We start from the raw sequence: 65,094 nt of genomic DNA on the forward strand, positions 1-65,094 counted from the left end.
TTCAAGAACGAAGTCCAAGGCCTCTAGTTTCGTTTGTTGGGCCACGAAGACGCAAGAGTACAAATGTAGTGATCTATTTCATAAAATAAGTATATATCTATATGCTGTACTGTGTGCTATTTATACAAAAGAAAAGTGCTATTTATACAAAAGAAGAATATTTTATACAAGAAGCATTGTACTAAATTGCCCCTAAACAACCATACACATCACAGACAAACTGTTATTGGAAAGTTTGTTGAGAATTATGGTGCATGTTTTTTTCTTGATTCTTTCCTTGTGCATGAGACGTATCAATTTGTAATATTCCCCGCAAGATGGAGAATAGATATTTTCTACTCTCATCTTGGATAGAAGAAATAAAAACTGGGAAGAAGGTAGGGCTTTTGTGAAAACATCGTCTCAAATGCATAGATTGTCAGGACTGATGCAGGGGACTGTGGTTATTTGAATTAAATCTATGACATTATTTATATTTTGGTGTTGTAAATTTAAATTTATTGTGAATTTGTAGTCTTAAATTTAAATTTATCGTTTGCACACATTAAATCACCTATTTTTGTATTATACATGATTTAGTCATGATATTTAAATTTTAGCTTTTTAACTTATTTTTTACAGTATTTTAGATTTTTTAATTATTTTTTACATTATTTTGTCTTTTTTAAATATTTTTAAATAGAGATGGGCCAATCTAAATTTCAAGTTGGGCCTTGGATATTAGGTTATAGGCCCAGGCCCAATCTGAGTAGGGCAAGCCCACATGCACTCTATAGTAGTCGAACTCAGATCGGAGGAGTCAGAGATGATTTTTACCTCCGACCTTAGTCAGAGTCGGAGCCCACCCCTAGTCAACTCCTTGATGGATTTTTAACAGAAAGGTAATCCAAGTTAGATGACATCCTAATATGGATGTTATGATGGGTCAATTCAGGAAAGTTGGTCATTTTCTATCAAAATAGCTATAAGTGGCCAAGGTTTATGTGTTTTAACATGACTACAACTACAAGTAGGGGTGGGCAGCGAGGGCCCGCCCCCCGCTACCCTGCACTTGTCCGCCCCACCACCTCATAGGCAGGCAGGCTACCTCGCATCATGTGGGTAGCACCTCTAACTACAAGTGTACAACTGTGTTGTGGCTGCTTCAGTTAAAACAGGGTTGTTCATATCTCTTGCAGCAATTCCTTTGGAGTATAACCTACTGTACATATTCGTACTTGTTTTTTAGAAGTACTATCCACGTTCATACTTTATCAGACTGAACCCAAAGAAGGGGAAAAACAAGCAAACAAAAAACCATTCTTAAAAAATGTGGAATGATTTAACACTGTTTGGCAGGAGAAGGGACAGGACAAGGGCATGGAAATATAGAGCAGATGGGAATGGGTGCTGTTATTCCTTTGACGTGTATGGAGGAAGGCAAGATATAAACAAAGAAAAGAAAGGATATGTATTTCACTTGTTTGGTTGAACATGGGGAAGAGATTAGAAAAGTTCTTTGATAAGTAAAAAAATAATGAGCCCCATGGAAAGATGTTTCCACCGTCTTAAGGAAACATCCTCTTCCATCCACTACTTTCCTTCCAATCTTTCACATCCCTTTCCTCTCAGCCAGCACTAGGTAGAGTTCCCACATATAAGAAACGCCACAAATGTTCTCAAAAGCCCAAAGATCAGTAGAAACCAACCACAGTTGAATTGATTTCTGAAGACTTAATTGTCATAATCAACAAAAGTAGTTTTCGGAAAACAAAAGATTTCCAGTGCCAAACCACTTTTTGCAAACCAAACAATATACAGTTAGCACATAAGTTCCTGCTGCTATATAAAAAGGCTATGATAGTATTAACCTGATTAGAAAACCATTGCTGATGAAGTCCATCATGCTCAACTATGGACCTGTAATTAGGACGTCTTATCCTCTCCTCATCAGCTCTCTGTGATACATAATCATACTCAGCAAATCTACAAGTAGAAAGACGTTCACTTCAGCATTCATTATTATGAAAACTGAAAACTGGTATATCTATCAAGACTGTAACTGTACTACAGAAGAATATCTTAAAACCATAATTAAGTCAAACAGGAGCTGTAACATCCCGTATTTTAGTGTATTTTTATTGAATGATTATTTTTATTTTATTCAAAATTATTCTCTTGTTTTAAACTTATTGGATTTTAATTGGATTATTTTTTAGAATTTTTAATTGGTAAAAATTAATTTTTATGTGCTTTCTTAATATTTATTTATTGTTGTGCATTTAAATTGTTTTTCATATTTAATTAATTACTGTGGGATTTAATTATTTCAATTTGACTTTACCATTACGTTTAAATTATTTTATTTAACTTGCTGTTTTAAAATCTTTTCCGTTGGATCATTTTTGTGACTCAAGATGTAAGGATTAGACCTCATTTCTTTCTCTGCATTTTCTCTTTACTCTTTTCTTTTTCTTCCTTTTTCTTTTTCTTCTTTCTTTTCTTTTTCTTTTCCTGGTTCTTCCCTTCCCGCGCGCATCCAGCTCCCTCTCTCTCTCTCTCCGTCTGTTCTTCTCCTCCCCAGCCCGCCGTCGTGCGCCAGCAGTGGTCGACACCGCCTGGCTCCCTAGCTTCCCCAGCCACCAACGACGCTACCCCTCCGTTTCCAGCTCCATTCACGCCGTCGTTAGCCACCACGAGCCTCTCCAAGCCGCAGCATTCTTTCCGCCGCTGCGCCGCCGTCGCACCACCATTGGCCACCATCTTCACACCATTTCATCCTCGACCTCTTGGCAACCCATTGGACCCAACCCCACCTTCGATCCGTCACCGGTGAAGCTCCACCATCTACATTTTCGATTTGGATATTTTGGTCTTCTACCTCCTAATGCGCCGCCACCCACGGCCAACCTTCACTACCACTAGCTTCACCGACCTCCTTAGGCCCTACTCTATCATTTTTAGGTCTTCGTTTGTCCCCGTTTGAAAGTGGGTATTTGTGACCTAAGGGCCACAGTGTATTTTGCATTGTTACGTTGCTCAGACGTCATTTCTTGCTGCTTCGTGATCCATCGAAAATTGCTATATAGCGCTGTAAGTATTTCTTCAAAGAATTCTTGTGAATTTAATGTATTTTTGCACTAACACATTTCATTGTATTTGAACTGTTGATTGGTTTTGCCGGACTGAGTCCGAAGCGTACGGGGGTCGGATGGATTGGTGATTGGAGTTGTTTGGTTGGATTTGATTAGATTGGATTGGTAATTGTTGGTTTGGATATTGTGTTGGTTCATGTACATTGCATTTGGCACGCATGATCATGTTTGTAAAGGAAAACTGGGTTTTCGTGTATTGCATTCATGTTCATGTGTTTATGAAAACTGGGTTTTCATTTGAGTATGGAATTTGGGTGCGTGTGTATCACGACCCCAAGCCGAGATAGGGCATTATCTCGGTGGAGCTCCTCTGGTTACTCGAGAGCAGAATATACTGAGTAACGTCCCCTGGATTATCGCCGGGCGACAATGGGATCGGACGAGAGATTCGTGCCGACTCCGTGGTCCTTCTGCTGGCGGGGACTAGAGGATGTCTGGCCACGTACGCGCTGGGCGTGGAATTGGGCATCGCTCGTTGCGTAGTATGGGTGCTTGGCCATGTATGCGCCAGGCGCGGAACTGAGCACCGCTACGAAGTCAGGACGTGCGGATGGTCCATAGGGGAGGCCATGGTGCATAGGGTAATAACGGATTAATTGGCTATTTTCTGGGAAAATAGTGTGCGTTGGATTTTGTGTAAATCATTTTCTGGGAAAATGTTTTACGGATTATTTTTGGGCCAAATGGGATTTTGGCATGTGTTGGAAAAATTATCATTTTCGGAGAAAATGATGTTTTGAGGAAAAATGCATATTTTATCATGTGCATGCATGTTGGTTGCATTAAATGCATTTTATTCTTGAGGATTATTTGGGTTATACTTACCTGCGATACCATTTTGTGGTAACGCAGATTTTGATGCAAATGAGGAGGAGGAGGGCGAGCCTGAGGAGTGATCTGGGATCACTCGTTTGTTTATTTGAAAACTATTGTATTATATTTTTATGGATGACTGTATAACTGCTATTTAAATTTTTACTGATGTTTGATTGTAAATAAATTCTGGTACTTAGTTGACTATCCGCTGCGTTATTTTATTTGTACACTGTTGCATGCATACACACTGGCACTTCGTTGGGATGTGTGACCGTGTTGTCACCATCCTGGCGTCTCGATCCCTGTGTATTTATATAAGGGAGATTGAGGGCGCCACAAGAACATATCAACATAATGACACATTGTCCAACGTTACATCGATGATAAAAAATCATGGCAGGACCACAATAAATAGGTAAAAAATGAACAGGTATATCAGATGGATAAACCTGGATACAATATATATCTGCTATCTCCATGTAATTAAAAACAGGACATTTGGAAGCCAATTTACACAACCAAAACAACGTAAATTATATAACCCGATCAATGCCATCCATCAAAGAGACTGTTAAATATTGGTTTGATCACATTTTAGGCACCTCTTAAAATATTGATCCAAGTTGATGCAAGAATGTAACATTTATTAGACAATCAAATTAATAAATAGAATACGGCCCAAATCATTCTCATATTCCAATCAATCTAAATACGGCTGTAAATGAACCAAGCTCTTCAGGAATAGCTTGAACTCGGCTTGAGCATGGTTCATGTGACAAATTAGTTGAACTTTAACAAGAAATTTGGCTCGAACATTAAATGAGTCAAACTTGCATAAGCTCGGTTCAACTCAATTAAACTCGTAAGCAAAACACAAATCTGCTTGACTCAACTTTTTTAAAGCTCGTAAGAGGATTCACAATGGTTTAGCCATTTTGGATATAAATGCAAAATGGTTAACATGTCAAAATACACTCTCCAATGGGTTATGTAAATTTAATGCAAGCCATATGAGCTACAATACTTCTCTACATTTGGGTTGCAATATTCATAAATCTAAAAAAATTATTGTTTCTTTCTTTTTCCCTCTCTTTTTTTATATTTCTCACATTTACACTTCCATTTATAAAACATAATAAAAGCTATAATATTATGAGAATATTGTGTGTTAATAAAGAAAAGATTGCTCTCGACAAAAACTTTATAAAAGATGAAAATGGTATAAGTTCACCACAAAAAAACAAAATATTGGGAAAAAAATTAGAACGAGATTAATGTGTTTTGACCATGAAAAAATGGATTTAGTTTTGTCACCTATGTCCTCAACATTTTGGTGAGAAATGGTCTGTTGAACTCCAAAATTATGAGTCTTCAAGCAGGTAATTGATTCAAGGATCGAAGTAGGTCCGCTGGTTTTTGTTTATGACAATCGATCTATGTTTTCTTTTATGGTTGTTCATGTTGACTGCAATTTCTGAGTAATGCTAGATATGAGCTTTTTTTTTCTTCTTTGTGTTTGTAAACTAAATCTCACTTGAGCTAGAGTTTGAACTTGTATAAATAAAACTACTTGAACTAAGCTTGAACAACCTTTTGGAGCTCAACACGCACTCGATCGCTGAGCTAAAGCCTAGATATATTTTTGTCAAGTTCAGCTCGAACAACCGATACTTGGCACAGCACAGCTCAATACAACCCTAAGCCTACACAATATTTTACCACCTAATACCAAAACATGACAATTCTACAAAAAAAGTAGGACTCAATGAAGCAGCAAGAAGGTAGTAAATACAAAAAAAATGATATAAAAATGTTGGTAAAATTGTTAAATGAACCACAATACTTCTGCTAATTTAATAATGCAAGCATCCTTTGTTGATGTATACTTTTTCAAAATGTATGTCCACCACCCTACCTTCTTGTAGGAAGCAATGACGAGGCAGAAGGCAATAAAGATATGTTAATGTCAAAATGTTGTAAAATTGTTAAATAGCCCTCAGTTTGGGGAATCGGCATGGAACCATATCCTACGTGGCAACATTTCAAAACGGCGTCGTTTGCATTGAAGAAATCAAGTCCCGAAACTCGTTTAGGGCATATTTCATTTTCATAGAAGGACTTCACTTTCTCCCGCTCGATTCAGACCCTTCTCCCAATTCCCATCATCTTCTCCTTCGTGGCTCTGGTTTAGCGTCGAAACTCGTTCAAGGCTTCTTGTTCTTCGCCACCAGAGCCACAAACCCACTTGGTCTTCTCCACCAGAGCCACAAAGCCGGTTCGTCTTCTCCACCAGACCCACAAACCCTGCTATCTCAGGCTCATCACCGAACCACAAACCCGATTTGAACCCACGAAACCTTGCCGTCTTCAAACACCATACTAAAATGTGAAGCCCAAAGAGCATCAAAACCCTAACCCTAACCCTAACTCGAAACCCTAAACCTAACCCTAACCCTAACCCTAACCCTAACCTCAAAAATTTTGGCATAATCATCAATCGGGCGGAGTTTCAAAATTAGGTTAGTTCTCTGATTGTTATATTTTCTTTTCTATTTTTGAGCTCCGATTAAGAACTTCACTTTGAATCCATGTGAAGAATCATAAGAAAAATAAGAACTAGTGGACTGAATTTCTATTTGATGAGCAATGGATTCTGAGGGATGTGTATTGGAATTGTAGAGTTCACCGATAAAAGAAAAATCAATTTCTTACAGCATGGATATTTTATTTAATTATCTAGAAAATTTTAACGGATAGAGATATTATTGTAAAGGATATGAATCGGTTTCATCACTTCCAGGATGTAATTTGCTCTTGTGGTGATTATGCTCTTGTTATTGTAGGTTAAATCGGATTTCTTTGACACCTTAAACTGTACAGAGAAGCAAGTTGACGATTACTAGTCCAGATCGAAGGCTTTGGAGGAGAATTTTAGCAAAGTTGGTGAGTTGAAGAAATCTTCCACTATATTTCTCAACATTTTTTACTTTGAAACCTGCATTTCCTAAAAAAAGTTGACTGTAAGGCCCTGCCTCTTCATCAAAGTGGCCCGGATCAGTGCGTGAAAATGGCCCAGCCATTTTCGTGTTTAGTGAGAATCCTGAACGACGTCGTTTTTGAGGTGAGTGTTTTCTCCTTCAACTTCCGTTTCTTTCTGCATTTCTCTGTTTCAGTTTCAGTTTCTCCCGCATCTCTCTCGCGCACGTCTCTCTTTTCTTTTCGGTTTCATCTTTATTTCCTGTTGTTGGCATTAGTTTGAGTTTCCGAATCCCATGCCCTAGACCTCCTCACGTGGATTTCTGTTGCTGCGTTGCTTCTGGTTTCCCGAGTGTTGCCGTCTGCTATACTCTGTTTTTCCTCCATTTTTGCATTTTGGTTTCCGTCTGCAACTCACGGGCATCAATTCGCATCCCCTCCATTTTCGATTGGTAAGGGTTTCTTTCTCATCCAAATATCGGTTTCTCCTTCTGTAACCGTGCGATTTCTGCTTCTTAGTTTTGGGTTTGGTTTATCTTCTTTTTGATGCAATATCTGTTTTGGCTGTGAGTTTGTGTAACGCCCCAATGGAAGGCCCAAACCACATGGCCTATACTCCAAAAGGACTAGTCAATGATACAATTGGAGTTCCACTAGAACCTTATAAAGAGCAAGAACTTCTCCTTCCCAAGCAATGTGGGATCCCATACACCACCTACCCTTATCCATATCATATGGAGTATCACAATCTACCCCCCTTAAATTCCCGACGTCCTCGTCGGGCCTGTCCATTGTAGGTGGCACGGCTCAAGTCCCACATTTCTGGTTGGGATAGTCTCTGATACCATTTGTAACGCCCCAATGGAAGGCCCAAACCACATGGCCTATACTCCAAAAGGACTAGTCAATGATACAATTGGAGTTCCACTAGAACCTTATAAAGAGCAAGAACTTCTCCTTCCCAAGCAATGTGAGATCCCATACACCACCTACCCTTATCCATATCATATGGGGTATCACAGTTTGAGTAGTTTTTGTGAGTTTTTCTGGTTGTTGCGTGGTGAGTATTTCGGGTTGGTGTTTTGTCCTAGGTTTGGATTATTTGAAGTTTCATTGTAGTGGAATTGTTGGACTGGTGGTGGAGAAAATATTTGGAAGTGTTAGTTTATACTTTATGTTATGGAGTTGGGAATGGAAAGAAAAGTGCTTTGTGTAGTGTAAACTGGTTTTGTTGGCAAAATCTGCGTACTTCGCTCGAGCAGACTGTCGAGCGCGATTCGAGCGAACAGCCAAATGAGCATTGGCTCGAGCGGAGTGTCGAGCGAGACTCGAGCGAACCTCTCTGACTTGCTTTCGCTCGAGCGGAGTGTCGAGCGAGACTCGAGCGAACCTCTCTGTCTTGCATTAGCTCGAGCGGAGTGTCGAGCGAGACTCGAGCGAACCTCTCTGACTTGCCTTCGCTCGAGCGGTCTGTCGAGCGAACTTGGCTCGAGCCAACTGTCGAGCCAACTTTCAGCAAACATTTTTTTTAGTTCCAAATCAGTCTCCACTTATAACCAACATACTGAGTTTAGTATAGAATATTTTGGGTCGAAGGGTGGGCTGTCCGGATTGTTATTTGGGTAGTTAAGTTTGATTAAACTCGTTGAATTATGGTCTAGAGTTTGAGTCTTGAGTTGTTTAAGACCAATTGTGTATTGTTGGATTTTAATATTTAGTTTATATTATCTTATGAATAGGTGGCGAGACGGATAGAGACCGTATCCAAGTCATAGATAATACACTGCAGGAGTCAGGTAAGTGGGGTTCCTATGCTAGGTTTTATACAAGTTAATAAGACTGAGGCTGATTTTATGAAAAAACTTGCATATTTTGTGTTATGTTGAGAACTTGTGAAAATAAAGATCAACCTCGGTCACTCATCTACATTATTCATGAAATCTGTGTGAAAAAGGAAAAAAATATGTTTTGGCATGCATTGTGTAGACATGAGCTAAATTCTGTCATGTGGTTTCTGAAATCTGGAAAAAGAGCGATATTGAGGATATGAAAAGTTGTGCATTTATTTAGAAAGATGTTCTGGCTTTTGTGTTCAGCGTGTGTAACTGTCTGATTCTGTTTTGGTACTCTGTATTATTTGGTTATAACATCTGAAAACCTTTGGCATGGTGTACTGGTTTTCGTATCTGACTCTGTCTCTGCTTTGCTCTGCTCTGCTCTGTTATGCTCTGCTCTGTTTGGGTTGGTACCAACTTCTCTGTCTCTGAGTGCACCCACTTTGGAAACAAAGTGGTTTTATTGTGGTCTTTCCTGTGTGCACACTCGGGGCTCCGAGAAGAATAAAGGAAAGATTTCACCTCTGTCTCTGCCTGGTTTGGCCACCGGGGTTAGCACAACCCTACCACGGGGGTGAAACATGGTCTCTGCTCTGTTTGATGCTCTGTTTTGATTTGATGATGATACTCAGTTTATGTTATGCCAAAGTACCATGGGTTTTATTTGTTTTAAAACCATCGCTCGGTTATTTTGAAAATATGTTCTGTTCTGCATGATAACTCTGGAAAAATATTTTGTTCTGCATACTCTCCTTGATAAATGCTCATGTTTGCACGCTAGCATATGATTTCTGCTTACTGAGTTATTGATAACTCACCCCCTATCATTATAATATTTTTCAGATGATGTGGTGAGTCCAAATGAGGACCTGGATTAGAATGCTGTTTGTGTCTAAGCTGAGGAGATGTTGGTAGAAGAAGGACTTCTGGTGTTCTTAGTTTTAATATCTTTGAGTTTTATTTATGTCTTGAGTTTAGTAAGATTTATGAAAGATTTAGTTGGTTTGTTATGACTATCGGGAGGTTGTGGACCCCTTTGATTTATTATTATAGCATTAAAGATTGTGTGGAGTTTGTAATGAGATTATTGAGAAGATTTGAGATTGTTTTCATTTATGAAGTTTTTTTTTTGGAGTTTATTCTTTGGATGTGTTGGGAGATATGTTTATGAGTGACAAGTAGAAATTCTCCAAGTCACCCGGATTTGGGGCGTTACATTGACCTAGTTGATTGCCTCAATTAAATTCTATCAATTTTTGCGTTCCTTAAATTTTCACTCCGTGCTCAAGACTTCCATGTGGTTTTATTTCTATATTTTATTCTCTCTATTGCAAGTATTAATCTCACAGTGCTCGAGAGGCAAGTAATATTAGAAAGATGATAGAAAATAGAATAATTTGTTTGGAATGATGTTTTCTAATTTATGATTATATACTATAACCTGAGTCCCAAGCAAATGCTTTATGAGTTAAATGGTATGACTTGCAGTTTTCTTTTTCATTTTTTTAAATAGATATCATTGTATGCACCATTGAAATTCTTTGAATTGTCATTGAGAATTTGATTTAAGCTTCTCCATGCTTGCATGCACGCATATGTGAATACATGCATTCATACATAGATGTGCACGAGTGAGTGGGATTGGTGTACGCTTCTATCCTCTAATTCATTTATGATCCTAACAGAAGCTGAGAGGTCAAATTTTAGATCGATTCTTATATTCATAACAAGAACTTACTGTTGCAAAAGGGCGTGAACAGGCACTGCAAGAGCAGCTCTTGAAAGAGGTGAATGATTTTCAGGAGTGATTTAAAAAACAAATACAATCACACAGTGAACTTGAGGTATCCTTGTTTTCTTTTACTAGCCTAATTTCATGCGATGAATTGAGAATCCATTTGGTTTCATGTGATTTTATTTTCTTGTCTCATAAAATAAAAGTTCTAGTTTAATACCTTGGGTTGGGTATCGGAAGGTGTGAATGCGAAATGGGACCCCACATTAATTGGGATGGAGAAATTCTTACCATTTATAATGATTCCAAGAGTTTCAATTGTTATAGTGATTGAATACACTAAACTAGCATGCGCAGACGATACTTTTATATATGTCTCGTATACTAAACTAGTGCCTGCCTCTTTCTTCTTCTTTTTTCATGGCTTTGCTTACCAATTTTAAATATGCATGGTTTGACTAATATAAGGGATCCATGGCTTGGTTTTTTAGAATCACGCATGGCATCATCCCAATCATCGTCTTTAGTTAATGATTATGTCATAGAATCACCAACTTGTTGGTGTGGTTTGAAAACACCACTGAAGATGTCCTAGACTAAGAAAAATCCTGGAAGGAGATTCTTTGTCTACCCAAACTATAATACGGTAAAACAACTTTATATTTATTAGATTTGCATATCAATTTGCTTGTTGCATGGTGTATTTTATCATGTTAATTGGGAGTTTGTATTGTGTGCAGGGAGATGCGATGTGTGAATTCTTTGTATGGGCAGATATACTTCAGTTGCTAGAGGAGAACATTTTATCAAGAGAGAATAAGGTTTTGAAGACGTAAGATGATGTATTAAAGCATGAGTATGCCGTTCGCAAAAGGGAAGATAAAGTGAGAGAGATGTCGAAGAATCTAAAAAGGGAAAAACGAAAGTTATTGTGTTTGCATTGGGTTGTCACTTTTGTAATAGTATTTGATTGGTTTGGATAAATTTCATGTTAAAAGTCCTTTTGTTAGATTAGATCATTAATTGTAGAGGTTCATTTTGGCTGGCTTAAGTAACCATCTATTTGGGTTTGTTTCTGTTTTGCTTATATGCTATTGTGAAAAAAACAGACTTTGCTTGTGAACTTGTTTTGTAAATTATTTGTGAAACTAACTTGTGTAAAAATGGGACTTTGCTTATATGTCTTGTATTGAAAGGTGTTGTATTGCTTTTATGAACTGGAAATGTTGGTGGAAATGTTGGAACACATACTGCTAGGTGTTTGAATTCAGAGATTATCAGATGGGCAAGCTGTCATGAGATTTATTTTACTTGTGAAAGGTGTTGTACTGCTGTTATTTTTCATTGTGGCTATTCATTTGGTTTCTTTTACTGGTAGGTTTTCACTAACGTTATGATCCTAATATTACCTGCATTGAATGAAAAATCAAAGCCATGTCCATCCTATATATGGAGTACTATTGAATATCTCTTCTTTTGTTTTGTGTTCACGTAGCTTTGAACTTTCTGGCAATAAAAAAAAAACATGTGGGAATGGTATCCAAAAATATAATAGACAGGTGCATGTCCTGGAGTCATTTCCCATGTAATTTGCCACGTAAAATCAAAGCCAAAAGTAAAATGCACATGTAATCATGCACAGACGTCCTGGAGCATCTTCACACTATATCAACTTATAGGCCTCAGTTCTAAGATTGCATAATTCCATATACATCAAAATACAAGCCATATACATAGACATAATTCTTGAAAGTGCTCAAAACTCCTTGGATACATCAGAATATAAGTCATACACATAGCCATGACTCCTAGCTGTATGCTACTTTGGCTCATCAAGTACTCAAAACTGCTTGGATATATAAACAAGGGCAGACCAGACGGAGCAACAACCTCATCATCCTCAAAGAAGGAATTATCAGCCTTCAAGCACATCTATCAGCATTGAAAGGTTTTTGTGATAATCCCGAAACTACTGAAAAAAGATCGAAAAGACTGTTAAATCTTAGGCATAGAAAGTCGAGAAGTAGTCTCGGTTCAAATGGCAAATACAACTAGAACATGTCAACGAAAAGGGGAAAAAAAATATGTCAACCAGAGGTAAAAAACACAACAAATGAATCGAAGAAAGAAAATGCACAGAAATTATTATAAGGAAAATTGCACATGTAATACAAACAACTCATCTACTTGGTAAAATACTCAGGTTAGTTCTATGATAAGGAAAATAAACCAGAATTTCAAAGATCTAATCCATATGACAGATTCCCAAAAACAGCAAAATATGGAAGCAATATATCATAAAAATGTATCTTGGCTGGTACTACACTGTCTAATGGGCTGAAGTGAATCTCAACCGCCCCTACCTAGATTACTTTCTCGATAGGATGAGCCACTTACTCTCTCGTTCTCATGTATGTATCATCATAATTTTTTTTTAAGATTAATTATTGATATTTCTCCACTCTGAAGACTTAGATAATGAACACATACAAATAATAGTCACATACCTCGAGTGCGCACTGCATTTGTACATTTCATCTTCAAACTATTCAAATGCTTCTGAAACCGACATAGATTGACATAAAGGAAAAAGAAGAAGAATAATAATATTATCTGACACATACCCACGATAATCATATCATTGTCGTGGTTGTGATCCATCAAAATCAACGTGCAGTGGTTATGATCCATCCAACCCAAATTGCATCTGTAAAAAATATTAACTCATATATTAATGTGATGTTGACTAATGTCATTAAAATACCGTTATAGTTTGGATCCATTTACGCTTTCTTGACTTTGAAGTACTATTTCTCGGGATTGGGTTCCACTAATGTCAACAGCTGGTATGCTTTCTGGAATAGTCTGATGATAAATTCTTCTAAAAAACACAGCAATAAATAATAAGTCAAATATAAATATATACTTATAATATTACATGCACATGTCCAACATTGGAGATGTCCAAATTGGAAGGGCCAAATAACCTCCTGCAAGTGTCCACGACTGGTGTATCTTCTCCATTTCACTAATAAAATAGTTATCAATTTGTCAAATAGCATTTATAAAATTTAAATAAAGAATGTAATATTACAAATCATTACCTGTTTGCGTTTTTCCTTTCCATGCGCTTTCTTCGTCTTCTCCTTCACTTTCCACAGGTCTTTCTCCATCCTAGATGCTTTCCTTAGATATGGGGGTCTGTCTTTCCCTCGCACAACATGTGGATTGAGTACTTGGGTTGAACTACCAATTGTAGTTGTGTCCTTTGTCGTGCCACCAACATTTAAATAATTTTGAGTCATCGATGGGGGTTCTTGGTCCGCATTATGAAGGTCAATCATTGCATTCAACTTAGTCGTTGCATCCTCCGTATGCTTTTTCGAACCCACTGCACAAGTAATCATTTTATAACATATATTCAACAGACTTGAATATCTATTGGCATCTTCCCGTTGATCCCCTGCGTCATAGCTACTATGGATTAACGTGTATCTTCTTTTGATATTTCCTCCATCGATCCAAAATATACATATCTGGCATTGTCTTAATCCCTTAACATTTGAACACGGTGAAGATGTACCAGCACACTATCCCCTCATTTCAAATAAACCACAAGAACACTTGGCGACTGCATTTTCCTCACTAAAACCACTAAATGTGTAACCAGCTCAGTGAAATCTTTGACATGAACTTCATTCTCTACCAAATAAGTCTTTAATGTACCATCCGCCTTAAGTAAAACTAGGTCCAAGTTAATAATGCCGGTAAGTTGTTGATAAATTTTCTTGAATTTAGCATTTGTGTATAAATCTTGATATCTCTTTTCAATTGGAGATTTAGAGATGCAGGGAATTGTGACATGAAATGAGTGGAAGTCTGCACAATTTTCATTCTCGATTTTTTTTTCAAGGCATTATTATACTGATAGACAAACCTCTTTGTCTTAGCATGAACATAACCATCAAAAAAGGCATTCATGCTCTCGCTCCGCTGAGTTGTACTCATTCCAGCCCAAAAAACATCTTTCAAGAAGGCTGGTACTCAATGCTCACGCTCAGTGTACAAACTCTGCAACCAGACATTCTCATGCAAGTTGTACATGCTGATCAACTGATCCCAACATTTTTCAAACTCTTCCTGCGTTTGGGTGTTATACACACATTTCATCAGTGTAGTTTTCATTCCATTTTTGTAGGAACCGTAGCAGCCAAGCTTTTCAGGGACTTTCTTCAGGATATACCAAAGGCAAAATCTATGTCAGTTTTCTGGGAAAACAATTACAATTGCATTTTTCATAGCTTTGTCTTAGTCGGTGATAATAGCCTTTGGCGCTATACTATCTGTACACTGCAACCAGGTTTGGAATAACCACACGAAGGTCTCAGTATCCTTAGAGGAAATCAAACCAGCTCCAACAAAATTGACTGCCCATGGTGGTTTACACCAACAAATGGTGCAAAGGGCATCCCATATCGGTTCATCAAGTATGTGGTGTCGAAGGTTACCATCACCAAAATATTGATAGGCTGATTTACTACGGGGGTTTGCCCAGTACATTATTTAACCTCCTGTCATCATCCAAGTTCATTAGTGCAAAGAACCCCAGATTTTTGTATTACATTCGTAAAAAGTAATCTCGAAGAGCTCCAGCACCACCTGCGCCCAGTCGTCGATGTCGTGCCTTGTCGATGCAATTACGGCAATCCTTTTCAAAAAATGGAAGGTTCTCAAAACCACCCGCGCCAACAACAAGAGAGCCGAAACTCTTATTCATTCGGATTCCAGACAAATACTAATGTATCTAGGACTCTTTTAACGGATTCACTCACTTCTCTATTACATCGAAAGAAGCAGGATTTCTTTGGACTGAGGTCGTGGTTGTGGATATTGTGAACTGTAGTCAGCTGAAACTTTCCATCAGCAGCTTTTAAGGCATTAATCTTTACCTTACATTTCGTCTTTCCTGTCGGGCGTGGGTTAGCGACATTCAAATTCCTATTCTGGGCCTTCCTACCACGAGCACAGGCAAGGGTGACATATCTAACAGTCTCATCCTCTCCCCTCTCACTCCTTTTTGTCATCACCCCAAACCCGCATTTCTTACTATATTCCTTATAATAACTCATTAAATTTTCTAAGGAATTAAACTTCATCCCCGACTTTGGCTCATCATCACCATCCATTTGCACTTTCTCAGATGTTTTGGCTATACCATACTCGATTTCCTGCGCATCTGCTCTATCAAGATTAATTTCTTCAACTCTAGAATATTTACATGGTGATTCAGTGTCCCCAGCATCAGGTCTATTATCCTCCGTACTAATAAATCTACTTGTAACGGAGCTTGTATTGTTGAGAAACAATTGGCCTTCCATGCAATGTTGGGATGTTTGGAGAAGTTGATGGTATGTTCTGAAATGTTATTGAAAAAATTATTGATGTATTTTGAAAATAAATATCAACTAATCTCAAATTTAATGTTATTGATATATTAAATAAAATAACATACCGCAGATGAAGGATTTGAGCTAGATAGTCTTAGGGTAGATGGATGTTCTTTTCCTTTTTCCATGCTGAGAGGGAGACAAATGTAGGTTGTCAATAGCAATATTGTATAACTCAAACCATATTAAAATCTATATAACTCCAAAATATAACAATTTTGGGCCACATGAATAACCCAAAACAACGACTATAAATACAAATTAGACACATGAGATACAAAAGCATAGAATTAGATAGCGTGCTTTCCCACCTATTTCTCTTTCATTTCCAAGAAAGGGCATATATAGCCAAATTGCTCTATCTCGTTAAAAGCAGAGAATCTTTTTACCTCCCCCAAATTTAGTATATAGATAATAATGGAACTAGCTGGGTTTCTAATGTATCATTATATTCTCTCCCTTTACCCTTTTTAAGGACCAATTATTTATAGCACATGAGAAGGTTCGATCTAAAAATAAATTAATAGGACTTAGATAGAGATAGTTCAACTTTTCCGAAAACTACATCAAAATCTTCCATCGAGCTATTTATTTGCTACTTAGAGAGAGAGAGAGAGAGAGAGAGAGAGGGAGCACTCTGGCTGGCTAGCTGCCCAAGTCGCTATCTCAAATCAAAGATGTGAAAACGATCATAATTTTTTGATTGAGCACCAAGGATAAAAGGCCAGAAAGAAGTGACACCTATATGTAATATGTTCTCAAGTTCCATTCAGAGTTAGGATTCTCCTTTGATCAACCTTTAATTGAAAGCTCCCTGTCAACCTTCGTATTTATTTATAATTTATATATATCATGTTAAATAGAGAGAGTTGGACATTGAAGTTGAATATGATATAAATTAGCTTCCTAGTACTGTTTTCTTTTTTCCTTTTCTTTTAAATCACCAAAAGAAACTTTCTACTCTTAATTTCCTCAAATTAGAAAAAAAAAAAATCATCGTAGAAGTGAATTCCAATATCAATTTGCTCACCATGATCTAATATTACTCCCAAGGAGTAGACCAAAACCATTTTGACCACCATGTTATATGCATAGTTTTGGAGCAACAAGAGGATATATTCATCAAAGAGTTTATAACCCTTTAATGTATTATTTGCTACTTTTGCCAGGCCATTTACAAAGTGGTGCCACCCACTTCAATTGAATTTTATACTGGTGTCAATCATATGTCTCTATTTTCTTTTCTTTTTTCGAGGATGATAAAAGTAAAACAGTAAGATTTCCATTAGAAAAGAAAATAAAATAGGAAATTCTCAGATAGAATTCTTCATAAAGAAAAAGAAAAAAAAGCACAAAGGTTTATTTTATAGTTTACTATTATTAATTGGTGTCTCAAGTAGCCATCACCCAACCAAAACTAAATGTCAACATTAGCAAACCTAAGGTCCAGACTTGGAACATCATTTGCTCACCAACTGAAGAACCAATCTGCCCATTAATAAGAAAACTGAAGAACCAGTCTGCCCCGAATGATCTACTCTGACAAGTGGACCCTACCACCCTATTTCTCTCTTGTAAATTCACACCTACCACTGCAATCTCATCGAGTAAAATTTACCCAAAAAAGCAGCGGTTACCAAAGCAAGTCACATGGGGGCGAAGTCCCCAAACCAAAAAACCTCAAGAGTTATTTCTGAGGATTTTTTACATGGTCAAAAACTAAAGCAAATCACTCAAAATAGTTTAAAAATCGACAAGAGTAAAGTGGCAGAATCTAACTGTAACGAACACCAACTTAAACATGAAGTTCTAGACAAATAACACTTAAAAAGAATAGCTTAGAGTATTATAACTGCAACATATACCCAAAGCTAGTATATCTAATCGTCTGGAACATCAGGTGTCAAGAACTTCATTGGATCTTTACTCACCAGTAAAAGACATATACATGAGAATGTGTGAAAAACAATAGAAAATCAAATCTAAAAGAAGATAAACAAATACTCAACGTGGCAGTGGAAGAAGCAGATTTGGAAATCAAGAGTAGACCCTCGTCAACGGCAGCTCAGATCCGGAATGTGTGACAAACGGCGACCGCAACAACTGGTTCTTCAATCCACAGCGGTGACCACAGACGGAATCATTCCGAGGATGGGACCTTGGGTTCAGCTCGAGCAGAGGCTTCGGCTTCTTCTTTTTGTTTCATTTTCCCTCCAAACAACATATTTCATTCGTTTTCCTTTTTTTATTTTTTTATTTAAGCAGACGTGGCAATGCCACGTCAGCCGATTCCGCGCCGACAGTTGTATGTAGAAGAATTGATTTTTGTCAAGTCCAGCTCGAACAGTCGATACTTGGCACAGCTCAGCTCAATACAACCCTAAGCCTACACAATATTTTACCACCTAATACCAAAACATGACAATTCTACAAAAAAAAAGTAGGACTCAATGAAGCAGCAAGAAGATAGTAAATACAAAAAAAAAATGATATAAAAATGTTGGTAAAATTGTTAAATGAACCACAATACTTTTGCTAATTTAAACATGCAAGCATCCTTTGTTGATGTATACTCTTTCAAAATGTATGTCCACCACCCTACCTTCTTGTAGGAAGCAATGACAAGGTAGAAGGCAATAAAGATATGTTAATGTCAAAATGTTTTTAAATTGTTAAATAGCCCTCAGTATTTCTCTTAATTTAATCATGAAAGCATCCTTTATTGATGCATACATTTTTTAATTCATGTCCTACACCGAATAGTTAACCCCTAGGGGTTGGCTCAAGTAATAAAGGGATTGGTCTTAGTGGTATGCTTCCTCCAAGTCTAAGATTCAAATCCTCTTGGGTCTAAAAAATTTCTAGGGGCCATTGGCTGGAAAACTTCCCTTGAATTATCCGAGATGCACTTGCGGGAAACTCTTTGTCGAGGGTCTACACAATTGGGGATTAGTCAGAACTTAGTTCTTGGACACCTTGTACCAATAAGGAAAAAAAAATATGTCCTATGCCCATCCTATCGTAAATTGCGCCAATAAAAAATCACTAGAACATAAAAAATTTTAAATTATTACACTTCATTTAAATTATCACACCACATGGTTTGGTTACACAGATGAAACTATCTTATATCATCTCATCTCATATAATTATTATAACTTTTCCACACTCTCACACAAAATAAAATATACAATTCAATTTTTTCAAATTCTAAAACAAAAATTATATTAAAAAATAATATTCTAACAATATTTTATTCAACTTTTAATTTTAATCTCATCTCATCTGTGTAACCAAACGAGGGCTAAATTATCTCTTTTTTTATGACACACCTAACTTCAATTATCTATCTTGTTTTGAATTATCCCCTACTTTTTATGAAAATTTTTAGACATAAGCCTCACACTCATGCACACCACTTAAAAACATATGATTTTATTCTTTTACCCTCATATTTCATGAAATATGAAATATAAAATATGAGAATAAAAAAGTAAAATCACATACTTTTAGTAGTGTACAGATTGTGAGACTTCTGTCTAGCACCACTCACTTTTTATTAGCTTTCAATAAAGTTCTCGGGTGCCAAAAAGGGGTAGTGGTAGATTTTGTTCTTAAATCGAAATAAAGAACAATACCAATACAGGTATAAAAAAGACTAGTAACATACTGTCGATACTTGCAAAAGTGGTTAAGAAGGCCGTAAACCCTTGATCTTCTCTTCAAGCAAAGCCCGTTCATGTAGTGTAGCTATTGCAGCCGCAACCTGTGACTCGAAAATGACCTTTCCAGTAACGGTGCAACTATTGTTCGTGGTTGTTTCAAGTAATTGGGCATCGCTAATACTACAGCCATTAGCAACCAAGTTCTGAGGAGGAGACACCTCTTCTTCTAGAGTGGCAGACTCGGTCACCTTTTGCTCAAAGGGGAACGCCAACAAGCCAAGTGCAGTAGCATCTAATATACATTGCTTAAACATGTTAATAGCAAATAGCTTCGCATTCATTTCCCCATACAGAATAGAAAGCTGAGATGCGAACCACATCAATGGTTGAACCAAAACGGGACACTTGAAACTCATATTCCTCCCCTTATACAGCTGATCCTGATCCCGATCCAATCTTCGAGCTTCCTTCACAATTGCCTTGAGACACAGCCTGAACAGTGAAAAGATATGGTCCCTTAGAGCGAGATCAAGCACAACACCACCATGAAGCGGCGAACTGGCAATTACCCAATTCATCAATTCATACTCTCTAAGCATCCCCGTACCCCGAGAAAGCGCACGAAGAACGCCATAGGAGTAGGCACTAGGATAACCACTCCAAGCCTCGGTTTCACCTCTAATTGCACTAACTCCGACGGAGTAATCTCCAAAAAGCACTCCTTCTGAAGCCCTTCAATCTCTTTTCCGCCACAATGGACAAGATCCGCGAACTCGACGGATAAAAAGGTCGGAATCGTGACCGTCCCCTTCGCAGAATCTAGACTCGGCAAGCAAACAACACCCGGGCAGTCCCGGTAGAAAAATATTGAATGAAAATTGGAGTCGAAAGGGGAATCGGATGAGTACTGGTGGAGACGATTTTGGCGGGGGAGTTTGGGATAATGGCAGCGGGGAGAGTGGAGAAAGAGGGAGGAGGCATGAGATGGTGGTGATTGAAGGGGCATGGGACGTGATTGGGGCTTCAGTGTGGTTTCGGAGGGACGAGAAGGAGAGGGAGTGGAGACTTTTGTGGGAGAGGCAGATGAGGCTTTTGAGGGAGGAGAGTGTGGTGTGGAGGTCAGCAGGCTTTGATGGAGGATTCTGAGGCTGAGAGTAACAAAAGTCTCGGCTGGGGTTTTGAGGAAAAGAAACGGAAGATTCGGAAGAAGGGTCAATCATAGGCTGTATAAATGAATCATTATGTTCGATAGCCCGCTCAGTACTCGCTCAGTTAAATTTGAATTTAATTCAACTCTTGAAAAAACAAACTGATTCGTGAAAGCAGATACTCGCTCGAATTGTAAATGATACATATCCGACAAAACTCAATTTGACTTGACTAAGGATACGCTCGTTTATGCTCGAGTTGACTCGTTAGCTCAACACGATTAAAACTCATTTATATATTGATAAATACATACATACACATATGTATATACATATATATATGTAGTAACTAAAACTATAAGCATACCACTTTTATAATTAAATATATAATATGTAATCTAATTACTTATGTCTATATAGTAAATATACTTCATAAGTATATTTTATACTTTGTATAATAATTAGTCGATAAAATTTAATAATTTCATACACTAGTATATAGGAACCATATATAAAATAGATATATACTATCATAGTAAATATACTGCATAAGTATATTTTATATCATATATATATATTGTTATTTTATATAAATATCAACTAATTAGATATTAATTATTTATAAATTTTTTAAAATTTTATAATTCAATAAAGATTCTACTTGTTAGTTGTATAAATTTAATATTAGATTATTTATTTATTTATTTATTTATTTATTTTATTAATTATTAAATCTTATTCAAAAAATAAAAAATAATAATAAACAATTCGAGCTTGACTCGACTCGAACTCGTTTGTGGGACGAGCTCGAGCTCGAGTTGAGAGTTTAGCTTATCAAGTCGAGCTCAAACAAAGAATAAAAAAAAAATCTCGAACTTGAGTATTTTGAGTCGAGCCGAGCTCGACAAGCTAAAGACCAGCTCGTCTCGGCTCGATTACAGCCTAGTCAATCAGTTCAGAGTTTTAGGGCTTTTTGAAAATAAATTACTTCTCAAAATTCACATCTCATCTCATATTCAAACATTACTCAAATATAAATACTTTCGAATTAATAATTACAATTTTTTTAAACTAATCATTATAATTTTTCCAAACTTTTAAACAAAAAATAAAAAACAATTCAAGTTTTTCAAATCTCAAAATAAAAATAATATTAAAAACTATATTCTAACAATATTTTAACTTTATAATATATTTTTTTTTAACTTTTTCTCTATCTTTTTTTAAAACGCCATAAAACATTAATTCAAATTATCTTACTACTATTCACAAATTATCTTATTATTATTCATAAAATCATCATCTCATCTCACTCATCAAGCTTGTCCTAAAATCTTCGCATTTAAAAACTTTGGTTTGGGTTATTATTAAGGGGTGTAACTGGTCTGGTCCGATTTTGGACAAAATTTAATATTGAACCGGTATACACCGATTTTACATTTTCAAAAATCAATTACGCACCGGTTACCCTCCTAAACCACTACCTCCGATTTTACCAGTTCCAGTCCCTAGCTTTTTCAATTTTAATCGTATTAGTATTAAGGCATAAAATGTAATTAATATATTAATATACATTAATATACTAATGTATACTAATTAATTAAAGCGAAATATAATTAATAAACTAATGTATTATGTATTTATCAAAAGAAATATATTGAGAATTTATTAGACCATAAAATGTTATTAATATATATATTTTATGTTTAAAGCATATGATCAAATAAATTTTCATGTTTAAGATTAAAATTTTATGTTATAAATTATAATAACATTATCTTATATATAATTATAATTTATATTATTATATGGAAAATAAATTGATGCAAAAATAACAATTTGCATTTGAAATAAAATGTTACAAAATTACAAGTTAAAATAACATACTTATATATTATAAGAGAAACAGGTGGAAGGAGATAAAAGGAGTGAAGAGAAGGAAGGTGAATTGTGGACAGAATGAGAGGTCTATAAGAAAGCTTGCCCCTTTTGTTCACAAGGTTCTCCTTTTATAGATCAAGGAGTCATTGTTTACAATAATTAAAGTGAAATAGTAAAAACATTAAAGTCATGAGTGAACAGTAAATAATACTGTTTATTCACGTGAAAGTAGGATCATCATTATGTCTTCAGCATGATTTGCGAGAGCGCCTACTGTTGACATGAAGTGGTAGGAATCTTTGACAGAAGGGACTAGTAAGTCTGTGAGATGGCAATCATCCTTTTGTCTTGTAGTGTCGGCAGATCATTCATCTTCAGATAACCTAATGGTTCTTTGATAATCATGTTCAAAAATATTACTATAGGAGTCAGCAATTGAAGCTTCAGATGATGCTTCTGATTTTTCTTCATCAAAATTATCATTTTCTAAAGACTTCTTAAGTAAGTGAATCAAATCCTTTTTTGTAATGCCATCAAGAACATCACTTTTCTTTTTGGTCTTTGAGGACTTATTAGTTTTTGTAGAAGAAACAGTTGTCTTTCCTTTTTATAGGGTAGGTGGTGAAGCAGGGGCCTGGATTTGGGGATATCCAGTTAAAGTAAGAGAATCATAAGTGATTGTAGGGAATTCTTCCTCATTTTGCAAATCTGGGGCAGTCTGTGGGAAATCCCTTATCACATAATCAATGATGTTTTGGGTATAAGAGAACCTATCCCGCCATTTTGTAAAGCAGTATCGTACTAATATATCTTCATTCCTTTCATAGTTTCATTTCATGATCTAAGGGATCTTGTACCATTTGCAAAAATGGAGGGAGTAGGAAAACTTGGCCATATGTCTGTCCACTTTTGAAACAACAGCAGTGGTAAAGCATTTGAATGCTCTTAGGAGCATGTTAGGGAAGTTTTCAGGAATGAGACCAAACTGATTCTACCATTTGAGAAACCAGAGAGGAAGTTTTCCTTTGAATTTTTTATCAAAATTAAGAAATCATGAATGACTCATATCAGGTACCTAGAACAATATAAATCTGGACCAAGCATCAATATAGTCATAATAATTGTAAACAATTTCAGAATCAGCAAGTCTCTTAGAAGTAAAGGGGTTGGTGCCCCATTCTTCTTCTGTAATGACTTGAAGGATATAGGCATTGTGGTAAATTAATTGTGATTTATCAGTCTTGTCATAAATAGGTTTTATGACAATAGAATCAGTCTGGACTAAAATACTGGAATAAAATTGGAGTGTTTTTCTAGAATTCTCCGGGGTCCAATGAAATTCAGGGGAAAATAGGATGAAACAATTTTGAAGGGATCTGTATACGTAGAATAGTTGGATTCTATGTAAAACATATTCCAAAAGTAGAGTTTTCGGATATACTCAGTTTTGAATTTTGGAAGCAAATACTGAGTATTAGTAGATTTTGAAGCAATGGCTTTAGTGTATGGATCATATGGGGTTGAAACAGTTGAAACAAATGAAGCAGGTTGAATTATTTTGCCAAGGGTGGTAAACCTATTGGCAATTTCAATGGGAGAAGCATGTTCATTCTTGATAATTTTTTTTATCAGGAATGAGAGGTGGAATAGAGGTTTGTTTTTCTTTGCTTTTTTTCTTGCTCATGGTTGGGTGTTTACAAGAATTCACGGGTAAGAAAATCAGGAATTGAATTATTAGAACCTTTGATATATTCAATATCAAAATAAAAAACAGTTAGAATAGCTTGCTATCGGGCAAAAATATGTTTTGATGCAATATTTTCAACATCTTTTTCTAAAACATAATACTATAGATAAGATTAAGTAAATCACTTTGAAATTTTGAAATACATAGTACTATAGATAAGATTTCTTTCTTAATAGTACTATAATTATTCTGTGCAGAATTCCAAACTCCGGAATGGAAGTGACCAATCTGTTCAGAATAGTCTGGTGAAACAACTTGTTTCAGAATGCCACCATAACCGATGTCTGAGACATCTGTCTCAACAATTTTAAAATAATAAAAAATATGGATACCAAGACACAGAAGAGTTTTGACATGTGTCTTGATTTGTTTGATTAGATTAGTATGGATTTCTATCCAAGGAGGAGGATTAGTTTGTATCCTTTCAAAGAGAGTGCGACATTGTTTCATCATGTCTTGGTAGAATTCCGCCACCACATAATTGAGAGAACCAATGAATCTTTGTAATTGTTTTTTTTATCAAGGATAACATTTGAAAATTTGTCAGCAAATTCAATAACCCGATTAATGGGTCTAATTTTGCTTTCAGAGATGTCATAACGAAGGAATCAAATCTTGGTTTGAAATAATTTGATTTTCTTGACTGAAACAACGAGACCATTTAGTTTAATGATATCTATAAACGAATTCAAATGTTTTCAGTGTTCATCAATAGACTTAGAAAATATGAAAACATCATCACTATAGACAATGGTAAAATGGGTGAATGAGTTGAAAATATCATTCATGATGGTTTGGAATTCAATTGGGGCATTTTTTAGACCAAAAGACATTACATTCCACTCGTAATGTCCAAAAGAAGTGGTAAAAGCAGTCTTATACCTATCTAACTCATCTATCTGGATTTGCCAAAATCCTGACTTTAGGTCAAATTTGGAGAAGACAACAGCATCACTCAACCTATGAATCAAGTCATTTTTGTTGGAGATAGGATATCTAATCCACTCTAAGATTTTGTTCAAAGGTTTGTAATTAATAACTAGGCGGGGGATTCCTTTCTCAATCTCAGTATTTTTCTAGACATAAAAAGCTGCACAAGACCAAGGAAACTGACTATGCATAATTATTTTTTTGTTAAGCAGATCAATTATTTCTTTCTTGTAAAATTCTAAAATCTCACTATTCATTTGAATAGATCGAGCCTTGGTTGGAATATTCTTTTCATTAAAATATTTGATATAAGGAAGAGTAACATGTTTCTTCAATACCAAAAAGCATTGGGTAAATCAGAACAAACATCAGAAATTAAATGTTTGTTAAAATCATCAATTTTAGATTGAAGTAAAATACTAGACAATTGTTCTGAAATTTTTTTGTATTTGATTTCCTATTTGAGGAAATTCAAATGTTTGGTTTTTGCAGAAAGCACAAATTCCATACTTTTATTTATATCAATTCCAAATCTCGAAACAAATTTAAACTTGACTTTTTGTCTAAAATGATTAGTAGTAATACCATCATTTTCAGACAAAAATGATATAAAGAATAAATGAAAGGGATTCCCAATATAACTTTGTTAGACATATTTCTAACTAAAACAGAGGGAATCTTGAAACAGATATTATCTTGACAAACATGAGCAGTGTTGAGCTCATAATTGATCTTCATCTTTGATCCATTTGCCGAAAACAGTCGTTCAGTGAATTTTTTAAAATATTTACTAGGTATTAATCCCTTCTTGATACAATTCATATCCAATCCGGAATCAATTATAGTAACAATAGAAAATTGAAATTCATGACAAACAATAATAGTAACTCTTGAAAACCATTTGGGAGGAATAGTCTGACGAATTAAACATATTTGATTGTCAGCAGCCTTTTCTTTTTGGCTTGAATTAGAGTCATTCATTTGCTCATTATCAGAAATATCCTGATCAAATTGTTTGTCAATTTCAAAACATAAAAATTCTTGTTTTAAAACATCATTTTCAGATTTAAGACTATTGATATCAGATTTGAGTTCAATGATCTCTTTTTTGATAAAATTAATTTCATGTTGTAAATCATTGGTAGAGACATCTTTGGATTTTTTTTCTTTTGAAATCTCTCAAAAGTGTCTTGAAAACTAATCATTTGTGTAGAAGTTTCTGGTTTTTGGTGAACCATAGTCTTCTTGAGTTTATGAAGATATTTTTCTTTAAGTTCAGGATTAGTGATTTGAGAAATTAAAGTTAACAAAAGATTTTATTGTTCTTTTGCGTTGGTTAAAACATTAATTATTTGACTCAAGGTTTTACAACAAGATTCATTGCAATTGCAACCAAGCCTAATACTAGGAGAATCAGGAGATTCAGTTTCAGAGTGATATTTTAAATCACTAGAACTAAACTCATAATTGTCAGATGATGAGGAAGATTGTGTTTCCAGGAGCCGAAACAGTTCTTCTTGATCATTGACATTGATATTCAACTAATTAAACTTCTTTTAAAACTTGTTGGGCTTCTTGAGACATTTATTTGCAAAATGCCCAAATTTGCCACAATTAAAACATGTTCCTTTTTGAGGAATTTGGAAAATTCTTTTTCTTAGGAAGGATTTTTTGTAAAAATCATCATAGGCCTTTCTCCTTTTTCTACTGTGAGGTTTAGAAAATTTTGAAAATTTAGTAGAATATTTCTGCTTTCTTCGAGATAGTGCAATAGGAGGAAGGCCAAATTGTTCACAAAATGTTCCCATTTCATATTTGGCTTTCTTGCTATTCTTCATCTGTCCACGAAGCATTATTTGATCATTGCACATACTAATACCAAGTTTCTTAATTACACTGAAAATCTCACCATAGGTATAATTTTCGTAATTAAGAAATCTCGAGATATCAGTAAGTTCTTGTTTGACTTTATGAGCAAATAAACAGAGTAATCCATCAATAAATTTTTCCTTCCAATAAGGTTTATGACTATCGTTTCTAAGCATTACTCTGGACATGAAAACATTTTGATACCATCTATAGTCAGACATTTGATGGCATCTTAAATTGTTCAAATAATCACTAATACGATTAGTAATATTGGAAGGAGTTCCAACAAAATGTTTAATAATAGTATAAATCAAAATATTAACACCATCAGGAAATCCCATTCCTGCAGTTTCATCAAAAATAGGTAACCCTTCTTCATTACTCTTTCCTTTGTTTCAGTAGTGAGATGCTTATCCCACCAATGACGAAATACACCAGAAAAACCGTTGGTTAAGATCATAACAATATCAGGTTGTCTGATATTATTATTAATATAAGAATTAGCAACTAAAGACATTTTACTCATGGTATTGAGGATTTCTTGTTCAGACAATCCATCAATATTCCATTCATAAATTTTATCAGTAAAATAAGAAGATTGAGTTTGAAAAACTTTTTTTTCAAACTGTAAATCAGGAGGAGTAGGTTAAGAATACCAATTTTTCGTCAGATTCATTGGTCCGGGTCCTTTGGAAGAAAACCTAACTATCTCAGGTTTTAAATTAAAATCTTGAAAATTCTTTTCTCATAAATCAATATTTTGAATAGTATGGGAATCAGTGTTAGATGATTCATCCGTGATTTCAATAAGAACAGCTTCCTTTTCATTGCTAGTTAAAACACTAGTAAAAGGCTATTCTTTCTTTAGATCAGCAAGCATCTGATTGATTTTATCAAGAGTCTTGGCCTGTATATTTTGAAAATTGATTTTAGGTCGATCCTGTGGTAAAATAATCAAAGGTTTTTCAGTAGGTTTTGTAATTTTCTTTGACTGATCTTTTGGAAAAACCAAAGGATTTTCAATACTAGGGACTGAAGCAAAAATGAGTTTTTCTGCTTTTTCTTCAATTCTATCTAACTGTTGTCCGATAGTATGAAGAACAAGATTTATAAAATTATTCTGATGAATAATCTTTTTTGTTTCTTTTAAAATCTTGTCTTCTTTTGGATCCTTGGACATAGTTTCAGGAATTTTGAAAAGGGAAGCAGTTACTTCAGATTTTTTATGAGAAACTACTATTGCCTCCAAAGGTGTGTAACTAGATTGGATCACCATTTTTATCTTCTTCATTGACAAAATCAGTTTTAACAACATTCAAACTATTTTTAGGAACATAATAATTTTCAATAAAATCATAGAAAAGTATATGCCTTTGAAGGTCATTCATCTTTTCTTTCCATTTTCGTTTAACACGTAGTTTTTCAGATGCAGAAAAAGTAGCATGATAAGTTTTTCTCTTATCACGGTTTTCTTTTGAACCATATTCATTAACAAGAGCAACTAAATCAAACTCAAAAGGCCTATTATCATAGTGAGACTATGATGAATAGGTGCAACTGGTGTAGCCATATCCAAAGCTATAGGTGATAAAGGTGAAGTATCTTATTCTTTATCAGTTTCTTCTTTTATGGACTTATCATTGGATGTCTCAGTATCCTTGATGGAATAATAAGCAGAAGTAACCTGAGAGGATGTAGAAATTCCTTTCAGTTTTAAATCAGGATTAATAAGCTGGGCTATTTTGACTGAGTCTTCCAAAAATTATTTGAGATTTTGGTCTCATCTTACTGGATTATCATAAGCAAAACCAGCAAAAGAAGATCTGGATCCAACAAAAGAATTTCTTCTTATGCTAGGAGTTCTAGTCTGATGAAAACTAATTTTAACATTTCCATCCAAATATTGATGGATGTAATCTATAGTACAGTCATCATAAATATTTTTAACAGGAGGGACTTCATGTTCTAAAGTCCATTCATTGGGAAGAGAAATATATTTCCAATAAACCATCTTTGGAACCTGAATATTTGCATCTGGGGTAGAACTCTGAATCAGAAGAGTTTTTCCTGCAGTTGGTTTTGAAATGGTTTTTGGATTTAAATTCGTTTTTAAGAGATGATAATAAATTCGATAAACAAGAGCAAGTGGTTTGCTTCCTTCCAGCATATTATAATCAGAAGTTAAAATATTCAAAGTTAAAGTTTTGACAATATTATTGTCATCTAAGGCAAGAGTTAAATTAGGAAAATAATCAAAATGAATAGGTCCTCCGAATAAAGAGGATTGAATCATTCCAAAAATACTAGTTTCAAACTTGTTGAATCTAGCATCTCGTAAGCATAGTAAAACAGAGGCGTTGATACATTTCCTTGTCAAAGTTTGACAGCAACCTGAACAGAACCAATATGTAAATATTTATAACTTTTTACTAAAAAATCTTTAATCAATTTTTTAGTAAATAGGCAACATTTTTCTTGAGATTTCGAAATAGCATAGGTTTGTTCAACAGTTATAACATTAAAAGTAGTGTTAAAAGTAGATTGAACCCAAGAGGTTCTGTAAATAGAATTTGAACTAATCTTTGGAATATTCCATTGGTTGAAATCACTTAAAGCAGTTTCTTCAAAAAAATAATCTTCTTCATTAACTATGTCAGGTGGTTCAGACGACCTAGAACTAATAGTTGAATTAGATCTAAACATTCTACTCATTTTGTTACTAATCAACATAGACCTTCACACTTCAATGCCTAAATACTAACATCCTTATCCCGACCCGACAACGTAACTGTCTTCAACGCTCTCCGGCAAACGGGTCTTATCAAGGTACTAGACGGACAATAAGGAGATAAACCAGACAAAGTAAGAATTCAGGGTTTGGGTTGAAAAACTATAAAAGAAGTGAAATGAAGAGAAGTAATTCAAACTATCAGGAGCCAAGTGGCTATGATACCAAAAGGACAGCAGGAAATCCCTTACTTTTTCACTTTAATTATTGTAAATAGGGACTCCTTGGTCTATAAAAGGAGAACCTTGTGAACGAAAAGGGCAAGCTTTCTTACAGACCTCTCCTTCTTTCCACAATGCACCTTCCTTCTCTTCACACATTCTATCTCCTTCCACCTGCTTCTTTTATAATATGTAAGTAAGTTATTTTATATAAATTAAAAAATTAAAAAAATTAATTTAAAATATATAATATAGTAAACCGGTCCGGTTCGAACCTAAAAAGCATAGAATTAGAACCAGACCGGTATCGGCCAGTTTTGAAACTAAGGAAATAGGTCCCAGATCGGTTCAACCGATTCGGACCGGTTCCAGTTAATTTTTACACCCCTAATAAATACCATGAGTTGAAAGCAGCTATACGGAATTGCAGAAGTTAGAATCTCAAACAAACCAGGAAAGACTTCAACGCAACTAAAGAAATACACACTTGTGGAACTGGAGCCGATGAAGATTACATTGGTCTGCATTGTTGTCATAGTGACCTTGAGATATCTATCACTTGAACCTACTGCTAATTATGTACTAAACAAACAGTCAAATTGCAGGTCAAACTTTTGGATAAATTCATAAACATAATAATTAGTGTATGACTTTGTCCCTATATCATTGATAAAACTTCTTGTTATCAAAAAAATAAAAATAAAGATAACTGTGAAAGGGGCACCGATTAATCTCTCTATAGTTTGAGAGACCAATGTGCTGTAACACAGATTACGAATATAAAAGAGCCCATCAACAGGAGAAGAGGCACAAGTAGGTCTCTCATATTCGGTGCAAAAATAACTTATCTTGTTTTTTTTGTTTTTGTTTTTTTTTTTTTCTGCTTAACGACCCAAATAAATCTCTTCTTTGGGTCCTCCTAGGAAAAATACCCTCTCCATTTCACTTATCAGTGTAATCACTTTAGAAATATCATGAGAAACTCTAGCTAAGCATTTACATCCATGGTTAGCATAAACACCAGCAATAACATTCATTAGGGTTTGCATGTTGGGGCGCCTGTGCACCCAAGTAATCAAAACCTTGAAGAAAGAAATTGGCTGGCTATTCTTTACAGTTTCCTGGAGCTTGGACATGTAAAGTGTAGGAAGATTCGCCTCAACTAACCTTTTGTTAGTTACAACTACAACGTTGCCAGATGTAAACCGTTCTCATATTGTCATAATAACAAAAGCAACAATGATAATCGATCCTGTTTAATTGGCCTTATCCTTTCCCTTGTTTAAAGCTTTGACTGTTTTCTTTGGCATTCCGAAGTTTTTTTTTATAGGTAGTAAGTTAATTCATTGATAAAAAGATAGGTATAACTCAAGTACACTAGAAGTATACAGAAGCATACACCTATTTAGAAACTAGAAACGGTTACAAAGAAATCATGGAAACATTGAAATCTAAAGCAATGGCCCACATAAAAACAGTCTTCCAGAAAAAACTACGAAACTCTTCCAAGGAACGTTCATGATCCTCAAAAAGTCGCTTGTTTCGTTCACTTCAAATATACCAAAAAATACAAATAGGAGCCATCTTCCATACGGTTGCAATCTGTGGTTTCCCAGTGATCCCTCTCCAGCATACTAGTAGTTCAACTATCCTGCCTGGCATTACCCATGCTATTCCCATGCTATTCTTTGGCATTCCAAAGTTTAAATGATGATCATGATAATGGTATTTCCATTTCCATAGACCACCTAACAGATCCTAGACTCTTATCTTAAACTGGGGAGGGGACCTGCCAACAGAGGCACATAGTTGAATTACCCGAGGGTGGTTCCGTTCAAGACATCCAGCTGGAGCACTAGATGGAACGTGGGAAAGGCATTAACCCTTTCAACAGCGTTTAGAAGACAAGAAAACCCAAAGAATAAAGATATTAATTATAAATAGGAAAAAGGACAATAACCCAAGAAGCTGAAACACATCCTCAAGACCCCCAAACACAATTACAGGAGAACAAACACCCCACCCAACAGAAACCTCCAAATGTGTTAAGCACCAGCACATCTGCTCAACGACCAATCAAACTCTGATTAAGCCGCGAGTACTATGATCACAATGAGAAGCACAATCCCAAATATCACCAAGAGCAAGCACGCCTGCACACACAAAAAAATAATAAATAAAATAAAAACAAATTAGCATAATAATACATACAATTTTGAGACCATCATTTGGTCACAGATGAAAGTTGTTGACAATATACTGTTTCTTTTGTCAACAAAGTAGTTGATGCCTTTTTTTTTGTTTTTTTTTTTTTTTGGGGGGGGGGGGGGGGGGGGGGGGGGGGGGGGGGGGTCAGTTTACAGGGCTCATTAAAGTTGGGCAACCAATTTAAAGAACCGACCACACAGCCTCATTCTGACACTGAGTGTGAACAAGGATCCCTTTTTGCTGAGCCAGAGAACAAGTAACCCTTGTGAAGTGGTAATCTTAATGCGTGTGTGTATGGAAACTGAAAATCAAATGCACTCTAGGGTCAATGATACCACCAAGAGAACTACATGCACAGCAGCAGTAAAAGCCTAGATTGTCATCCCTAAATCTAAAACTATTTGGCCATCCTAATCTTAAATTCGGTATTTAGAATTGCTTTCAGACAAGGCCATCATAAAACAAGTATAATGGGTAGCATTTAAATTGGATGGTCCCAGCAAAGGATGCATGCAGTCATAGAGGGCATGCAGTCATAGAGGTCAATACTGTCATTTTGTCCAAATAAATAAAATAGTATCATAAATTACCAGAGACGAATTTGATCTTTGGGTCTTCGAGGCTTTCACAAGTTGAGAGTTCCCTTGTGAAGTTGCAGCTTGAGCACCCTCGATATTGGAGCCAATATCATCTACAAAAACAAGATGCATCAAATGTGAAAACATGAGCCAAACAAAAAATACTGGTGACTTCTAGGGATAAGCCAGGTGACTTACCAATCACAGCTCCTTGCTCATGGACCAGCACAGCAAGATCTTTGAAAATCTCATTCACTTCACCAATTTGCTGCTGGATTTCTTGTATACCTTGTTCCCTTTCCTCAATTATAGATTCATTGAAGGCGATCTCATTGTCCAACAGCAAGACCTCCTGTCTGCAGCAAAGGTTGAGAGTACGCAATAATTTAGAATGCAATTCATGCAACTAGTTAAACCAATGCCTAAAAGCAATCCAACTAAAGTTGATATACAAAGAGCATTCCCCATCTATATTAAATAAAATCAAAGACCAGAGCAGTAAAGGGATAAATATGGGGCAGATGTAATGGCCCCTGTAATGAGGTTTCAACAGCAGTGTTCTGGCATTAAATATGCAACACTTTTAGGAAAAGGAAAAGAAGTGTATTCTTTCAAATGTTACTTCAATTTCTTCTCATATAAAGATTTTAAATATCTGATGGAAATGGGAAAATATATATATATATATATATATATATATATTCAATGAAATACTCAAACTTTTCTTATATTTAGGCAATTATACAGACCTCTCATGATTTCGAGAACTACATTGTATTCCACAGTAGAGGATCCTATCAACAGAAAACATGCGCTCATGATCCTGCCCTTCATTTAGACTAGAATATGATATTATCCAAGTTTAAGTAGATATGGTGTAACTTTGCAACTTCATGTTTGAGGCATTAATTTAAACAAGGACAAAGATTAACAAAGATACATCTATATTTAATCACTAAACTGGGAGAGAAACCAAAATCAACACATTCTGGTTTAAAATCCAAATAAAGCGATAAGTTCTGAAACTCAATAAAAATATAATATAAGACATAACAAAAAGACTGAGGAAAGCAGACCAGAATATGAATTTTTAACAGATCTTTTAGACAAATAGAAAAGGACCAAATGAATGACAAAAACAAAAAAACTATCAGATGAACAAAACTCACCTTCTAGATTCCACTAAAAGAACACGCTGTTCTGGACTCTTATCTATGCTTACATCCATCTCGTTGGCTGTGTAGCTGCAGGAAGCATGAATGACCAAAGTGTAAATTATGAGAGAACACACACAAGACAACAATAAATCAATAGAAATAAAAGACCACTTCTTGCAAGCATGCATGAACAAATGCACTGTTGTAAAAGGAAGAAATGAACAAGAAGTAATATTTAAAAAGGCTGCAAGTTTACTTGTCTTTACTTTCAACAACATTTACCTAGAAGGAAGAACTGCTTGGGGAACAAAAGGAGTATATGCTGTTTCCCGCTCAGCCGCAAGCCGTTGAGCCTTCTGAAATTCTTTCAGCACAGCTTGAAAATCTTTTGCAAGTTTAGCATCAGCAACTTTTTTGCTGGCCTGAAATTAAATGGGAAATATCATTAAACTCTCATAATCATAATTGTTTGATGGTTGGACGGCCGGAGATCTTGCAGCTTTTCACTGTTGTGACATGGCCCTAGAAATTGCTTGCACCCAAGAGTTCAAGCTTGTACTTTAGGATAGCATACCCCCAAGACCAAGGCCCTTACCACTTGAGCCAACTCCAAGCGGTTCACTCTTAAAATCAGGATTAAAAGGCAAAATAATGCAAAGGTAACATGGTAAAATTCTAAAAGCATTTGGTTCTGATTTTAGCACCACACAAGTGTGCTTATAAACATCCACTGAACCTCCAATCTCACATCCATCACCATAAAACTAACAACCAGTCAACCGTAAGCAAATGCTCAACTAACTAGGTTTATGGAACTCCCATCAACTCATGAGATGCTCAGTGTAAAAGTATTGGCCTCAAACTTCTTCAGTACACGGCCACACCATCACAAAAAACCCGCAGGTAACTACAGTCAAAATTTTTTATTTTGTTTTATAACTAATAATTCTTCATTGGCAACTGTTGTCAAATACGCTTCTTAATTGCTTAAATGAAGGACAAGGATGGTTTCATCATTATTTATGATAAGAAGGCAGGTATGTGCTGGAAAGAATGAGAGGTAGAGAGAGATTTGAATTATAAACTACTTACATTAACTTCTACATTATGATCTATTTCACTAGCTTGTTTAAGTTTAGCTGACGTATCCTTCACCAATTGCCCAATATGTAGCCTCGTCTTGTGCCTGTAAGTTAAAAAGATAGATTTTTCAGATAAGTACGTTAAAAAGATGGATATGAGGACAACTAAGATGGAAATTCATCATTCTATAATTTTTTTTCAGAAATATCAAGACAATGATTTTGTTTCAGTATCGTTTCCAAATAATAGAAAGAAGTTTCCCTAACATACATTACCTCAAAATTCCAACAATACAATACTTCCCAGGTTGACCCCAACACCAGCACTTAACAAAAACTAAAAATAAACCAGCATAACCCTCATAACCAAGGCTTTATACAAGTATTGCCCACGAGAGCAATGGACTTACAAAAGGAAATCCTAAACCCGTGATTATGCATTCTGGGCCTTGAGATTATAGATCATTGCCAGTTAAAACCCAATTATTTAAATCGCAAGATCAAGAATTGCCTCCCAAACATATTCCTGGAGACCAAAACTCGAACTCAAGAAATCAATTCAATGAAACCACACCCAAATTCCCGTAGAATCCAACCAATACATATGATTAATACGTTATATATGCAGAAAGTAAACGCAAGAAATAATCCTACAATCTTTCCCAGGAAAATCCATACGAGAAAACCGAGATAATGGAACTCACAGCTTGTCGCGGAGCTCGGGCGTATCCTTGGGGGTGCCGAGCGTGTTGACGAGCCTCTGAAACGTGGAGACGGCGGTGTTGATCTGGAAGATCCCGGAGGCAACGGCTTGTGTGGAGTCCTGCTTGCCATTGATGCGGTCTCGCCTCGATGTGAAGGGGCGGCCAGCCTCGAGATCCTGGAAGCTCATTATTATCGAAACCCAACCCTAACTTTCTCGAGAAAATCAAAGGGAATTTTCCTGGAAAAAAGGATCGGAATTCGGTGTTTGAATACAGTGATCCGGGTAATCCTGACCGGGTAAGGGGATAATTAGATTTTAAGGGAGCTGAGGACGAAGCAGAGATTTGGGGGGGGGGGTTGTGTGAGAGAGAGTCGAGAGAGAGGAATTCGATGGTAGAGAGAGGCTGATTCGGGAGACACCTAAACAATTAGGTGAAGTGGTTTTTTTAGTTGTTTATATGATCTTTCCCGGCACGTCGATATGGACCCGTCGAAATGGACACGTGGATTCTTATTCTGTTGAATTGTCACGCACGGACCCAAATTTTTTTCCCAATACTTTTTTTTTAATCAATTTTTTTCAAATACTTAAATTTTATGGAAATATTTAAAATTAGAAAATGATATTATATCGTCTAAGTTTATTCTCTTAATTTGATTGTTCATATATTTTTTTTAATTTTTTTTTTACTTAATAGTTAAAGAAGTGATTAGTAATGTATTATTTTTTTATTTTTTAAAAATGTTTAAAGATGTTTAAAAGATATTTAAAAGAAAAGGAAAAAAAATGCAATTTGCACTAGAGAACACACCAAGTAGACAAACTTGGGTGGCATAGTAGTACTACCCTTTAAATTTCTTTTTGAGGTAAAAGCATCGATGATTTGTATTAAGGAAATACAATTATGGCTGTCAGCCACTACATCAGAGAAAATACAATGAGCAATACAAGCTATGTCAATAACTTTTGTGTCTTGCTTTACAGCCTCCTTTACTAACTTATGTGCTACATAGTTAATGTCTCGTTTGACATGTTGAGTCTTTCAGTGAACAGCAGCCATCAACTGATGAAAGTTATTGATTATACAATTCAATTTGCCATCTTGGAGAGCTTGAGAGGAAGCTGCTTGAACAACCACCATAGAGTCGCCTTCAAAAGCCAATGAGTTTAGGCCAAGTTCCTTACAGAATGTGATAGCCACGAATAGACCTCGAGCTTCTGCTATAGATGGTTCAACACAGTAATGCATGTGTTTCATCAAGCTAGCCAGAACAACACCATGAAAGTCTCTAATAATAACCCAAACTCCAATCTTGTTTAGCAAGTTTTGTACAACCACATACTAATTGATCTTCAACCAGTTTTCAATGGGGGCTTACCAGTGTAATGGATCAGAGGAAGGGAATGGTCCAGTATTAGGAAAGGATGATTGTATAACTTCAGTATAATCAACTTAATCTTGTACTGCTTTATTGTAGACTTAAGAAGGGGCCAAAAAACTACCCTCATGGTGAAAAGAGTTCCTTCTTAACCAAAGCAACCGAGATATGATGGCAAAAAGGACCATATCACATTGCCCCATTCTACGGCACCTCTGAGCAAAGACTTCCCCAAAATTAGTAGTGGTCATGGCAATTTTTTGAAAAAGTTTTCCTCCCAATAACCAAACATCCCTGGCTGGGGGACATGACCACAAAATATGACCCGATATTTCTTTTTCTAGCATACAAACTGGACACAATAGATCAGCAACTATTTTTCTATAACAAGTTTTGCTTCGTAGGTAGAGCATCAATACATGCCCTCCAAAGAAAGACTTTTACTGCATTAGTAGTTGGTAGAGACCAAAGCTCCATCTAGAGTGCCCCTTGTTGACCTGTCCAGGAAATGCTGCCATTAGACCACACTAATAATTATTTTTGTAAGTGATAGGCACTTCTTACTAAAAAATGACCAGTAGAAGTATCTCTCCATATCAATTTATTTGTCTAGGCCATCACACAAACAAGTAACTGGATAATTGCTTGAAAGTCTACCTCATTGAAGATCGATTGAAGCATGTTAATCTTCCACCATCCTGTCGCTTGGTCAATAAGCTCAACAACCTTAGAATGTTCAAATAACATTGAGATTGGAGATTGAACTTTACATGAGCAGTCTCAAGGGAGCCATTTTTCATGCCAAATACTGATATGAGTCTCATCCTCAACTGTCCAAATCAAGCCTTCCTTAAGTAGAGAAAGAGAGTTGTAAATGCTCCTCCATATGTAAGAAGGTCTTGAACCTATGTTGGCTTGCAAAAGTGACTTGCTTGAAAAATATTTAGCCCGAAAAATCTTGCTTGATAATGAAGTAGGAAATTAAATGAACCTCCAAGCATGTTTAACCAGTAAAACAAGATTGAAACAATGCAGGTCTTAAAATCCCATACCACTTGTAGCTTTCCCACAACTTAGGTATTTCCAGCTTTTTCAATGTATTTTGTCATGGTTGCCTTGATGTCCCCACCAAAACTTAGCAAACATAGAGTTCAATTTGTTGCAAAGGGAAAGAGGGAGCATAAACACACTCATACATTAAGTTGGGATCGCCTAAAGAATAGCTTTGATGAGGATTTCATTTCCAGCTTATGAAAGAAATTGATGCTTCCAGTTACCAAGTCTCTTCTCAACCCTTTCAACAATCCATTTGAAAGCAGCCATTCTGGACCTACCAACTAAATGGGGTAGGCCTAAATACTTATCCATATTTGTTGTAGCATTCAAGCCTACCACCTCCATAAGATAGGCCTCGTTTGTATTTTTTTTAATATTATTTTTATTTTAAAATTTAAAAAAGTTGAATAGTTTATTTTATTTTGTGTAAGAATTTGATAAAGTTGTAATGATTAGATGAGTTGAGAAGTTTTGTGAAAACAAACGAGTCCTTAGTATTCCTGCTGAAAAACATGGATGTTTTTCTTAGTTAACTGCTGTCCAAAGGCACACTCATAAGTTTCTAGGATTTGGTTTAATGAGGCCCATTCTTTCATTATAGCTCTGCAAAACAAAAGGTTGTCATCTGCAAAAAAACCAAGACTTATGCTAAGTTGACATTTGCCTATTGGCACCCCAAAAAGAATGCCTTGATGAACTACTGAATGCAAGCTCAACACCTCTACACAAAGGATAAAGAGATAAGGTGATAGAGGACAACCTTTCCTTAAGCCTATCTATGGTTGGAATCTTTCATGGGAGACCCCATTCACAAGGCAGAGAAGGAAGAGGTGGTAATGCACTATAAATCATATTTGTCCAGCTGGATGCAAAGCCAAGTTTAAGAAGCATAGCTCTTAGGAAATCCCATTGCACCCTACCATAGGCTTTGCTCATATCTAATTTTACAGTCATTTACCCTTTGTGACCAAACATCCAAATGTGCATGGTATGAAGAGCCTCATAAGCAGCCAGGGTATTATATGTGATCAATCTTCCCGAGACAAAGGCTCTTTGGTTTGGTGAAATGATGGAGGGTAAGACCAGTTTGAGTCTATTTGTGAGCATTTTGGTGATTATTTTATAAAGACATTGCATAAGCTGATGGGGCGATAGTCATTTACATGTTTGGGGCTATTGACTTTGGGAATCATAACTAAGTAAGTAAATTAATGGAGGCTGTGTTAGCACAAGAGTTGAGGAATGAAAGTATAGCCTGACTCACCTCCTGGCCAACCTTAGACCAGTGTTCTTGGTAAAAACAAGCACTAAACGCATCTGGACCAGGGGTTGTAAGTGGTCCCAATTGAAAAACAGCAGTGGTCACCTCTTCCTCAATAAAAGGTTTCAACAAGATATCATTCATAGCTGAAGAGACTTGTGGTGTTAATGCTTATAAACAATTAGAAAAGTGTTAAGGCCAAGTAGAGGTAAATAAAGATTGATAAAATTGTGTGAAAGCACTGCCAATAGCCATGGGATCAGAGTGAAAGACTCCCAAATTATCGACAACTTCATGAATTTGATTCCTTCTCCTTTTTTGGTTAGCACACAAATGATAGAATTTAGTATTTTTGTCCCCCTGTTGCAGCCAATGGATCTTTGCCATTTGCTTCCATTTCAAAGGAAAACTTCTTTGATGACCCCTTATCTCCTCTTTCAAGTTTTGTGCTTCCTCAATAGTGCTGGCTGTCAAGACATTTGTATGGTCTCTAATCTATTAATCTTGGATTGTAAATGGTGATCAGATATAGGAGTTTTGTCCTTGCTCCGCCTTTTGAAGGTTTGCATACCGCAACCAAGTTTATGACTGAGATAAGAAAAATCAACATTAGAGTGGTTTGCTTGCATCTAGGACTTTGTGACAATTGTACCAAAATCCTCGTAAGTGTTCCAACTAGCCTGATTGCAATTCAATCCTATAGTAATTAAAAGAGGGCAGCAATCAAAAATGATTGAAGGGAGCACTTGAATAGCCCATCACCAAAAGTGTAACACCAAGAGGTTGTGGCTACGCCTCTATCCTACTTTTCCTTAGTGAAAAGGCTATATATTCTGATATTTGACCAAGTAAATTGGCCCTTGTGGAATCCCAAGTCATAAAGATGACATTCTTGTAAAGTATTAGCAAATAGGGCCATCTGTTTCTCACATCTTCGAGCAACCTCTACCTTATCATTCTGAAATAATATCTCATTGAAATCTCCAATACACAGTCACTTGTAAGGCTCCAAAGTGGACAGGTGTCTAAGAATACTATACCCTTCAATTCTTTTGTCAGTTTTAGGATGTCCATAGAAGCATGTGAGCATCCAAGGGTCTTCAATGGTAGAGAGATTAATCCATGAATTAACGTGCTTCTATGAGTAACTTTGAATGTTAAAAGAGAGTGTGTCTTTCCACAGTAAAGCAAGCCCCCAGTCCCCCATGGCCTTTACTATCAATTATAAAAAGGCCCTGAAAGCCTAACCAATGTTTCATCTTCTCCATTCTAGTTTTATGTACTTTAGTTTCCATAAAAAATAAGATACTAGGCTTATTATTCTTAACCAAAAGGTTAAGATCATGAACTGTCCGAGGGTTGTCAAGCCATCGATAGTTCCAACTTATAAATCTCATGGTTTTCGAAGGGGCTGTGTGCTAGCCTCCATCAATGAATGCAAATTCAAGTTGGTATTTTTGTGTCTTCTAGTCAACCTCAAATTATTGGAATTAAGTGGGTTGTTGGCCCTTGGAGATTTTTGCTTACGGGTATTAGTAATAAAATCTAAAGAAGATGATACCTCAGTATGAACGATCCTTCTAAGTTGTCTTTTTCACTTAGTGAGTGACATGGAATAAACCTCAATTAAATCCTCAATACAAGTCCATGGAGTAACATTCTCTCTGATCACCAGATTAGTAGTTGGATCAAGGTGGTCGGGGATAATGGTTTGTGTTGGAGGGGATGGCGTGTAGTTAACATAATTATCCTGTGATGTAACAGGCACAACTGATTTCATAACAGAAACATGTGCAGCAACTTGAGGAGTAGGGGTTGTGTCAAGCCCAATGACCATGTTCCGTGTAGGATCCTGTGACAAGCCTACAGCAGAATGTGTAGCAGGATCAGTTGTAACATTCCGCCTAAAAAGCTCATTAGGCCTTGACCTTAGTAGCCTTAATTCTAGTTAATTAGGAGTTGAGCTATTTGAGAATAATAACAAGTTGGATATTTGAGTTGGTAAGATGACCGTATACTTTGGGTTTAGAAGAATTATTAGAAGATTCTAGTGCAATATTGATTTTGAAGAAAAATGAAATTTTTGGAGTTTGATTGATTAGTAATATTATTTTGGAGAATTTTTAGTACTTTATTAATTTTGAGGAAAAGTGCCAAGAACCCAATGTTAGAATGACAAGTGGCAAATTAGAGATTTTGTCACCTTAATGGGCTAAGTAATTTGGGCTAAATATTTGATGAATTTGGAGAATGCCCAAATAGTGGTTTATTAAGGGCCCAAGCTTTTTGGGTATAAAGGCTTAGGAAAGTCACTAAGGCACTAGGCCTAACTTGATGGACACTAGGTCCTACTTGATGAACATAAGACTTTAGGGCCTAATGCAATAAGGATATGATGGGTTAAGGTTAAGATGTTAAAAAACCTTAGGCCTAATTTGGGAGATATTAAGCTTTAAGTCTTTATTAGAGGACACTAGAAAAAAGGCTCAATGAAAAGGATATAAGGCCCTTAGACCTAACTTAGTAAGAGTAAAGGGCCAACTTGGTAGACATAAGAATTTAGGCCTCACTTGTTGGACATAAGACTATGGGTCTAACTATTTAGACCTAAGGTATTAGGCCCAACTTAGTAAGCATAAGGCCTTTTGGGCCAAGCATGGTATAGGTTTGACCCATGGCCCAATTATGTCTAGGTAAGCCCTTTCAAGCCCCATCTTTCTGGATCTTGAGATCTCTTTTAGCCCCTCAAAATCTGGAAATAAAGCCCCCATCCACTCAAACTTAAAAACCTATGAAACTCTCACTCACACTCATGGCCCTTTTAAGCACAACAAGGTCAAAGCCTTGTTTTGATTCTCTTTACTCTTCAAATTGAAGCCCAATACACCATACCATTAGTTTTTCTCAAGCCCATATCAAACCCTAAGTACCCAAATTAAGTTTTAAAATTGGTTTAAATCATTAATCAACTTACCCAAGATTAGTGATATTTAAACTATGTTTTAGAGCTAAATTTTCTTTCTTAATCTTTTTAACCTTTTTTATATGTAATTTTCTTGTTTTATTACTCAATTACATCACTCTTAGATCATACTAAGACCATAGATAAACCTCCATACATGTCATTAGAGGAAATGACATATCAAATCCCAAAACTACACCAATCGGCACACATGTGTGCTCTTTGTGTGCATGGACTATTTTACCTTTAAGCCTAATCTTTTTGTACATTTTTCTCAAGGTCACTATGGTCCTTTAACACCTTATATGATCCCTTTCAACCCAGACCGAGCCTTGAAAGAAATTGGTTTCAAAAATCAAACCAAATAGCCAAAACCGATTGCACGTAGGAAGCTAGTTGGATAGAAACCGAATTGGTTGAGTTTCAACCACCCATCTTCCATGGCTGAGCCACTACCCCACGCCACCTCCATCACGACCCAATCCCCAAGAGACCCTCATGGCCATCATGAGCCTTTGACCAGGTTTTTCCATCCAAAGAAAGCACCAAAACCGAATGGCCTTTGTGCACAACTCCATTTCAGCAACCACCCTCCATTGCATCATCTTCTTGGAATTGCTCCTTCATGATCACATTACAGCCAACCCTCCATCTTATATCACCTGAAAAAGCCTTCAAGAAGTGACCTTACACCTGCACAAATCAACCTTGAAGAAGAGGCAAAGGGATGAGTCAAGTGCCATGATCATATCTGTCTAAGGAAAACCACCTTGAACTCGTCAGCCCCATGGTTTGTTTTTGTTTGTTTTTCTTTCTTTTTTTTTTTTTTTTTTTTTTTTTTTTTTTTTTTTTTTTGCATCACGATCAGACCGGCTTCTTTAGGCTCAATGTAGCACCTGACTTGATGAGGTCATGGTGATTTTAGGCCACTATTCCCCCTACACAAGATGACTCAAGCTGATGAAGGCAATCTAAAATTTCAGCACCTTACCCCACCACCCAATCCCATGGGTTTAGGCCAACGTCTCCTCCCCTTTGGCTGCCTATAAAAAGCCCCTTCACCCCCTCATTCTTCCACACCTCCTCTCCAGCTTCCTCTTAAGCATAGAGAGCCATCTTCCCCCTTAGTCTTGAGAGAAACCTAAAGGTGAGTGAGTCTGAGTGTACTTGGAAGTTCTTGAGAGTTCTTGTACTAGGAGTTTGAGTGAGCTATGAAAATAGTAAGTTTTCTTGTCCTAGATCTTACTTTACATGTTAAGTCTTGTTTTCAAGTGTTGGAGTGAATTTTGATTGAGTTTAAAAAAGGTTACCATGCTTAATTCAAAACTGGGTTCATTAAGGATTGATTAAGTGTTTAAATTGTTTTAAGTGAAACTTTTAGCTATGACATGTCTTAGCATATTTTGATATGATTTTCTAATATCTTAGAATGATCATTGAAGGTTTTATTTTAAGATTAGAAGCATGCCATGATAGGTTTTAATTTTACATTGTGTTAATCAAGCATGCACGGTTTTGATTAAATCATACTTATTTTATGAAGTTTTGATTTATTTCACCTAGGCTTGATCAATGAGTATTTAGAAGATGTTGTGATTGGGATAAGAATGAAAATACATGATTTGGGTGAATTTTGAAAGTATGCCTTGGTGATTTAGGCTAAGAGCGTCATGCTTGATTAATGGATAATTAATAAAGATTAAGATTTTTAGTCATGATTAAGTGTTGGGATGAACTTGTTCACCTAATATTTAGCCTTTATCATGTCATTAAAGACTATAGTGATTATTTATGATTAAATAAAATTGTATGTGCATGCATTTATAGGGATCAATAGTTGAAAGTACACTTAGGCGTCAACTAGAGTGCATGACACAGGTTGTGTATGTTTGAGCTAGTTTCACTTTGAGTTTTACAATTATAAGAGTATAGATGATTTTAGAATATCAAAAATATGAGGTCTATGAAGTTTGGTTAAATTTGAGATCTGTTTGCAAATAGTGAAAAATTAAGGCCTTAGTGGCAATTTTTGAAAATTTAGGGGTATTTTTGTAAATACTCATTTTTCAAACCTTTTGATTGTGAATGTTTTCCTTAGTAGTACAAATCATAATTTAATACGAATTTGATTTCAGCCGCTATAATATTTCTAAACTCAGGAAGTTTATAAATTAGCCTCTAACTTACTCGTATATAATTTATTTATGACTCTTGTGTAAACGCCACATTCATATTAAATGTCATTTTGAGCATAAAACATTATATGATACATCACTGAGCATTTGATTATTTGTTTACATGACATGTGAGATTTTCACCATTTTTAGCATATTGCACATAAATGTTATTTTCACATGAAAGTTTGCTACATATGTACATGTTATGAAATATATTTTTCAAAATATTGCATAAAAATAATTTTGTCACGACCCTAAAAGCTAGAATAAGGAATTATCCAAGTGGAACTCCTATGTCCACTCTGGAGTGTTTAAGAATGGAGTGGTAATACCTGGGTTGACGAAGAACAGTCAACGGGCTTCGAATGGGTTCTTTTTGAAGAACGCCAGAGCGAAATCAAATGTTATGACACATAATGCTGGTAGGTGTATATGTTATGATGTTATAATGATGTTATGTTATATTACCAATGCATTGAGAACGATGTCTGCAGACAAAGACGTAGTGTCAACATGAGTTGTGGTACGGTCACCGACAGGTGCTCACGGTGAATATGGAGAACCGTGTTGCTACTATACATATGTTAATGATGGCTTTAATAACGATGAAATGTTATGATTCTTAAAAGTAATGAGGTATGAAATGTTCTCTTTCGAAATGTCATGTTTTTAAAATGAGAAAGTGAAAATGTTCTATGAAAGAGAAAGTGCATCAAAAATTTTCTGAAAATATTGAAGAACCTGGATGAGAAACAAATACGGATTTTTTTTTTCTGCATATAATTGCATGCATCTCATGTTTATCATTAATCATGCATATCTTATCTCTATGCAAGTTGATTGTTTAACTTACCGAGATTTCAAGTAAATCTCACCTCTGTGGACCCACTATCATTCCCTCTAGAATGATAGAAGTTGTGTCACCGACGGCTTTTCATACATACCTTACAAAATCACCATGAGATCTACCGTGGTTCTCTCCTTAGGAACATTGTGTGACACTGTTTTGGATAAGGTCAGCCAAACAATCCCCAAAACCAGTCGATCTAACAAGGTCCACTCAGTATTATCCATTTTTTCTGGCTTCTTTCCCAACAGTGAAAGATGGAGCCTTTTCCCATAAAGATAGTCCTCGATTTGCATCTTCCAGTACCTAAAATTAGTGCTATCGAACTACTTGTCCCGGGTGATTTCACTTTATCTCCAGCAATCTTTCTCTTTTAGATCTGACCATGATTCTTGATACCAATTATTGTGTAAAACACACACACACCAACGGTGACAAACTAAAGTAAAAGCAAGCATGATCAAGCACACGACACATAATATACATGGTTCGGCAAATTTCCTACATCCACAGAGTTGTAGAAATCTTATTAACTAAAGGAGATTACAATCACTCAATCTCAACTCACACTCTCTAGGACTTTTTGCTCTCTCACACAATATATATGCACTCACTTGACAATTGTTATCTCTCAAAATATGTTGAAAGTCATACAAAACAAGTCAAATATAACATATTTATAGTAATCGGCGCTGTAAACCCTAACTATATCTATTTGTGGGTGAGGTAAGAAATATATTTTAATCAAATCCTGAAAATTCTAAACAAATGCTTAAAGAAAAATGCTAGGTTGATTAAGCTAAGTTTCGATGTTGAGATGAGAATTCAGTTGTGAATAGGTTGAAATGTATAAAGTAGAGATGAATTTAACTTTTTTATAAGAATTTGAAAAAATAGTGAATCTCGTGAGTCTCATCAATAACTGATTTGAGATACTTATATAAGTTGAGTTTGGTTCAAACATCAACCACCAAACACAACGTAAACAAAAAAACAAAAAAAACTATGCACAAACACCTTAAGTTCTTAATTCAGCAGCTCCAGCATTGGCAGGCTCATTTCAACATCGTACACATCACCTGGAAGCAGCAGTACAACTGTACAACATAGCGAACAGAGAAGCAAGCCAAATACAGTTACACAAACACTATAGCTAAAGCATATTGTTTTCCAAATCTTGGGCATTTCTCCCAGTAAAAGCAAGCCAATTCAGATGATGGCCTTGGCAATTTCTCTTAGAAGAAACTTTTCAACTTTCCCAGTTGAAGTCTTGGGAAGCTCATCCCTGAACACCACCTTCTTGGGCGCCATATAGTGCGGCAACCTAATCTTGCAGAAATCTATTATTTCCCTCTCACTAGGTTTCTCAACCAAGTCAGTCTTCAAACTCAAAAACACACAAGGCGTCTCTCCCCAAAACTCATCTGGTCGAGCCACCATGGCTGCCTTGTTAACTACCGGATTCGAGTACAACACTGACTCAACCTCTGCATTGCAGATATTCTCACCGCCGCTGATAATCAGGTCCTTGGACCGATCTTTAATCTCCAAATATGAATCTGGATGTATCACTCCTACGTCTCCTGTGTAAAACCAGCCATCCTCTCTCATGCATTTGGAAGTGGCCTCTGGGTCCTTGAGATAACCTAGCATTACACTTCCACCTCTCAACACTATTTCTCCAAGGGAAGTCCAGTCCCAATTCACACTCTCCCCGGTACGAGGATCCAAGACATCTACTTCGAGTAGTCCTATGGTTTTCACGCCTTGTCTTTCTTTGAGCTTAGCCCTCTCTGCTCCTAGTAACGAATTCCAATGTTTTTTCCATGCACAAGACAGGATGATGCCAGCCGTTTCTGTTAGTCCATAGCCATGGCTTACTATGAAACCTAGCAACTCAGATTGGTAAATCACAACGGCCGACAGTGGTGCTCCGGCAGTAAGGAAGTGTACTGGGTTTTTTAAGGTCTCGACTTTGGGAGAGTTTGATAGCATGTTGAGGACGACAGGTGCTCCACACATGTGTGTGACACCATGTCGTTTGATCAAGCTGTAGGTTGTCGACACATCGAATTTACGAAGGCAGATGTTGGTCCCACCGACAGCTACCATCCCCCATGTGAAGCTCCAGCCATTAACATGAAACATCGGTAGGGTCCACAGGTAAACAGATTGAGCTGGGATTGACCAATAGATTAGAGAAACTACGGTGATGATGAAAATTCCTCTGTAGGAGTGGACCACACCCTTCGGAGAAGAGGTTGTCCCGAACGTGTAGTTTAGAATCATGGGATCCCACTCGCTCTCCGGGTGGATCCACTTGAAGTCTGGATCACCATTATCCACCATGTGAGAATAAGTGGTGACAAACTTAGCAGTGTTTGATAATGGAGGTAGTGAGACCTCTCCGTCCTTAATGAGCACGAGAAGTGGGAGGTGGGAATTAGGTGGGAAAAAAGAGATTGCTTCATGGATGAGAGAAGATGATTCCTGGTCGACGAAGATGAGCTTCGATTCACTATGGCGGAGAAGTGCAGAGATGGTGCGGGCATCGAGGTGGGTGTTGATGTTGTTGAATATGGCACTGCACATGGGCACGGCAAAGTGGAGCTCGTACATGGCGGGGATGTTGGGGGACACCACAGACACCACATCGTGCCTTCGGATGCCGATGGATGATAGGGACAATGCCACCTAGAGGCATCTACGGTAAGTCTGTGACCACGTGTACAAGTTGGTGTTGTACACAATTGAAGGACTATCAGCATACACGGTTGCTGCTCTTTCCAAGAACCCTAATATGGTTAGGGGGTATAAGTTTGTAGCACTTGGTCTAAGTAATTTCATTTATTCAAAATTCTGACAGCTATCTTTGCTAATGATGTAAAAGCCTTCATGCTAGTTATTTCTCTTGAGATTGGAAGCTGACTATTTATAGTGGAAGATATATTATGTGTACGAGAAAAAATGTCGACATGGCATGCCATGAACATTGGATATTCCCTTTTCTTTTGTTTTTTTTTCTCTCTCTTTTGTAGAAGTAAAATAATGTATTGGCATTGTATAATGACAAAACTTGATCTATTAATTGAGTAATAATTGAGTTGGATTGATTCACAGAGATTTCACTAGATCCATACACTACTCACGCGGTCGATCAAAGCTTGTATATATATATATATATATATATAGAAATCTTTATATGATCATTACAATATGATCTTTGTGTTTTAATAGTAGGTTTATAGAATAGAAGATGCATGGCTGAGCATTGGAGTGACCAAATAATTAGCATATACCTAGATGATGATCTCCCCCTGTTGATAGATAATATATACTTGATCAATGCCAAGTCTTTCCAAAATTATAGTGGATCACACCAAGATAACATCTCTCTGATCTTCAAGTGCTAATTATCGGTCTAATAAAACAGCTTAAAAAATCTTGCCATCGACAAATTTTAATTAATATTGCTACTGATGTGATCAAAGGCTTAATTTCGGTGCTATTTTTCATGAGAATTGAAGTTGATTTATAGGGCTTATAGCAGCAGATTTATGATACTTCCAATAGAAATGCATGTCAATATGGTATTATCGAGAAGGATATTCATGCCTTTTCTTTTATATGAATGTATGTTTTTCCAATTAGCTGGGAGCTGAGAACCATTGGCCGGGTAAGCCACGGTTCAAGTACGGATTTTGTATAGTTTCCTGGTAATAAATGAACGAAGAAAGGCAGGGCAGTTCAATACAAATCGAAGTAAGGTAAAATTTAAACGTGTCACTTTTAATTATAATACAATAAAATAAGAATTTATTTAAAATATTTAAACAAGATTTTTTGAGTTTATATTTAATACAATATTAATATTTTGTGCCTCAATTTAACAAGATTTTTTAAAAAAATTATTTAAAAACATAAATTATTCATTTTATTAAATATTAAATTTAGTATCCAGGGGTCTTGCACACATTGAAAAATATAAAAAATTATTTTTTTATAAGTAAAAAATATAAAAATTGTTTAAATTTTTATTTAATGAAATGTTTTTATATTTTTCCTAAAAAAATTAAAATGAAAAACATTTTTACTTTTAATTTTGGGAGCTTGCATAGGGTGGGCCCTTGGCCTAAGGAAGGGTTTGGATAGTGAGATGAGATGAGATGAGATTATTTTAGATAAAATGTAAAAGTTGAATAAAATATTGTTAAAATATTTTTTTAATATTATTATTATTTTGGGATTTGAAAAAATTGAATTGTTTATTATATTTTATGTAAAAATTTAAAAAAATTATAATAATAAGACGAGATGAGATAGATTGAGATGCTTTTTAAATGAGTCACTCTCTCCCCAATGGTCTGTGAAAACCATGAGAGGAAACATGAGCAAACGGTCAAAAAAGATTTTTTTTTATGTATTAGAGAATGGGGAGGTCAATACCCTTTAAAATTTAGTCCTCAGGTCTCATCTCGAATAGAAGAATAGTCCCTAAACTATAAAAAAATAAAAAATAAAAAAAATAAAAGAAGTCACTTTAAAATAAATAAATAAATATATATAACCTTTTGATAAACTTTCCATCTAAATGCATGCTGGCCTAACCATGGAGTAAACTAAAAGCATAAATTCAATTTAATTGTGTAAATGCTTGAACATGCATGCATACCCTCCACTGCCACGTTAGTCCACGAATAATACCTGTAGCCCTAGCAACGTTCAAATTTAAGTGATTGTAAGCTATGCTGATTATAGTCGGTAACAAAAAATGGTTTGTAAGTTTTGGTGGTTGTAGAAGTTTGTAACCGCTTATGCAAAGTGTTTTCTTCTAATAAAGGTTTGCTTATCAATCGTTAGAAATCCTGTTGTTGAGACAAGAATGGCTTATGAATTGTATTGCAAACTATGAAATTGTTAAAAATGTGGCTTTTTTTTTATTTATTTAAAAAACGGCTTATGAAATTTTAACTATTTTCTTACTTTTGCTGGAATAAAAGATTATTAGTTGATGCCATTATCCGGAGGTGGCTAAATTTAGGAGTGGTAATATGTGATACAATTCGTGAATCTAACATAAACACAACACCCAATTAATGATTTTGAATTTGAAGTTAATGGATTCAAGTCAAATAGAATTATTCTTAGACCCATTAAAACAGAATATATAAGTGGTGTTAAAGGTTTTTAAATAAAATTATTCTTAAACAAAAATTTAAAAATTTAAATTAGAAAAATTTAGTACGTATGATTAATGTTTAGAAATGAAGTTACTTTTAAGATATGAAATGTTGTAAAGTTTTAAAAAGAGAAATGATATTTACAATCTTAGAATGTGTAAGTCTCGCACATTCTTTTTAAAAAAAATAGATAAATTCGATACTCAAATGAATAAATTATTTTTTTAATAATAGATCTCACATTTTGTTAAAAAATATACATTTTAAAATTATACCTAACATGATTTTTTGAAAAATTCTTAAACCAAGACTCAACGTATCGTACACGGGAAGGGGAATCAAGACTCGAGTCCTACAAACCCCACAACTGAATTCCTCTCGTTCAATTGACGCCGTTACCTAGCGGTGGATACACGGCACGTACGAAGACACGCCTCACACCGTCACACGTACAACCAAAGGCCCACGTTCTTCTCTCCTCGCTCTATCTGCCAAAAAACGATCTCCTACCTCGAGTCGAGCCTCATTTTCGCATTTTCTTTCAGACTCTCAACAGTGTCAAATAAAATCCCTCTGCTTCTTACTTCTTGGAATCAATATTAAGATGTCGGTTAGTATCTCTCTCTCTCTCTCTCTCTCTCTCTCTCTCTCTCTCTCTCTACGTATCTCCCTCCGTGTATATGCTTGTATTTTTTTTTTTATTTCTTAGGATTCGATTGATCGATTGTTTGCTTATTACATAAGTTGGGTGTTTGACTCACGGATTTGGCACAGATCCGTACGATTATTATTGCTTCTCTCAATATATTTTGTGCTATAGGAGGTTCTATGTGATTTGGTGAAACAAGATTGGTAATGAACCCCAAGGAGTTGGCCTAAGTGATGAAGGCCTTGGTCTTGAGATATCACTCCCTTCAAGATTCAAGGCTCAACACCTCGGGTGCAAACAATCATTTAACCAATTCCGTGTATAGAAATTTCTGAGGGTGCGGTGGATAGGACTGGAGTTTACTCTATAGGGTGGGTCCGAAGGGCTTGCCTTGGAGAGGTTCTCCGACATATATAATAATAATAATAATAATAATAAAGGAAAAAGAAGAAGAAGATTGGTATGGACGTTGAGAGAGAGCGAGATGAAACTTACTTTATGTTTGAATGTTTAGTTGTGTTGCACTCTTTCTGGATTGCAGGATTGGTCTTCTTCTCTTCTTCTCGGATATGCAACTTGTTCCTTCTACTGTTCTCAGATTTTATTTTCAGATTTATTACACACTAATTAGTTCTTTAATGAAAATATCAAATGCATCATTGTATTACAGTTAAGGCATATCTTGGGTAGGTAGACTGTTGGATTTTATTCATAAGGTTTGACTCATCGAAAGAAACTATTTGGATGGTCATTCTTCTGTATTGGGCAAAGAATTATAAGTAAAAAAATGTTATTGAGTAATTTATGGTATAGATTGGGACCTCTGTGATTTATGGGATTGGAACTTGCACTATTTGTTAATGGAAGGCTAGCTACTTCCCTTTTATACTAATTATTTCATTTTGAAAGAGGCAACCTTAGAGGGATTTGAAAAACATGTCATGAGGCATGATAGTAATAAATGGAATATGCGTGGCATTAGGTGGGCTTACCGAGATGCATTTACCAAGATGCATCGCATTGGTAAACTGTTGTTTAACATAAATCATAATTTGAGGTTCACTAATCATGAAAGAGCAATCTTAAAAAGATACTTCCATTCATCTACTTTTCTTACAACCCAAGCATTGACTTTCATACAGAAGAAATCACTCTCTCTTTATTTCTTTCTAGCACCTTTCTTTCTTTATGTTTTCCCATGTTTTGGTTCTAATGGATATTCATTTCTCACTTTCACTTTGAATTGGTGAATCAACACTCTCAAATTTTAACCTTGTATGAGCCCTTGCTTTGCTGGATTTTGAGTGATTCTATTATTTATTTTTTATCCTTAAAACATAATCTATTATGCTGTACTAGTTTTCCTCTACGGTGTTAGTTACATATGTGCTCTAACTGCAGATAAAAACTGTTAAAGTTAGCAATGTGTCCTTAGGAGCTTCTGACCGAGACATCAGGGAGTTCTTTTCTTTTTCTGGTGATATTGACTATGTTGAAATGCGCAGGTCAGTATTTTGGTCCTGTCTGTTGCCCCCCCCCCCGCGTCTTCTCTCTCTCTCTGTCTCGCTCACTCTGACTTCCTTCAGATCATTATTATATGAATAACAATCTTATCAAATGCTTATGCAGTGATAATGAGCGGTCTCAAATTGCTTATGTTACCTTCAAGGATTCACAAGGAGCTGAGACTGCAGTTCTTCTTTCGGTAATTTCACTTAAGTACATATTTTCTTACGAAAAAAATTGAAAGGACAACAAAATTGTTTTGTGTCCAATATTTCAAAGATGAATTTTCTTAAAGGAAAATGCATTACCAAGATGATAATAGTAAAATGTAATATGCCTAGGATCTATTATAACCTGGATTAGAGGTAGTCTGTTATAAATCAATCTCAGCTTTCTAAGCGAAGTTCTTATTTTAGGGTAAGCAGAGTAATAATAATAAGAAAGTAAATCAACCAAGAAGCGCTAGCAGTACATAGGTGTGGTGGATTTGAGTCTAGATTTGATACTTCAAACTGGTTCTGCATATACTTTTGAACCATATCAGACAGCAAACATAATACAAGTTTGTTCTTTTTCTTTTTCTATTAAGAGTGCCTTAAGAAATGCTGCACATTTGGTGTGTGTGTGGGGTGGGTGTGTGTGTGTTGGGGGGGGGGGGGGGGGGGGGGGGGGGGGGGGGTGGGTGGTGATTTCCTGAAGTAAAGCAAAGATCAGGAAAAAAGGAAAGTCAAGTAGGAATAAAAGATGAAAAATCTATCGGAACGCATAAACTCATGGCCATTTGTCATTTCACCTACATTTAGTCCACATTAAATGTCAAGACTTTCAAGGGATTGGCTGTTTATTTAGGGGATGTAAAAGTGGGCTGTTAATTATGCCTGATCGAAACTGAGTTTTTAATTGAGATAGAAAGCAAGTAGAAGAAACTGGATTGATTTAAAAAACATCTCCAGCAATACTAATGCTGAAGAATCTATGGGCCAGTTTGCCTTTTGCACTTATTAATAATGATTTTTATTTATCAGGAAAAGGTCTATGGAATAGCAGCAACAAAGGGGAAAGGCTGCTGCCAGTGTGCTTTATTACTCATTCTCGTTTATAAAACAGTTCTTGTGAAATTCTAGTATTTGGTTTCTATTTTTGGAGGAGAATGTTTTTGTTGTAACCATGTCATGGTTTAGATCGTCGATCTTCATGGAAGATACCCAATGTCTCAATTCTATGCATGTTTCCTGATTTCCTCTTAAAATCGGTGGCGATTACGAGACGAGAAAAAAATCTGGGGCACATCAAAGGGCTGGGCAAATTATGTTGGCCTTTCTTCGCGTCCTCTAGATTCTAGCCATATTGGGCAGGTCAAAGTCCTAGGTAGTCCTACATCAGTCTTTTCCCAGCCTAGAACATATGTAGTTTCATGATAACAAATAATGCTTGGAATATAAGAAAGACATTTAAAAATAAAACATTGTGATGGTAATCAGAATGGAGATGTTGAGATTGCTGAGTGATAACACGATATAGTAAGATCATTATCAAATCTATTGTGGAAAATCTAAAATATTGCACCGACTTTGCACGAGATGAGGACAAGTTGTAAATGGTTTGGTTTTTGTTGAGAAAAATGAACAGGTGTACTTGTTAGGAGAAATGATTTCACTGATGCTGCTATAAGTGCAGGAGAAAGATAAGTGGATTGTGGGAGGGCAATTACATGATTGAGTGGATGAAAGCTAAGACTTCATGAGTCCTAGATTGGCAGACTTGGATGTGAGGACGACACTAGATTTATGTGGGGCACGGTGCTGCAAATCTCTCTCTCTCAATTATTTCATATAATGATAGCCTCTATAAGAGGTCAACTGGCTACTTACCAAATATAATAATAATAAGAGGTCGACTGCTCTATCATGCTTGTACTAGTTTCTTGTGTTGTATATGGATAATAAATTACCAATCAAAAAAATATATAGTAAAGATAGGCTTTTATGGCACATGTTTAAATTGTTTTTGTTGAAGTTTCCAAGTATCATAAACTGTGCTCCTTCTAGTGAGGATGTAGGAGTAGTATATAATGGATGAAGAACTCTCATCATGCTTTACGTATATTCAGTTGGAACCCCTAGGAGTTGGCTCAAGTGGTAAATGCCTTGGGCTTGGGAGTATGCTCCTCCCAAGTCTAAGGTTCAAATCCCCTCAAGTGCAAACGATCTCTAGGAGCCATCGGATTGGGGGATTTTCCTCTTGAAAATTATCCAAGGTGCACTTGTGAGAAACTCCTTGCTGAGGGCCTGTGCACCCTCAGGATTAGTCGGGACGCTGTTCCTGGACACCAGTGGCAATAAAAAAAGAAAAAAACATATATTCAGTGGGAAGAACAATCAATTGACTGTATATTTGGCAGTATGCTGCTCTACCATATGTTTTTGACTACATTAAATTGATGATCTTACAACGCATTGGCACATTTCATTACATATACATGGGTCTCTACTCTTCTATGCATACAACATACAAGCAAGTTTCATTTACAACTGATTTTTATCTCAGGGAGCAACAATAGTTGATCTGTCTGTCACCATAACTTTGGATACAGAGTACAAGCTACCACCTGCTGCTTCTGCTACACCCCCTGTAAGAGTCTCTGTCGTAACTACCATCTATTGTGCAATCTAGATTGACCCTGATTGATTTTTGCTTAAATGTCTGCAGGAAACACAAAATAAAACACCGGGCGGTGCTGAATCTGCTTTTAGAAAGGCAGAGGATGTAGTTAGCAGTATGCTTGCTAAGGGTTTTATCTTAGGAAAAGATGCTGTCGGCAAAGCAAAGGGCTTTGATGAGAAGCACCAGTTAACTTCAACGGCCACGGCCAAAGTCACTTCTCTTGACCAAAAGATTGGGTTCAGTGAGAAAATAAGTGTTGGAGCATCTGTGGTTGGTGACAAAGTACGAGAAGTGGATCAGAAATTTCTGGTTTCAGAGAAAACCAAAACAGCATTTGCAGCTGCAGAGCAGACGGTCAGTAGTGCTGGATCTGCAATAATGAAGAACCGATATGTATTGACCGGGGCTTCATGGGTGACAGGGGCTTTTAGCAAGGTTGCAAAGGCAGCTGAAGAAGTTGGCCAGAAAACAAAAGAGAAAGTGGGAATTGTTGAAGAGGAACAGAAAAGAAAAATGGTTGATGACTATGCTCAGGTTCATCTTTCTGAGACTCCAAGGGCTTCTGAAGCTTCTAAGCCATCACCTGCTCAAGGTTTAATCCTTTGACTTGCTATTTACTGTAAATACAAATTGTTTGAACTCTGGAATCTTTCTGGATTACTTGCTGTGTTTTATAGCGTGAAAGTGGCGACTGTAGGACAAATTTCCCCAAATGGTTGGTCGTGATTGCATTTGGTTTGACTTTTCTTTATGAGAAGAAAATGTCAAATTAAATGTTCACGATGCTTCAACCTGGGATTGTAATTCATATCTTTCTTTGGGTTTTGTTCTTAATTTCTTTATTCTCTTTGACTTTATATATATATATATATATACACACACACACACACATTGAGATGGGGGGTTTATCGAAATATTTGCTCGGCATTTTTTTCCCCTTTATGAAAAATGTTTTCGCATATATGCGGTCTGTTTGTTGGGATTAACTGGTTATCAAAAGACTAATTTGAAGTATAACAACGGAAGTAAACAAAAGAAATAACGACAATCACACAAAGAACACCAAGATTTAAGTGGTTCGGCTCAATGTGAGCCTATGTCTACTGGTGAGGTCGGTCTCAACGAATTCACTATCAACAAAGGTGGAGTTCAATAGATCAATCACAAAATCCTTAATCCCAAAGTTCCAATAAATGAACACTCAAGATTCTTTACAGAAGGATTCTCTCTCTCTCTCTCTCTCTCTCTCTCTGGCATACGGCTACTGATGATTTGAAAAATACATGAGAAAAGCATGTATATATAGTACACGGCACAAGCAACCCTAAAATTGAACATTCGCTTGAGCAAAGCGTCTAGTGCATGTAGAGCAGACATTTAAGGCATGCACTCATTTGAGCTGACTGTCAATTGGGTTTCGAGCGAACTCACGGGTTGGCTTCTTGCTCAAACGGATTGTCAAGTTAAGTGTTGAGTCATAGTCCAGTTAGGGTCAAACAAGTAACAACAATCAAGCCAAGCCTTTAAAATGGTATTTTCAACAAGAAATCAAGCCTAACTCAACAAATCTCGTAATAGTAGGTGGCACCAAGACGTGAATGTTTTGGTTGCGTAGCAATGGGTGCCAAACATGTCAATGATGTCTGGACTCTGGGGATGTCTTGCGAAAAGGCTGTCCAAACATGTAAGAAAGCAATCGATAGCTAAACTCATTTTTAATATCAGAGCTTAAGTTGAAAGGAATTAAGGAAAGGAGTTCATCCCTTTGGTGGGGCTGCTCCTTAAAAACATGTGGTAATTGAATAACAGCCTAATTTTTGTTGTTCTTTCTCTTAACATTAGAATAACTGTATAAGAAGTTTTTTTTTTTTTTTTCCTCGACTAATTTCTTGAATACATACAACCTTTTTTTGATTTGTGCGTCGGACATTATAGTATTATGTCCTTAAAAATACTTGAAAACTACTTATCTATGATGTCAAATGTATCACTTGTTCGATACATTCACTCCCAAAATTAAACGTAGTGAGTTTGTCGTAAGCAAACCGAGAAATCAAATTAAAAATTTAAAAGCCCAAACATCAACCATTCCACTGAATATTGAAGACACACTTTGACCATAAAGAAAGGAAGCATCATCAACCGTCCCATAATAATAATAAAAAAAATCATTGATTCCTCTCTTGAATATAAAAGATGACGAACGTAAAACAGAAGAGACAGGAGTGAAAAGAAATAAGAATCTTTTTTAAAATAAAAAATAAAAAAAAAATGCGTTGATTGAAGAAGGATTCAGTACACTTGACCTAAACACCACTAGATAATTCAATAAAAAAAAAATGCATACTCATGCTTCCTCACATGATGATTCCTCTTTGGGTTATACAAACACGCACCCAATAGGGAGAATTAAGTACCAATTCAAAACAATAAATAATTTGTAAATAATAATAAAATAATTTAAAAATATTTAAAAACAATTATATTCCCCAACAGACGTAAAAGGATGCTAAGGCGAACCAGCCCCCACGGCAAATGAACTAATCGTTTGGATTTTTACAAATCTCAAATGCTCAGTGAATTGATTGATCTATAAATTAAAAAGGAAAAAGAAGAGGTCACTCTGTGATAACTCAATCAATTGGTACATCATTAGTTTTGGGCACTAAGGGACCCACGAACGAAAGCTCAAGACAATCCGAGTGTAATTAACCTCCTAATTAAGGTTGTTTTATAAATACATTTTGAACATATACTACCAAACAAGACAGAGTGGATTTTATAAGACACGAGTTAATGATGGAGAAAACCTAATCTCGAGACCATGGAGCCTCTATATCTGTCTATCTATCTATCTATATATATGCATATTTGCTATATAATTATCACTTTCTTTCGGTGCCTTATCCCTTTCTAAAATGCATGGCTTTATGTTTTGGCCACCAAAACAGAAAAGAAAATTCTCATTTCATTAATCAGTGGATAATGGGGTCGGTTTGTTGGTTAGTATCGGTTGGTGGTGTCTGTATATGTGATTTGAAATTATTATCACAAGTCATATATGATATAGAGAGACATGTAGACGAGAAAAAGTGCTGAAGCTTACACAACTTTTGTGTATATATAATATATATATATATATATATGAGTTATTTTACTCAACAGTTCTACATTAATACACACCTACTTATGAATAGAAAAAAAATTTTCTTTTACTTAGTAGGTGTGTGGTGTAAAGTTGCTGAATAAATTTTTTCTATATATATTAGACCCGTCCATACAGATAGGATAAAAATATCTCTATTTGTACTTCAAGATCATTTAAGAATGACTCTAGAACTTCAGTTTATGTATTTTCTCAATAGCTTTTGAATCACAGATATTTTGGCCTGTATAACATAATATAAATAGCATGAAAATATCACTTTTGTATTTCAAGATCATCTAATAATGACTCGATATAACATCGGTTTATGTCTCTATCAAGATTTCTCTTGTTACAAGTTTAAGACCCTCACGTTTTTCTTACTTCATTTAGAATATCAAAACTCAAGTTAAAATTTGACTTTATATATATTATTTTGTCTCAAGTTTTTTTTTTGTTGTTTTCAGCTTTTATTTTTGTTTAAAATCTTCTGACTTTCTATATGCCAACTTTGTTTTTTCTTTTCCTACAGTATTTTAAAGTTGTTTGGCCTCCTTTGAATTCAAAACTCATCTCATCTCATCTCATCATTACAACTTTCTCAAATTCGCACACAAAATATAATAAATAATTCAACTTTTTCAAATCTCAAAATAACTTTTTCAAATTTTCACACAAAATATAATAAATAATTCAATTTTTATTCTACTATTCACAAACTATCTCAACTCATCTCTGAATTCAAACCACTCTTAATGTTGGATTAAAGACCACAAGAAGAAGTACCAATTTAACATCAAACCAAACCATGTAGATTACTTTTTTTTATTTAGGCTCGGTTTGGATGCAAAAAGGCCTCCAACTCATCTCATCTAATCATTATAATTTTTTTAAATTTTTACATAAAATATAATAAATAATTCAATTTTTTTCAAATTTTAAAATAATATTCTAATAATATTTTATTTAACTTTCAGCTCAACTCACTATTTATAACGTTAAGTAACTCTTTAAAAAAATAAATATTTTGATTGAAGATAAAATGAGAATTAAAGGGTATAAAATTTATTAGAAAACTTTATCCAAAAGCCAAAGGATAAACATTGCTGAGTTTGCTTTCCTCCACTTTTTGCTGCTATTCAAAAACAAAACTATCTTAACTCTCAAGCTTTCAAAGAATCAAAAGATTCAAAACTACTCACACCCACTCAATCCCCCACTTAAAGATAACACTTTTGATGGACAACGATATTTATAGTAGAAAATGAGTTGTACAGTTATAAAATGTATAAGTCTAGCGTCCTCGCATGGAAATATAAATTTTTTAGTAGTATACGGTATACCCTACTTTTTTCTAATGAAAGTGTTGTAAAATATTCTGAAATGTTTTGTAAACTAGAGAATATGTTAAATAACAAGAACAAATTAAAAAGAGAGAATCCGGTGCTGAGACACGTTGTGATAGATGCTTTCTTTAGAATATATTCTGTCGCCTCTAATTATCAACATGCACTAGACTTCTTGACAGTCTATTCCCAAGATACAACAACGTCAGTTCCCGTTAATCTCCCCATCGGTGCACACAAAAGGAGATCGTCGAACCCGATATAAAATAGCCAAAGCCTAAAGAAAGAAAGACAAAAAGAAAGGGGAAGTATTTTTCTAATTTTTGTAGAGAATTTGGAGATAATGAATTTGTGGGTGGGATTCCCTATTTATAGAGAATGAAATGGCACTTGAAAATGTCACAACTAGAATGAAATGACACTTGTGAAAAGTCACAACTTATTTAAATGAAATGTAACTCGTGAAAAGTCATATAATATAAATGAAATGGCACATGTGAAAAGTCACATCACATAAATGAAATGATATTTGTGAAAAGTCAGAACTTATGATGAATGAGCACTTTTGAGAAGTCACAAATTCTCAAATATTAGAGAATACATTGAAAATATTTCTAATTCACCAAAGGACACAACCCTTTGTTTGGTTGGGAAGCGGTTAAGACTCATATCTCCAAGAGGCATACATTGGTTCAAGTTACCAAGATACATTTTCATTTAAATTTAGACAACAGAATCAATACATTGAACATACGTAATAGTTCACATTATTTTTACTTTACATCAAATATTTTAATCATTTCTAAATTTTAAAACCAACAATCCCCCACCTGATTAAAATCTTTTAAAGAACAGAATAGAATACAATTTGCTTTGGATTAAGTACTATGCATCAATAAAGGTAGCTTGCGTCTTTGAACGTCTACCTAGTGTTAGCTTGTTTCTATCTGAAAGATGCATGGTGAATCAAGTCTTGAATCAGAATCTTTTAACTCAGACTTCTCCACACCACACATATAGTACAACATATATCAGGTTCCTTTTAAGGTGGTGTATAAAGGTTGTGCACCGTATCTTGGATTCATGAGCGCTCTAGGGAATAGCTCAATTACCATAGATTGCGGGCCCATAGTCACACTCACATAGGTGAGTCCTCCAAGTGTACCTGCAATTCAATACCTCGCCTTAGTCTTGGACTCATTCAAAGCATTTCACTTTTCCTTTACCATTGCATTTGTAGCACTCACACCCTAGGGATGGACCTATAACAATATTTTAATAGTGCTATCCAGTCACTCAAATAATTTGTTCTTCCCATTGAACTTTCTTCTTGGGATCTCCATTCAGGAAGGCTGGGTTGCCGCTATTGGTGACCTAATTAATGGACTTTAGTCCCATCCCCCTTGATGTACGTATAACCTTCAACTTTGCTAGTCCTTTCATTAAAGGATCCGCTAGGTTACTTTTTGACTTTACATATTCCAAAGTCAGGTGTCCATTCTTTATTATGTATCTTATAATAGAATGTCTAATACTCAAATGTCTCCTCTTATGATTAAAGTGTTTATTATTACAAACACTTATCACAGCCTGATTGTCACAAAGAACAAAAATATCTGGCATTGATTTTTTAACTAGTAGATTTTCTGATAATAAATTCTTAAGTCATTCTACCTCATGTCCGGTAGTATCCAAAGCTATTAATTCAGCCTCCATAGTAGATCGTGAAATCACAGTTTGCTTGGAAGATCTCCAAGCCACAGCTGCTCCACCGAGAGTGAAAATTTATCCACTCGTTCCCTTACGATTTACTGTGTTAGTTATCAAACTAGCATCACTGTATACTTCTAATACAGTGGGATACCCAGAATAATGGATATCATATGTCATGGTTCCTCTCAAATATTTAAGAATTATGTCCAATGCCTTCCAATGAGAATTATCAGGCCTACTAGTATATCTGCTAAATCTACTCATAACATATGAAATATCAGGTCTAATAGAATTAGTAATATACAGTAACATACCAATAATATGAGAATATCTCAATTGTGACACAGGATCTACAAGATTCTTACTTAAATGCAAACAAGGATCAAGAGGAGTATTGACAGGTTTGCATTCGAATCTCTCAAATTTTTTAAGAATTTTTTCAATATAATAAGATTGATTTATGCTAATACCATCAAGAGATTTCATTAATTTAATACCAAGAATTATATGTGCCTCTCCCATGTCTTTCATGTCAAAACTCTTAAATAAAAAAGTTCTAACATCAAGAACAATATTTATATTGGTACCAAAGATGAGAATATCATTAACATAAAGACATAGCACTACGCATGCACCATCAACTATTTTAGTGCATAAACACTTTTCAAATTCATTTATCTTGAAATTATAAGATAAAATTATTTCATCAAACTTTTGATGCCATTGTTTAGGGGCTTGCTTTAAACTATAGAGAGATTTAATAAGTTTAAAAACTTTCATTTCCTGTCCTAGGACCACAAACCCCTTTGGTTGATCCGTGTATATCTATTCTTTTAAATCGCCATTAAGATATGCGATCTTTACGTCCATTTGGTGGATCTCAAGTTTATGGATCGCTGCTAGAATAATTAGAACACAAATTGTGGCTATTCTAGTAACATGAGAATATGTATCAAAATAATTGATACACTCTCCTTGTGTAAAGACCTTTGCAACCAGCCTAACTTTAAATTTATCAATAGTACCATCAGATCTCAATTTCTTTTTATAAATTCACTTACATCCAGGAGGAAGATGTCATTTGGCTTAAGAGATTCTATCTCACTATTTACTACTTCTTTCCAGAAAGTAGAATCAATGGAAAGCATGGCATCCTTGAAAGTCAACGAGTCTTTCTCCATAGAATAAGTATAAAAATCATGTCCAAAATTTTTTTCCTTTCTAACTCGTTTTCCTTTTCCAAGTTCATTTTCTAATCCAGATGCACTATCAGGATTAGATATAATGGTAGGTTGACTATTGTGGACGGAAAACTTACTGTAGGTAAAGATCTTTCTAACTTATTTTTTAAAGGAAATAGATCTTCAAAGAATGTTGCTTCACTAGACTCCATGATGGTGTTGGGATCAATACCTTGGACTTCTGATTTGATAATAAAAAACCTATATGCAGAACTATGTCTAGCATACCCAATAAATATTGCATCTACTGTGTTGGGACCTAATTTCATTTTCTTAATTTTTGAAACATTAACCTTTGCAAGACAACTTCAAACTCTAAAGAAATTAATATTGGCTACTTTATCCTTCCAGAGTTCATACGGTATCTTGTCAGATCTCTTAAATGGTACCCTATTCAAGATAAAACAAGATGCAAGTATTGCTTCCCCCACCATAGCTCAGGTAGGCCGAAACTAGAGAGCATGTATTTGACCATATCAACCAATGTTCTATTTTTACTTTAAAAAACACCATTGGATTGAGGAGAATATAGAGTGGTTTCCTCATGTATAATATCATTCTCCTCACAGTATTAAACCAATTGATTAGAGGAGTATTCATCTCATCTATCAGACCTGATAATTTTAATCTTTCTCTCCAATTGGTTTTCAACTTCAGTTTTATAGATGACAAATTTACTAAATGATTCATTTTTTGTTTTCATCAAGTAAACATAACAAAATTTGGACATATCATCTATAAAAGTAATGAAGTATTTATTACCACCTTTAGAAGAGACACCATTTAAATAACAATCATCACTATGAATTAATTCAAGTAGCGATGAGTTTCTTATAACATATTTAAATGGCTTTCTAAGTTGTTTTGATTGAACAAAAATTAAACATTTTTCATCCAAATCAACAGGAACTTTAGGAATAGTCTCTAAATCTATCATTCTTTTAACATTATGATAATTAACATGGTCTAATCTAGCATGCCATATTGAAGAGGAATAGGTAGAAAATGTAAATTTATTATTAGAATCAAATTTATCTACTGTATTATTTTGAATATTTATTACAAACAAACTACCACTCACATAACTTTTCCCCACAAATGACTCATATTTAGTTACAATAACTTTATTGGATTGAAATAATAATGCGTAACCTGCCCCACTAAGTAAAGATCCACTAATTAGGTTTCTCCTCGCCTCTGGTATGTAAAATACTTCTTCTAAAGGAAGAATATTTCGAAACGTTAATTTGAGTTCAATTTTTCCTACTCCAAATTATTGTGCAGAGGTGGAGTTATCCATCGTCACTTTCATACCGATTGTGCCCTGATATGTTAAAAAAATATTATGATTAGAAGTGACATGTACATTGGCTCTCGTGTCTACTATCCAATCAGTAGCACTACAAGCCAAATAAACCTGGAGACTTATGGTTACATACCATTCATCGGTTCCAATGAAGTCAGTCCTGGAAAGCACCATATGAGCTTGTGGGTTAGGCGATCTTGGTTGTTCATTGCTTTGATATTTCCTCTTCTTATAGTGACAATTTTTGGCCAAGTGACCCGGTTTGTTACAGTTAAAATAAATGGGTCTCCTATCATTTTTGTTAATATAGGACTTTGGTTTCAAATTATTCCCATAATTAGTTTTACCCTTATTGAATTTGGACTTATGATGTAATGGGTTCTTATGTATTTATGACCTTCTACAATATTTGCTTTAGACTGAAAATCAGAAACCAATAGAGGGATAGAATCATTTTCCAAATGTTGTTCTTAGATCCTAATGGCAAAGATCAAGGTTTCCATAGTCATATATTCAGTCTTATGTTTAAGAGATAGGCTAAAATTCTTCCATGAAGGAGGCAGCTTCTCTATTGTACAAGTAACTTAGAGATGCTCGGTAATACCCATTCCCCGTTGGCCCAATTCATGATAAAGGATAGTTAATAATGGAGAAAACCTAATCTCGAGACCATAGAGCCTCTCTATCTATCTATCTATCTATCTATCTATATGCATATTTGCTATATAATTATCACTTTCTTTCGGTGCCTTATCCCTTTCTAAAATGCATGGCTTTATGTTTTGGCCACCAAAAGAGA

The 65,094-nt window shown here is 35.5% G+C and overlaps 2 protein-coding genes and 1 pseudogene across 2 annotated transcripts; 1 reads left to right on the top strand and 2 right to left on the bottom strand.

Annotated features, from left to right (window-relative positions):
• Positions 1–32,049: 32,049 nt before the first annotated feature.
• Positions 32,050–36,297, bottom strand: LOC121235650 (syntaxin-22-like). The gene is made up of 7 exons (XM_041132004.1): positions 35,862–36,297; positions 35,168–35,261; positions 34,358–34,497; positions 34,088–34,162; positions 33,117–33,274; positions 32,931–33,031; positions 32,050–32,285 (listed from the first exon to the last, which is right to left on the bottom strand). The coding sequence occupies exons 1-7, from the start codon at positions 36,047–36,049 to the stop codon at positions 32,220–32,222; spliced, it is 822 nt and encodes a 273-aa protein (XP_040987938.1). The 5' UTR covers positions 36,050–36,297; the 3' UTR covers positions 32,050–32,219.
• A 10,303-nt stretch (positions 36,298–46,600) lies between these two features.
• On the bottom strand, positions 46,601–48,407 carry LOC121234056 (annotated as a pseudogene).
• Positions 48,408–51,177: 2,770 nt separating this feature from the next.
• LOC121235625 (binding partner of ACD11 1-like) lies at positions 51,178–56,376 on the top strand. Its single transcript, XM_041131962.1, has 5 exons — positions 51,178–51,335; positions 52,776–52,879; positions 53,004–53,079; positions 55,428–55,511; positions 55,590–56,376. Exons 1-5 carry the CDS (start codon positions 51,330–51,332, stop codon positions 56,148–56,150), a joined length of 831 nt encoding a protein of 276 aa, XP_040987896.1. The 5' UTR covers positions 51,178–51,329; the 3' UTR covers positions 56,151–56,376.
• The last annotated feature ends 8,718 nt before the right edge of the window (positions 56,377–65,094 follow it).

The sequence above is a fragment of the Juglans microcarpa x Juglans regia genome, chromosome 6D (genome assembly GCF_004785595.1).
Source record: "Juglans microcarpa x Juglans regia isolate MS1-56 chromosome 6D, Jm3101_v1.0, whole genome shotgun sequence".
Classification (NCBI taxonomy): Eukaryota; Viridiplantae; Streptophyta; class Magnoliopsida; order Fagales; family Juglandaceae; genus Juglans; species Juglans microcarpa x Juglans regia.

Excerpts from the sequence above, each read along its gene's own strand:
- LOC121235650 (XM_041132004.1), bottom strand. The coding sequence starts at position 36,049 with ATGAGCTTCCAGGATCTCGAGGCTGGCCGCCCCTTCACATCGAGGCGA. Across the intron at positions 35,262-35,861 it reads CCCGAGCTCCGCGACAAGCT|GCACAAGACGAGGCTACATA; the intron begins GTGAGTTCCATT and ends TTTAACTTACAG. Across the intron at positions 33,032-33,116 it reads TGAGCAAGGAGCTGTGATTG|ATGATATTGGCTCCAATATC; the intron begins GTAAGTCACCTG and ends TTGTTTTTGTAG.
- LOC121235625 (XM_041131962.1), top strand. Across the intron at positions 53,080-55,427 it reads AGACTGCAGTTCTTCTTTCG|GGAGCAACAATAGTTGATCT; the intron begins GTAATTTCACTT and ends TTTTTATCTCAG. Across the intron at positions 55,512-55,589 it reads CTGCTTCTGCTACACCCCCT|GAAACACAAAATAAAACACC; the intron begins GTAAGAGTCTCT and ends AAATGTCTGCAG.